This window comes from Corvus hawaiiensis, unplaced genomic scaffold, assembly GCF_020740725.1.
Source record: "Corvus hawaiiensis isolate bCorHaw1 unplaced genomic scaffold, bCorHaw1.pri.cur U_2, whole genome shotgun sequence".
NCBI lineage: Eukaryota > Metazoa > Chordata > Aves > Passeriformes > Corvidae > Corvus > Corvus hawaiiensis.
Window position 1 is genome coordinate 455,898 of NW_025963275.1, and position 72,089 is coordinate 527,986.

Consider the following 72,089-nt stretch of genomic DNA (forward strand, 5'->3'; position numbering starts at 1 on the left):
TGGTCTCCTTGCTTCCATAGGTTTTCTATTGTAACAATGGACTCCTTGGTTCTGTGAGCTACCCTGCTTTTTGCAGTGGTGTCTTTGGTTCCAACAAGGCCCTGCTGCGTCTCATGAGGAACACATTTCCATGTGGTTCCATGATTCCCCACGGTGTCATCATGGAGTCTTGTTTCTAGGAGGTTCTGTAGTGTCACAATTGTCTCCTTGATGCCATGAGCCCCTGCAGTGTCACAATGGCTCCTTGCTTCCATGAGGAACACAAAAGCTTTGCATCAACACTGAGCAACAGCTGCTGAACACACCTGGGAGCATCTGCTTGCATCAAAAGAGGGCTTCAAGCTGAGAAAGGCAGCAGCAGCTTCCATCTGCAACAGAGAGCCAGGGAAAGGACAGGGAAAGAGAATTCTGTGGAAAGACTGCGAAAATTCTGCTCCCAGAGATCATTCCTGTTCACAGTGTCCCTTGTAGAAAGGGGACATCATTGCAGGCAGCCTGGACTAAGCATGTGGGTTTGGTTGTCTAGGGAACCTGCTCAGGCTTTTTCATTCTTTCCTTACAAACAGGAAAACTTCTCCTGGGCCTGTGTGCAGGCAGAGCCCTGAGGAGAGTACTTGGCACATGGTGCTGTGGGCTGGGACAGCCAGCTGCAGAGCTGAAGGGAAGAAGCCCTGCTGTGTCACAATGGCTCCTTGGCTTCATGTGCATCACCTGTGTCACCATGGTCTCCTTGATTCCATGAGGCCCCACTGGGTCACAATGGCTCCTTGGCTTCATGTGCATCACCTGTGTCACCATGGTCTCCTTGATTCCATGAGGCCCCACTGTGTCACAATGGCTCCTTGGCTTCATGTGCATCACCTGTGTCACCATGGTCTCCTTGATTCCATGAGGCCCCACTGGGTCACAATGGCTCCTTGGCTTCATGTGCATCACCTGTGTCACCATGGTCTCCTTGATTCCATGAGGCCCCACTGTGTCACAATGGCTCCTTGGCTTCATGTGCATCACCTGTGTCAGCATGGTCTCCTTGATTCCATGAGGCCCTGCTGTGTCACAATGGCTCCTTGGCTTCATGTGCATCACCTGTGTCACCATGGTCTCCTTGATTCCATGAGGCCCCACTGTGTCACAATGGCTCCTTGGCTTCATGTGCATCACCTGTGTCACCATGGTCTCCTTGATTCCATGAGGCCCCACTGGGTCACAATGGCTCCTTGGCTTCATGTGCATCACCTGTGTCACCATGGTCTCCTTGATTCCATGAGGCCCCACTGGGTCACAATGGCTCCTTGGCTTCATGTGCATCACCTGTGTCACCATGGTCTCCTTGATTCCATGAGGCCCCACTGGGTCACAATGGCTCCGTGGCTTCCATGTGGCCCCACTGGGTCACAATGGTCTCCTTGCTTCCATAGGTTTTCTATTGTAACAATGGACTCTTTGGTTCTGTGAGCTACCCTGCTTTTTGCAGAGGTGTCTTTGGTTCCAACAAGGCCCTGCTGTGTCTCATGAGGAACACATTTCCATGTGGTTCCATGATTCCCCACGGTGTCATCATGGAGTCTTGTTTCTAGGAGGTTCTGTAGTGTCACAATTGTCTCCTTGATGCCATGAGCCCCTGCAGTGTCACAATGGCTCCTTGCTTCCATGAGGAACACAAAAGCTTTGCATCAACACTGAGCAACAGCTGCTGAACGCACCTGGGAGCATCTGCTTGCATCAAAAGAGGGCTTCAAGCAGAGAATGGCAGCAGCAGCTTCCATCTGACACTGAGAGCCAGGCAAAGGACAGGGACAGAGCATTCCGTGGAAGGACTGTGAGAATTCTGCTCTCAGAGATCATTGCTGCTCACAGTATCCCTTGTAGAAAGGGGACATCATTGCAGGCAGCCTGGACTGAGCATGTGGGTTTGGTTGTCTAGGGAACCTGCTCAGGCTTTTCCATTCTTTCCTTACAAACAGGAAAACTTCTCCTGGGCCTGTGTGCAGGCAGAGCCCTGAGGAGAGCAGTTGGCACATGGTGCTGTGGGCTGGGACAGCCAGCTGCAGAGCTGAAGGGAAGAAGCCCCGCTGTGTCACAACGGCTCCTTGGCTTCATGTGCATCACCTGTGTCACAATGGTCTCCTTGATTCCATGAGGCCCCGCTGTGTCACAATGGCTCCTTGGCTTCATGTGCATCACCTGTGTCACCATGGTCTCCTTGATTCCATGAGGCCCCACTGTGTCACAATGGCTCCTTGGCTTCATGTGCATCACCTGTGTCACCATGGTCTCCTTGATTCCATGAGGCCCCACTGGGTCACAATGGCTCCGTGGCTTCCATGTGGCCCCACTGTGTCACAATGGTCTCCTTGCTTCCATAGGTTTTCTATTGTAACAATGGACTCCTTGGTTCTGTGAGCTACCCTACTTTTTGCAGAGGTGTCTTTGGTTCCAACAAGGCCCTGCTGTGTCTCATGAGGAACACATTTCCATGTGGTTCCATGATTCCCCACGGTGTCACCATGGAGCCTTGTTTCTAGGAGGTTCTGTAGTGTCACAATTGTCTCCTTGATGCCATGAGCCCCTGCAGTGTCACAATGGCTCCTTGCTTCCATGAGGAACACAAAAGCTTTGCATCAACACTGAGCAACAGCTGCTGAACGCACCTGGGAGCATCTGCTTGCATCAAAAGAGGGCTTCAAGCTGAGAATGGCACCAGCAGCTTCCATCTGACACTGAGAGCCAGGGAAAGGACAGGGACAGAGAATTCCGTGGAAAGACTGCGGGAATTCTGCTCCCAGAGATCATTCCTGCTCACAGTGTCCCTTGTAGAAAGGGGACATGATTGCAGGCAGCCTGGACTGAGCATGTGGGGTTTGTTGTTTAGGAAACCTGCTCAGGCTTTTTCATTCTTTCCTTACAAACAGGAAAACTTCTCTGGGCCTGTGTGCAGGCAGAGCCCTGAGGAGAGCAGTTGGCACATGGTGCTGTGGGCTGGGACAGCCAGCTGCAGAGCAGAAGGGAAGAAGCCCCGCTGTGTCACAATGGCTCCTTGGCTTCATGTGCATCACCTGTGTCACCATGGTCTCCTTGATTCCATGAGGCCCCACTGGGTCACAATGGCTCCTTGGCTTCATGTGCATCACCTGCCTGACAATGGTCTCCTTGATTCCATGAGGCCCCACTGGGTCACAATGGCTCCTTGGCTTCATGTGCATCACCTGTGTCACCATGGTCTCCTTGATTCCATGAGGCCCCACTGTGTCACAATGGCTCCGTGGCTTCCATGTGGCCGCACTGTGTCACAATGGTCTCCTTGCTTCCATAGGTTTTATATTGTAGCAATGGACTCCTTGGTTCTGTGAGCTACCCTGCTTTTTGCAGAGGTGTCTTTGGTTCCAACAAGGCCCTGCTGCGTCTCATGAGGAACACATTTCCATGTGGTTCCATGATTCCCCACGGTGTCATCATGGAGCCTTGTTTCTAGGAGGTTCTGTAGTGTCACAATTGTCTCCATGATGCCATGAGCCCCTGCAGTGTCACAATGGCTCCTTGCTTCCATGAGGAACACAAAAGCTTTGCATCAACACTGAGCAACAGCTGCTGAACACACCTGGGAGCATCTGCTTGCATCAAACGAGGGCTTCAAGCTGAGAATGGCACCAGCAGCTTCCATCTGACACTGAGAGCCAGGGAAAGGACAGGGACAGAGAATTCAGTGGAAAGACTGCGAGAATTCTGCTCCCAGAGATCATTCCTGCTCACAGTGTCCCTTGTAGAAAGGGGACATGATTGCAGGCAGCCTGGACTCAGCATGTGGGGTTTGTTGTTTAGGAAACCTGCTCAGGCTTTTTCATTCTTTCCTTACAAACAGGAAAACTTCTCTGGGCCTGTGTGCAGGCAGAGCCCTGAGGAGAGCAGTTGGCACATGGTGCTGTGGGCTGGGACAGCCAGCTGCAGAGCTGAAGGGAAGAAGCCCCGCTGTGTCACAATGGCTCCTTGGCTTCATGTGCATCACCTGTGTCACCATGGTCTCCTTGATTCCATGAGGCCCCACTGGGTCACAATGGCTCCTTGGCTTCATGTGCATCACCTGTGTCACCATGGTCTCCTTGATTCCATCAGGCCCCACTGGGTCACAATGGCTCCGTGGCTTCCATGTGGCCCCACTGGGTCACAATGGTCTCCTTGCTTCCATAGGTTTTCTATTGTAACAATGGACTCCTTGGTTCTGTGAGCTACCCTGCTTTTTGCAGAGGTGTCTTTGGTTCCAACAAGGCCCTGCTGCGTCTCATGAGGAACACATTTCCATGTGGTTCCATGATTCCCCACGGTGTCACCATGGAGCCTTGTTTCTAGGAGGTTCTGTACTGTCACAATTGTCTCCTTGATGCCATGAGCCCCTGCAGTGTCACAATGGCTCCTTGCTTCCATGAGGAACACAAAAGCTTTGCATCAACACTGAGCAACAGCTGCTGAACACACCTGGGAGCATCTGCTTGCATCAAAAGAGGGCTTCAAGCAGAGAATGGCAGCAGCAGCTTCCATCTGCAACAGAGAGCCAGGGAAAGGACAGGGACAGAGAATTCTGTGGAAAGACTGCGAGAATTCTGCTCCCAGAGATCATTCCTGCTCACAGTGTCCCTTGTAGAAAGGGGACATCATTGCAGGCAGCCTGGACTGAGCATGTGGGTTTGGTTGTCTAGGGAACCTGCTCAGGCTTTTTCATTCTTTCCTTACAAACAGGAAAACTTCTCTGGGCCTGTGTGCAGGCAGAGCCCTGAGGAGAGTACTTGGCACATGGTGCCTAGGGCTGGGACAGCGAGCTGCAGAGCAGAAGGGAAGAAGCCCCGCTGTGTCACAATGGCTCCTTGGCTTCATGTGCATCACCTGTGTCACCATGGTCTCCTTGATTCCATGAGGCCCCACTGTGTCACAATGGCTCCTTGGCTTCATGTGCATCACCTGTGTCACCATGGTCTCCTTGATTCCATGAGGCCCCACTGGGTCACAATGGCTCCTTGGCTTCATGTGCATCACCTGTGTCACCATGGTCTCCTTGATTCCATGAGGCCCCACTGGGTCACAATGGCTCCTTGGCTTCATGTGCATCACCTGTGTCACCATGGTCTCCTTGATTCCATGAGGCCCCACTGGGTCACAATGGCTCCGTGGCTTCCATGTGGCCCCACTGTGTCACAACGGTGTCCTTGCTTCCATAGGTTTTCTATTATAACAATGGACTCCTTGGTTCTGTGAGCTACCCTGCTTTTTGCAGAGGTGTCTTTGGTTCCAACAAGGCCCTGCTGTGTCTCATGAGGAACACATTTCCATGTGGTTCCATGATTCCCCACGGTGTCATCATGGAGTCTTGTTTCTAGGAGGTTCTGTAGTGTCACAATTGTCTCCTTGATGCCATGAGCCCCTGCAGTGTCACAATGGCTCCTTGCTTCCATGAGGAACACAAAAGCTTTGCATCAACACTGAGCAACAGCTGCTGAACGCACCTGGGAGCATCTGCTTGCATCAAAAGAGGGCTTCAAGCTGAGAATGGCACCAGCAGCTTCCATCTGACACTGAGAGCCAGGCAAAGGACAGGGACAGAGAATTCAGTGGAAAGACTGCGAGAATTCTGCTCCCAGAGATCATTCCTGCTCACAGTGTCCCTTGTAGAAAGGGGACATGATTGCAGGCAGCCTGGACTGAGCATGTGGGGTTTGTTGTTTAGGAAACCTGCTCAGGCTTTTCCATTCTTTCCTTACAAACAGGAAAACTTCTCTGGGCCTGTGTGCAGGCAGAGCCCTGAGGAGAGCACTTGGCACATGGTGCTGTGGGCTGGGACAGCCAGCTGCAGAGCTGAAGGGAAGAAGCCCCGCTGTGTCACAATGGCTCCTTGGCTTCATGTGCATCACCTGTGTCACCATGGTCTCCTTGATTCCATGAGGCCCCACTGTGTCACAATGGCTCCTTGGCTTCATGTGCATCACCTGCCTGACAATGGTCTCCTTGATTCCATGAGGCCCCACTGTGTCACAATGGCTCCTTGGCTTCATGTGCATCACCTGTGTCACCATGGTCTCCTTGATTCCATGAGGCCCCACTGGGTCACAATGGCTCCGTGGCTTCCATGTGGCCCCACTGTGTCACAATGGTCTCCTTGCTTCCATAGGTTTTATATTGTAGCAATGGACTCCTTGGTTCTGTGAGCTACCCTGCTTTTTGCAGAGGTGTCTTTGGTTCCAACAAGGCCCTGCTGTGTCTCATGAGGAACACATTTCCATGTGGTTCCATGATTCGCCACGGTGTCATCATGGAGCCTTGTTTCTAGGAGGTTCTGTAGTGTCACAATTGTCTCCATGATGCCATGAGCCCCTGCAGTGTCACAATGGCTCCTTGCTTCCATGAGGAACACAAAAGCTTTGCATCAACACTGAGCAACAGCTGCTGAACACACCTGGGAGCATCTGCTTGCATCAAACGAGGGCTTCAAGCAGAGAAAGGCACCAGCAGCTTCCATCTGCAACAGAGAGCCAGGCAAAGGACAGGGACAGAGAATTCCGTGGAAAGACTGCGGGAATTCTGCTCCCAGAGATCATTCCTGCTCACAGTGTCCCTTGTAGAAAGGGGACATCATTGCAGGCAGCCTGGACTGAGCATGTGGGTTTGGTTGTCTAGGGAACCTGCTCAGGCTTTTTCATTCCTTCCTTACAGGAAAACTTCTCTGGGCCTGTGTGCAGGCAGAGCCCTGAGGAAAGCACTTGGCACATGGTGCTGTGGGCTGGGACAGCCAGCTGCAGAGGTGAAGGGAAGAAGCCCCGCTGTGTCACAATGGCTCCTTGGCTTCATGTGCATCACCTGTGTCACCATGGTCTCCTTGATTCCATGAGGCCCCACTGGGTCACAATGGCTCCTTGGCTTCATGTGCATCACCTGTGTCAGCATGGTCTCCTTGATTCCATGAGGCCCCACTGTGTCACAATGGCTCCTTGGCTTCATGTGCATCACCTGTGTCACCATGGTCTCCTTGATTCCATGAGGCCCCACTGGGTCACAATGGCTCCTTGGCTTCATGTGCATCACCTGTGTCACCATGGTCTCCTTGATTCCATGAGGCCCCACTGGGTCACAATGGCTCCTTGGCTTCATGTGCATCACCTGTGTCACCATGGTCTCCTTGATTAAATGAGGCCCTATTGTGTCACAATGGCTCCTTTGGCTTCATGTGCATCACCTGTGTCACAATGGTCTCCTTGATTCCATGAGCCCCCACTGTGTCACAATGGCTCCTTGGCTTCATGTGCATCACCTGTGTCACCATGGTCTCCTTGATTCCATGAGGCCCCACTGTGTCACAATGGCTCCTTGGCTTCATGTGCATCACCTGTGTCACCATGGTCTCCTTGATTCCATGAGGCCCCACTGGGTCACAATGGCTCCGTGGCTTCCATGTGGCCCCACTGTGTCACAATGGTCTCCTTGCTTCCATAGGTTTTCTATTGTAACAATGGACTCCTTGGTTCTGTGAGCTACCCTGCTTTTTGCAGAGGTGTCTTTGGTTCCAACAAGGCCCTGCTGCGTCTCATGAGGAACACATTTCCATGTGGTTCCATGATTCGCCACGGTGTCACCATGGAGCCTTGTTTCTAGGAGGTTCTGTAGTGTCACAATTGTCTCCTTGATGCCATGAGCCCCTGCAGTGTCACAATGGCTCCTTGCTTCCATGAGGAACACAAAAGCTTTGCATCAACACTGAGCAACAGCTGCTGAACACACCTGGGAGCATCTGCTTGCATCAAACGAGGGCTTCAAGCAGAGAATGGCAGCAGCAGCTTCCATCTGCAACAGAGAGCCAGGGAAAGGACAGGGACAGAGAATTCAGTGGAAAGACTGCGAGAATTCTGCTCCCAGAGATCATTCCTGCTCACAGTGTCCCTTGTAGAAAGGGGACATCATTGCAGGCAGCCTGGACTGAGCATGTGGGTTTGGTTGTCTAGGGAACCTGCTCAGGCTTTTTCATTCTTTCCTTACAAACAGGAAAACTTCTCCTGGGCCTGTGTGCAGGCAGAGCCCTGAGGAGAGTACTTGGCACATGGTGCCCCGGTCTGGGACAGCCAGCTGCAGAGGTGAAGGGAAGAAGCCCCGCTGTGTCACAATGGCTCCTTGGCTTCATGTGCATCACCTGTGTCACCATGGTCTCCTTGATTCCATGAGGCCCCACTGTGTCACAATGGCTCCTTGGCTTCATGTGCATCACCTGTGTCACCATGGTCTCCTTGATTCCATGAGGCCCCACTGGGTCACAATGGCTCCGTGGCTTCCATGTGGCCCCACTGTGTCACAACGGTGTCCTTGCTTCCATAGGTTTTCTATTGTAACAATGGACTCCTTGGTTCTGTGAGCTACCCTGCTTTTTGCAGAGGTGTCTTTGGTTCCAACAAGGCCCTGCTGTGTCTCATCAGGAACATATTTCCATGTGGTTCCATGATTCCCCACAGTGTCATCATGGAGTCTTGTTTCTAGGAGGTTCTGTAGTGTCACAATTGTCTCCTTGATGCCATGAGCCCCTGCAGTGTCACAATGGCTCCTTGCTTCCATGAGGAACACAAAAGCTTTGCATCAACACTGAGCAACAGCTGCTGAACGCACCTGGGAGCATCTGCTTGCATCAAACGAGGGCTTCAAGCAGAGAATGGCAGCAGCAGCTTCCATCTGACACTGAGAGCCAGGGAAAGGACAGGGACAGAGCATTCCGTGGAAGGACTGTGAGAATTCTGCTCTCAGAGATCATTGCTGCTCACAGTATCCCTTGTAGAAAGGGGACATCATTGCAGGCAGCCTGGACTCAGCATGTGGGTTTGGTTGTCTAGGGAACCTGCTCAGGCTTTTCCATTCTTTCCTTACAAACAGGAAAACTTCTCCTGGGGCTGTGTGCAAGCAGAGCCCTGAGGAGAGCAGTTGGCACATGGTGCTGTGGGCTGGGACAGCCAGCTGCAGAGCTGAAGGGAAGAAGCCCCGCTGTGTCACAATGGCTCCTTGGCTTCATGTGCATCACCTGTGTCACCATGGTCTCCTTGATTCCATGAGGCCCCACTGTGTCACAATGGCTCCTTGGCTTCATGTGCATCACCTGTGTCACCATGGTCTCCTTGATTCCATGAGGCCCCACTGTGTCACAATGGCTCCTTGGCTTCATGTGCATCACCGGTGTCACCATGGTCTCCTTGATTCCATGAGGCCCCACTGTGTCACAATGCCTCCTTGACTTCATGTGCATCACCTGTGTCACCATGGTCTCCTTGATTCCATGAGGCCCCACTGTGTCACAATGGCTCCTTGGCTTCATGTGCATCACCTGTGTCACCATGGTCTCCTTGATTCCATGAGCCCCCACTGTGTCACAATGGCTCCTTGACTTCATGTGCATCACCTGTGTCACCATGGTCTCCTTGATTCCATGAGGCCCCACTGTGTCACAATGGCTCCTTGGCTTCATGTGAATCACCTGTGTCACCATGGTCTCCTTGATTCCATGTGGCCCCACTGTGTCACAATGGTCTCCTTGCTTCCATAGGTTTTCTATTTTAACAATGGACTCCTTGGTTCTGTGAGCTACCCTGCTTTTTGCAGTGGTGTCTTTGGTTCCAACAAGGCCCTGCTGCGTCTCATGAGGAACACATTTCCATGTGGTTCCATGATTCCCCACGGTGTCATCATGGAGTCTTGTTTCTAGGAGGTTCTGTAGTGTCACAATTGTCTCCTTGATGCCATGAGCCCCTGCAGTGTCACAATGGCTCCTTGCTTCCATGAGGAACACAAAAGCTTTGCATCAACACTGAGCAACAGCTGCTGAACACACCTGGGAGCATCTGCTTGCATCAAAAGAGGGCTTCAAGCTGAGAAAGGCAGCAGCAGCTTCCATCTGCAACAGAGAGCCAGGGAAAGGACAGGGAAAGAGAATTCTGTGGAAAGACTGCGAAAATTCTGCTCCCAGAGATCATTCCTGTTCACAGTGTCCCTTGTAGAAAGGGGACATCATTGCAGGCAGCCTGGACTAAGCATGTGGGTTTGGTTGTCTAGGGAACCTGCTCAGGCTTTTTCATTCTTTCCTTACAAACAGGAAAACTTCTCTGGGCCTGTGTGCAGGCAGAGCCCTGAGGAGAGCAGTTGGCACATGGTGCTGTGGGCTGGGACAGCCAGCTGCAGAGCTGAAGGGAAGAAGCCCCGCTGTGTCACAATGGCTCCTTGGCTTCATGTGCATCACCTGTGTCACCATGGTCTCCTTGATTCCATGAGGCCCCACTGTGTCACAATGGCTCCTTGGCTTCATGTGCATCACCTGGGTCACAATGGTCTCCTTGATTCCATGAGGCCCCACTGGGTCACAATGGCTCCTTGGCTTCATGTGCATCACCTGTGTCACCATGGTCTCCTTGATTCCATGAGGCCCCACTGGGTCACAATGGCTCCTTGGCTTCATGTGCATCACCTGTGTCACCATGGTCTCCTTGATTCCATGAGCCCCCACTGTGTCACAATGGTCTCCTTGCTTCCATAGGTTTTCTATTGTAACAATGGACTCCTTGGTTCTGTGAGCTACCCTGCTTTTTGCAGTGGTGTCTTTGGTTCCAACAAGGCCCTGCTGTGTCTCATGAGGAACACATTTCCATGTGGTTCCATGATTCCCCACGGTGTCACCATGGAGCCTTGTTTCTAGGAGGTTCTGTAGTGTCACAATTGTCTCCATGATGCCATGAGCCCCTGCAGTGTCACAATGGCTCCTTGCTTCCATGAGGAACACAAAAGCTTTGCATCAACACTGAGCAACAGCTGCTGAACACACCTGGGAGCATCTGCTTGCATCAAACGAGGGCTTCAAGCAGAGAAAGGCACCAGCAGCTTCCATCTGCAACAGAGAGCCAGGGAAAGGACAGGGACAGAGAATTCCGTGGAAAGACTGCGAGAATTCTGCTCCCAGAGATCATTCCTGCTCACAGTGTCCCTTGTAGAAAGGGGACATCATTGCAGGCAGCCTGGACTGAGCATGTGGGTTTGGTTGTCTAGGGAACCTGCTCAGGCTTTTTCATTCTTTCCTTACAAACAGGAAAACTTCTCCTGGGCCTGTGTGCAGGCAGAGCCCTGAGGAGAGTACTTGGCACATGGTGCTGTGGGCTGGGACAGCCAGCTGCAGAGGTGAAGGGAAGAAGCCCCGCTGTGTCACAATGGCTCCTTGGCTTCATGTGCATCACCTGTGTCACCATGGTCTCCTTGATTCCATGAGGCCCCACTGGGTCACAATGGCTCCTTGGCTTCATGTGCATCACCTGTGTCACCATGGTCTCCTTGATTCCATGAGGCCCCACTGTGTCACAATGGCTCCTTGGCTTCATGTGCATCACCTGTGTCACCATGGTCTCCTTGATTCCATGAGGCCCCACTGGGTCACAATGGCTCCTTGGCTTCATGTGCATCACCTGTGTCACCATGGTCTCCTTGATTCCATGAGGCCCCACTGTGTCACAATGGCTCCTTGGCTTCATGTGCATCACCTGTGTCAGCATGGTCTCCTTGATTCCATGAGGCCCTGCTGTGTCACAATGGCTCCTTGGCTTCATGTGCATCACCTGTGTCACCATGGTCTCCTTGATTCCATGAGGCCCCACTGTGTCACAATGGCTCCTTGGCTTCATGTGCATCACCTGTGTCACCATGGTCTCCTTGATTCCATGAGGCCCCACTGTGTCACAATGGCTCCTTGGCTTCATGTGCATCACCTGTGTCACCATGGTCTCCTTGATTCCATGAGGCCCCACTGGGTCACAATGGCTCCTTGGCTTCATGTGCATCACCTGTGTCACCATGGTCTCCTTGATTCCATCAGGCCCCACTGGGTCACAATGGCTCCGTGGCTTCCATGTGGCCCCACTGGGTCACAATGGTCTCCTTGCTTCCATAGGTTTTCTATTGTAACAATGGACTCTTTGGTTCTGTGAGCTACCCTGCTTTTTGCAGAGGTGTCTTTGGTTCCAACAAGGCCCTGCTGTGTCTCATGAGGAACACATTTCCATGTGGTTCCATGATTCCCCACGGTGTCATCATGGAGTCTTGTTTCTAGGAGGTTCTGTAGTGTCACAATTGTCTCCTTGATGCCATGAGCCCCTGCAGTGTCACAATGGCTCCTTGCTTCCATGAGGAACACAAAAGCTTTGCATCAACACTGAGCAACAGCTGCTGAACGCACCTGGGAGCATCTGCTTGCATCAAAAGAGGGCTTCAAGCAGAGAATGGCAGCAGCAGCTTCCATCTGACACTGAGAGCCAGGCAAAGGACAGGGACAGAGCATTCCGTGGAAGGACTGTGAGAATTCTGCTCTCAGAGATCATTGCTGCTCACAGTATCCCTTGTAGAAAGGGGACATCATTGCAGGCAGCCTGGACTGAGCATGTGGGTTTGGTTGTCTAGGGAACCTGCTCAGGCTTTTCCATTCTTTCCTTACAAACAGGAAAACTTCTCCTGGGCCTGTGTGCAGGCAGAGCCCTGAGGAGAGCAGTTGGCACATGGTGCTGTGGGCTGGGACAGCCAGCTGCAGAGCTGAAGGGAAGAAGCCCCACTGTGTCACAATGGCTCCTTGGCTTCATGTGCATCACCTGTGTCACAATGGTCTCCTTGATTCCATGAGGCCCCGCTGTGTCACAATGGCTCCTTGGCTTCATGTGCATCACCTGTGTCACCATGGTCTCCTTGATTCCATGAGGCCCCACTGTGTCACAATGGCTCCTTGGCTTCATGTGCATCACCTGTGTCACCATGGTCTCCTTGATTCCATGAGGCCCCACTGGGTCACAATGGCTCCGTGACTTCCATGTGGCCCCACTGTGTCACAATGGTCTCCTTGCTTCCATAGGTTTTCTATTGTAACAATGGACTCCTTGGTTCTGTGAGCTACCCTACTTTTTGCAGAGGTGTCTTTGGTTCCAACAAGGCCCTGCTGTGTCTCATGAGGAACACATTTCCATGTGGTTCCATGATTCCCCACGGTGTCACCATGGAGCCTTGTTTCTAGGAGGTTCTGTAGTGTCACAATTGTCTCCTTGATGCCATGAGCCCCTGCAGTGTCACAATGGCTCCTTGCTTCCATGAGGAACACAAAAGCTTTGCATCAACACTGAGCAACAGCTGCTGAACGCACCTGGGAGCATCTGCTTGCATCAAAAGAGGGCTTCAAGCTGAGAATGGCACCAGCAGCTTCCATCTGACACTGAGAGCCAGGGAAAGGACAGGGACAGAGAATTCCGTGGAAAGACTGCGGGAATTCTGCTCCCAGAGATCATTCCTGCTCACAGTGTCCCTTGTAGAAAGGGGACATGATTGCAGGCAGCCTGGACTGAGCATGTGGGGTTTGTTGTTTAGGAAACCTGCTCAGGCTTTTTCATTCTTTCCTTACAAACAGGAAAACTTCTCTGGGCCTGTGTGCAGGCAGAGCCCTGAGGAGAGCAGTTGGCACATGGTGCTGTGGGCTGGGACAGCCAGCTGCAGAGCTGAAGGGAAGAAGCCCCGCTGTGTCACAATGGCTCCTTGGCTTCATGTGCATCACCTGTGTCACCATGGTCTCCTTGATTCCATGAGGCCCCACTGTGTCACAATGGCTCCTTGGCTTCATGTGCATCACCTGTGTCACCATGGTCTCCTTGATTCCATGAGGCCCCACTGGGTCACAATGGCTCCTTGGCTTCATGTGCATCACCTGTGTCACCATGGTCTCCTTGATTCCATGAGGCCCCACTGGGTCACAATGGCTCCTTGGCTTCATGTGCATCACCTGTGTCACCATGGTCTCCTTGATTCCATGAGGCCCCACTGGGTCACAATGGCTCCGTGGCTTCCATGTGGCCCCACTGTGTCACAACGGTGTCCTTGCTTCCATAGGTTTTCTATTATAACAATGGACTCCTTGGTTCTGTGAGCTACCCTGCTTTTTGCAGAGGTGTCTTTGGTTCCAACAAGGCCCTGCTGTGTCTCATGAGGAACACATTTCCATGTGGTTCCATGATTCCCCACGGTGTCATCATGGAGTCTTGTTTCTAGGAGGTTCTGTAGTGTCACAATTGTCTCCTTGATGCCATGAGCCCCTGCAGTGTCACAATGGCTCCTTGCTTCCATGAGGAACACAAAAGCTTTGCATCAACACTGAGCAACAGCTGCTGAACGCACCTGGGAGCATCTGCTTGCATCAAAAGAGGGCTTCAAGCTGAGAATGGCACCAGCAGCTTCCATCTGACACTGAGAGCCAGGCAAAGGACAGGGACAGAGAATTCCGTGGAAAGACTGCGAGAATTCTGCTCCCAGAGATCATTCCTGCTCACAGTGTCCCTTGTAGAAAGGGGACATGATTGCAGGCAGCCTGGACTCAGCATGTGGGGTTTGTTGTTTAGGAAACCTGCTCAGGCTTTTCCATTCTTTCCTTACAAACAGGAAAACTTCTCTGGGCCTGTGTGCAGGCAGAGCCCTGAGGAGAGCACTTGGCACATGGTGCTGTGGGCTGGGACAGCCAGCTGCAGAGCTGAAGGGAAGAAGCCCCGCTGTGTCACAATGGCTCCTTGGCTTCATGTGCATCACCTGTGTCACCATGGTCTCCTTGATTCCATGAGGCCCCACTGTGTCACAATGGCTCCTTGGCTTCATGTGCATCACCTGCCTGACAATGGTCTCCTTGATTCCATGAGGCCCCACTGTGTCACAATGGCTCCTTGGCTTCATGTGCATCACCTGTGTCACCATGGTCTCCTTGATTCCATGAGGCCCCACTGGGTCACAATGGCTCCGTGGCTTCCATGTGGCCCCACTGTGTCACAATGGTCTCCTTGCTTCCATAGGTTTTATATTGTAGCAATGGACTCCTTGGTTCTGTGAGCTACCCTGCTTTTTGCAGAGGTGTCTTTGGTTCCAACAAGGCCCTGCTGTGTCTCATGAGGAACACATTTCCATGTGGTTCCATGATTCGCCACGGTGTCATCATGGAGCCTTGTTTCTAGGAGGTTCTGTAGTGTCACAATTGTCTCCATGATGCCATGAGCCCCTGCAGTGTCACAATGGCTCCTTGCTTCCATGAGGAACACAAAAGCTTTGCATCAACACTGAGCAACAGCTGCTGAACACACCTGGGAGCATCTGCTTGCATCAAACGAGGGCTTCAAGCAGAGAAAGGCACCAGCAGCTTCCATCTGCAACAGAGAGCCAGGCAAAGGACAGGGACAGAGAATTCCGTGGAAAGACTGCGGGAATTCTGCTCCCAGAGATCATTCCTGCTCACAGTGTCCCTTGTAGAAAGGGGACATCATTGCAGGCAGCCTGGACTGAGCATGTGGGTTTGGTTGTCTAGGGAACCTGCTCAGGCTTTTTCATTCCTTCCTTACAGGAAAACTTCTCTGGGCCTGTGTGCAGGCAGAGCCCTGAGGAAAGCACTTGGCACATGGTGCTGTGGGCTGGGACAGCCAGCTGCAGAGGTGAAGGGAAGAAGCCCCGCTGTGTCACAATGGCTCCTTGGCTTCATGTGCATCACCTGTGTCACCATGGTCTCCTTGATTCCATGAGGCCCCACTGGGTCACAATGGCTCCTTGGCTTCATGTGCATCACCTGTGTCACCATGGTCTCCTTGATTCCATGAGGCCCCACTGGGTCACAATGGCTCCTTGGCTTCATGTGCATCACCTGTGTCACCATGGTCTCCTTGATTCCATGAGGCCCCACTGTGTCACAATGGCTCCTTGGCTTCATGTGCATCACCTGTGTCACCATGGTCTCCTTGATTCCATGAGGCCCCACTGGGTCACAATGGCTCCGTGGCTTCCATGTGGCCCCACTGGGTCACAATGGTCTCCTTGCTTCCATAGGTTTTCTATTGTAACAATGGACTCCTTGGTTCTGTGAGCTACCCTGCTTTTTGCAGAGGTGTCTTTGGTTCCAACAAGGCCCTGCTGCGTCTCATGAGGAACACATTTCCATGTGGTTCCATGATTCCCCACGGTGTCACCATGGAGCCTTGTTTCTAGGAGGTTCTGTAGTGTCACAATTGTCTCCTTGATGCCATGAGCCCCTGCAGTGTCACAATGGCTCCTTGCTTCCATGAGGAACACAAAAGCTTTGCATCAACACTGAGCAACAGCTGCTGAACACACCTGGGAGCATCTGCTTGCATCAAACGAGGGCTTCAAGCAGAGAATGGCAGCAGCAGCTTCCATCTGCAACAGAGAGCCAGGGAAAGGACAGGGACAGAGAATTCAGTGGAAAGACTGCGAGAATTCTGCTCCCAGAGATCATTCCTGCTCACAGTGTCCCTTGTAGAAAGGGGACATCATTGCAGGCAGCCTGGACTGAGCATGTGGGTTTGGTTGTCTAGGGAACCTGCTCAGGCTTTTTCATTCTTTCCTTACAAACAGGAAAACTTCTCCTGGGCCTGTGTGCAGGCAGAGCCCTGAGGAGAGTACTTGGCACATGGTGCCCCGGTCTGGGACAGCCAGCTGCAGAGGTGAAGGGAAGAAGCCCCGCTGTGTCACAATGGCTCCTTGGCTTCATGTGCATCACCTGTGTCACCATGGTCTCCTTGATTCCATGAGGCCCCACTGTGTCACAATGGCTCCTTGGCTTCATGTGCATCACCTGTGTCACCATGGTCTCCTTGATTCCATGAGGCCCCACTGGGTCACAATGGCTCCGTGGCTTCCATGTGGCCCCACTGTGTCACAACGGTGTCCTTGCTTCCATAGGTTTTCTATTGTAACAATGGACTCCTTGGTTCTGTGAGCTACCCTGCTTTTTGCAGAGGTGTCTTTGGTTCCAACAAGGCCCTGCTGTGTCTCATCAGGAACATATTTCCATGTGGTTCCATGATTCCCCACAGTGTCATCATGGAGTCTTGTTTCTAGGAGGTTCTGTAGTGTCACAATTGTCTCCTTGATGCCATGAGCCCCTGCAGTGTCACAATGGCTCCTTGCTTCCATGAGGAACACAAAAGCTTTGCATCAACACTGAGCAACAGCTGCTGAACGCACCTGGGAGCATCTGCTTGCATCAAACGAGGGCTTCAAGCAGAGAATGGCAGCAGCAGCTTCCATCTGACACTGAGAGCCAGGGAAAGGACAGGGACAGAGCATTCCGTGGAAGGACTGTGAGAATTCTGCTCTCAGAGATCATTGCTGCTCACAGTATCCCTTGTAGAAAGGGGACATCATTGCAGGCAGCCTGAACTGAGCATGTGGGTTTGGTTGTCTAGGGAACCTGCTCAGGCTTTTCCATTCTTTCCTTACAAACAGGAAAACTTCTCCTGGGCCTGTGTGCAGGCAGAGCCCTGAGGAGAGCAGTTGGCACATGGTGCTGTGGGCTGGGACAGCCAGCTGCAGAGCTGAAGGGAAGAAGCCTCGCTGTGTCACAATGGCTCCTTGGCTTCATGTGCATCACCTGTGTCACCATGGTCTCCTTGATACCATGAGGCCCCGCTGTGTCACAATGGCTCCTTGGCTTCATGTGCATCACCTGTGTCACCATGGTCTCCTTGATTCCATGAGGCCCCACTGGGTCACAATGGCTCCTTGGCTTCATGTGCATCACCTGTGTCACCATGGTCTCCTTGATTCCATGAGGCCCCACTGGGTCACAATGGCTCCTTGGCTTCATGTGCATCACCTGCCTCACAATGGTCTCCTTGATTCCATGAGGCCCCACTGGGTCACAATGGCTCCTTGGCTTCCATGTGGCCCCACTGTGTCACAATGGCCCCTTGATTCCATAGGTTTTCTATTGTAACAATGGACTCCTTGGTTCTGTGAGCTACCCTGCTTTTTGCAGAGGTGTCTTTGGTTCCAACAAGGCCCTGCTGTGTCTCATGAGGAACACATTTCCATGTGGTTCCATGATTCGCCACGGTGTCACCATGGAGCCTTGTTTCTAGGAGGTTCTGTAGTGTCACAATTGTCTCCTTGATGCCATGAGCCCCTGCAGTGTCACAATGGCTCCTTGCTTCCATGAGGAACACAAAAGCTTTGCATCAACACTGAGCAACAGCTGCTGAACACACCTGGGAGCATCTGCTTGCATCAAACGATGGCTTCAAGCAGAGAATGGCAGCAGCAGCTTCCATCTGCAACAGAGAGCCAGGCAAAGGACAGGGACAGAGAATTCAGTGGGAAGACTGCTAGAATTCTGCTCCCAGAGATCATTCCTGCTCACAGTGTCCCTTGTAGAAAGGGGACATCATTGCAGGCAGCCTGGACTAAGCATGTGGGTTTGGTTGTCTAGGGAACCTGCTCAGGCTTTTTCATTCTTTCCTTACAAACAGGAAAACTTCTCTGGGCCTGTGTGCAGGCAGAGCCCTGAGGAAAGCACTTGGCACATGGTGCTGTGGGCTGGGACAGCCAGCTGCAGAGCTGAAGGGAAGAAGCCCCGCTGTGTCACAATGGCTCCTTGGCTTCATGTGCATCACCTGTGTCACCAGGGTCTCCTTGATTCCATGAGGCCCCACTGTGTCACAATGGCTCCTTGGCTTCATGTGCATCACCTGTGTCACCATGGTCTCCTTGATTCCATGAGGCCCCACTGTGTCACAATGGCTCCTTGGCTTCATGTGCATCACCTGTGTCACCATGGTCTCCTTGATTCCATGAGGCCCCACTGTGTCACAATGGCTCCTTGGATTCATGTGCATCACCTGTGTCACCATGGTCTCCTTGATTCCATGAGGCCCCCCTGTGTCACAATGGCTCCTTGGCTTCATGTGCATCACCTGTGTCACCATGGTCTCCTTGATTCCATGAGGCCCCACTGGGTCACAATGGCTCCTTGGCTTCATGTGCATCACCTGCCTCACAATGGTCTCCTTGATTCCATGAGGCCCCACTGGGTCACAATGGCTCCTTGACTTCATGTGCATCACCTGTGTCACCATGGTCTCCTTGATTCCATGAGGCCCCACTGTGTCACAATGGCTCCTTGGCTTCATGTGCATCACCTGTGTCAGCATGGTCTCCTTGATTCCATGAGGCCCCACTGGGTCACAATGGCTCCTTGGCTTCATGTGCATCACCTGTGTCACCATGGTCTCCTTGATTCCATGAGGCCCCACTGGGTCACAATGGCTCCTTGGCTTCATGTGCATCACCTGTGTCACCATGGTCTCCGTGATTCCATGAGGCCCCACTGTGTCACAATGGCTCCTTGGCTTCATGTGCATCACCTGTGTCACCATGGTCTCCTTGATTCCATGAGGCCCCACTGTGTCACAATGGCTCCTTGACTTCATGTGCATCACCTGTGTCACCATGGTCTCCTTGATTCCATGAGGCCCCACTGTGTCACAATGGCTCTTTGGCTTCATGTGCATCACCGGTGTCACCATGGTCTCCTTGATTCCATGAGGCCCCACTGTGTCACAATGGCTCCTTGACTTCATGTGCATCACCTGTGTCACCATGGTCTCCTTGATTCCATGAGCCCCCACTGTGTCACAATGGCTCCTTGGCTTCATGTGCATCACCTGCCTCACAATGGTCTCCTTGATTCCATGAGCCCCCACTGTGTCACAATGGCTCCTTGACTTCATGTGCATCACCTGTGTCACCATGGTCTCCTTGATTCCATGAGGCCCCACTGGGTCACAATGGCTCCTTGGCTTCATGTGAATCACCTGTGTCACCATGGTCTCCTTGATTCCATGTGGCCCCACTGTGTCACAATGGTCTCCTTGCTTCCATAGGTTTTCTATTGTAACAATGGACTCCTTGGTTCTGTGAGCTACCCTGCTTTTTGCAGTGGTGTCTTTGGTTCCAACAAGGCCCTGCTGCGTCTCATGAGGAACACATTTCCATGTGGTTCCATGATTCCCCACGGTGTCATCATGGAGTCTTGTTTCTAGGAGGTTCTGTAGTGTCACAATTGTCTCCTTGATGCCATGAGCCCCTGCAGTGTCACAATGGCTCCTTGCTTCCATGAGGAACACAAAAGCTTTGCATCAACACTGAGCAACAGCTGCTGAACACACCTGGGAGCATCTGCTTGCATCAAAAGAGGGCTTCAAGCTGAGAAAGGCAGCAGCAGCTTCCATCTGCAACAGAGAGCCAGGGAAAGGACAGGGAAAGAGAATTCTGTGGAAAGACTGCGAAAATTCTGCTCCCAGAGATCATTCCTGCTCACAGTGTCCCTTGTAGAAAGGGGACATCATTGCAGGCAGCCTGGACTAAGCATGTGGGTTTGGTTGTCTAGGGAACCTGCTCAGGCTTTTTCATTCTTTCCTTACAAACAGGAAAACTTCTCTGGGCCTGTGTGCAGGCAGAGCCCTGAGGAGAGCAGTTGGCACATGGTGCTGTGGGCTGGGACAGCCAGCTGCAGAGCTGAAGGGAAGAAGCCCCGCTGTGTCACAATGGCTCCTTGGCTTCATGTGCATCACCTGTGTCACCATGGTCTCCTTGATTCCATGAGGCCCCACTGTGTCACAATGGCTCCTTGGCTTCATGTGCATCACCTGGGTCACAATGGTCTCCTTGATTCCATGAGGCCCCACTGGGTCACAATGGCTCCTTGGCTTCATGTGCATCACCTGTGTCACCATGGTCTCCTTGATTCCATGAGGCCCCACTGGGTCACAATGGCTCCTTGGCTTCATGTGCATCACCTGTGTCACCATGGTCTCCTTGATTCCATGAGCCCCCACTGTGTCACAATGGTCTCCTTGCTTCCATAGGTTTTCTATTGTAACAATGGACTCCTTGGTTCTGTGAGCTACCCTGCTTTTTGCAGTGGTGTCTTTGGTTCCAACAAGGCCCTGCTGTGTCTCATGAGGAACACATTTCCATGTGGTTCCATGATTCCCCACGGTGTCACCATGGAGCCTTGTTTCTAGGAGGTTCTGTAGTGTCACAATTGTCTCCATGATGCCATGAGCCCCTGCAGTGTCACAATGGCTCCTTGCTTCCATGAGGAACACAAAAGCTTTGCATCAACACTGAGCAACAGCTGCTGAACACACCTGGGAGCATCTGCTTGCATCAAACGAGGGCTTCAAGCAGAGAAAGGCACCAGCAGCTTCCATCTGACACTGAGAGCCAGGGAAAGGACAGGGACAGAGAATTCCGTGGAAAGACTGCGAGAATTCTGCTCCCAGAGATCATTCCTGCTCACAGTGTCCCTTGTAGAAAGGGGACATCATTGCAGGCAGCCTGGACTGAGCATGTGGGTTTGGTTGTCTAGGGAACCTGCTCAGGCTTTTTCATTCTTTCCTTACAAACAGGAAAACTTCTCCTGGGCCTGTGTGCAGGCAGAGCCCTGAGGAGAGTACTTGGCACATGGTGCTGTGGGCTGGGACAGCCAGCTGCAGAGGTGAAGGGAAGAAGCCCCGCTGTGTCACAATGGCTCCTTGGCTTCATGTGCATCACCTGTGTCACCATGGTCTCCTTGATTCCATGAGGCCCCACTGGGTCACAATGGCTCCTTGGCTTCATGTGCATCACCTGTGTCACCATGGTCTCCTTGATTCCATGAGGCCCCACTGTGTCACAATGGCTCCTTGGCTTCATGTGCATCACCTGTGTCAGCATGGTCTCCTTGATTCCATGAGGCCCCACTGGGTCACAATGGCTCCTTGGCTTCATGTGCATCACCTGTGTCACCATGGTCTCCTTGATTCCATGAGGCCCCACTGTGTCACAATGGCTCCTTGGCTTCATGTGCATCACCTGTGTCAGCATGGTCTCCTTGATTCCATGAGGCCCTGCTGTGTCACAATGGCTCCTTGGCTTCATGTGCATCACCTGTGTCACCATGGTCTCCTTGATTCCATGAGGCCCCACTGTGTCACAATGGCTCCTTGGCTTCATGTGCATCACCTGTGTCACCATGGTCTCCTTGATTCCATGAGGCCCCACTGTGTCACAATGGCTCCTTGGCTTCATGTGCATCACCTGTGTCACCATGGTCTCCTTGATTCCATGAGGCCCCACTGGGTCACAATGGCTCCTTGGCTTCATGTGCATCACCTGTGTCACCATGGTCTCCTTGATTCCATGAGGCCCCACTGGGTCACAATGGCTCCGTGGCTTCCATGTGGCCCCACTGGGTCACAATGGTCTCCTTGCTTCCATAGGTTTTCTATTGTAACAATGGACTCTTTGGTTCTGTGAGCTACCCTGCTTTTTGCAGAGGTGTCTTTGGTTCCAACAAGGCCCTGCTGTGTCTCATGAGGAACACATTTCCATGTGGTTCCATGATTCCCCACGGTGTCATCATGGAGTCTTGTTTCTAGGAGGTTCTGTAGTGTCACAATTGTCTCCTTGATGCCATGAGCCCCTGCAGTGTCACAATGGCTCCTTGCTTCCATGAGGAACACAAAAGCTTTGCATCAACACTGAGCAACAGCTGCTGAACGCACCTGGGAGCATCTGCTTGCATCAAAAGAGGGCTTCAAGCTGAGAATGGCAGCAGCAGCTTCCATCTGACACTGAGAGCCAGGCAAAGGACAGGGACAGAGCATTCCGTGGAAGGACTGTGAGAATTCTGCTCTCAGAGATCATTGCTGCTCACAGTATCCCTTGTAGAAAGGGGACATCATTGCAGGCAGCCTGGACTGAGCATGTGGGTTTGGTTGTCTAGGGAACCTGCTCAGGCTTTTCCATTCTTTCCTTACAAACAGGAAAACTTCTCCTGGGCCTGTGTGCAGGCAGAGCCCTGAGGAGAGCAGTTGGCACATGGTGCTGTGGGCTGGGACAGCCAGCTGCAGAGCTGAAGGGAAGAAGCCCCGCTGTGTCACAATGGCTCCTTGGCTTCATGTGCATCACCTGTGTCACAATGGTCTCCTTGATTCCATGAGGCCCCACTGTGTCACAATGGCTCCTTGGCTTCATGTGCATCACCTGTGTCACCATGGTCTCCTTGATTCCATGAGGCCCCACTGGGTCACAATGGCTCCTTGGCTTCATGTGCATCACCTGTGTCACCATGGTCTCCTTGATTCCATGAGGCCCCACTGGGTCACAATGGCTCCGTGGCTTCCATGTGGCCCCACTGTGTCACAATGGTCTCCTTGCTTCCATAGGTTTTCTATTGTAACAATGGACTCCTTGGTTCTGTGAGCTACCCTACTTTTTGCAGAGGTGTCTTTGGTTCCAACAAGGCCCTGCTGTGTCTCATGAGGAACACATTTCCATGTGGTTCCATGATTCCCCACGGTGTCACCATGGAGCCTTGTTTCTAGGAGGTTCTGTAGTGTCACAATTGTCTCCTTGATGCCATGAGCCCCTGCAGTGTCACAATGGCTCCTTGCTTCCATGAGGAACACAAAAGCTTTGCATCAACACTGAGCAACAGCTGCTGAACGCACCTGGGAGCATCTGCTTGCATCAAAAGAGGGCTTCAAGCTGAGAATGGCACCAGCAGCTTCCATCTGACACTGAGAGCCAGGGAAAGGACAGGGACAGAGAATTCCGTGGAAAGACTGCGGGAATTCTGCTCCCAGAGATCATTCCTGCTCACAGTGTCCCTTGTAGAAAGGGGACATGATTGCAGGCAGCCTGGACTGAGCATGTGGGGTTTGTTGTTTAGGAAACCTGCTCAGGCTTTTTCATTCTTTCCTTACAAACAGGAAAACTTCTCTGGGCCTGTGTGCAGGCAGAGCCCTGAGGAGAGCAGTTGGCACATGGTGCTGTGGGCTGGGACAGCCAGCTGCAGAGCTGAAGGGAAGAAGCCCCGCTGTGTCACAATGGCTCCTTGGCTTCATGTGCATCACCTGTGTCACCATGGTCTCCTTGATTCCATGAGGCCCCACTGGGTCACAATGGCTCCTTGACTTCATGTGCATCACCTGCCTGACAATGGTCTCCTTGATTCCATGAGGCCCCACTGGGTCACAATGGCTCCTTGGCTTCATGTGCATCACCTGTGTCACCATGGTCTCCTTGATTCCATGAGGCCCCACTGTGTCACAATGGCTCCGTGGCTTCCATGTGGCCCCACTGTGTCACAATGGTCTCCTTGCTTCCATAGGTTTTATATTGTAGCAATGGACTCCTTGGTTCTGTGAGCTACCCTGCTTTTTGCAGAGGTGTCTTTGGTTCCAACAAGGCCCTGCTGCGTCTCATGAGGAACACATTTCCATGTGGTTCCATGATTCGCCACGGTGTCATCATGGAGCCTTGTTTCTAGGAGGTTCTGTAGTGTCACAATTGTCTCCATGATGCCATGAGCCCCTGCAGTGTCACAATGGCTCCTTGCTTCCATGAGGAACACAAAAGCTTTGCATCAACACTGAGCAACAGCTGCTGAACACACCTGGGAGCATCTGCTTGCATCAAACGAGGGCTTCAAGCTGAGAATGGCACCAGCAGCTTCCATCTGACACTGAGAGCCAGGGAAAGGACAGGGACAGAGAATTCTGTGGAAAGACTGCGAGAATTCTGCTCCCAGAGATCATTCCTGCTCACAGTGTCCCTTGTAGAAAGGGGACATCATTGCAGGCAGCCTGGACTGAGCATGTGGGTTTGGTTGTCTAGGGAACCTGCTCAGGCTTTTTCATTCTTTCCTTACAAACAGGAAAACTTCTCTGGGCCTGTGTGCAGGCAGAGCCCTGAGGAGAGTACTTGGCACATGGTGCTGTGGGCTGGGACAGCGAGCTGCAGAGCAGAAGGGAAGAAGCCCCGCTGTGTCACAATGGCTCCTTGGCTTCATGTGCATCACCTGTGTCACCATGGTCTCCTTGATTCCATGAGGCCCCACTGGGTCACAATGGCTCCTTGGCTTCATGTGCATCACCTGTGTCACCATGGTCTCCTTGATTCCATGAGGCCCCACTGGGTCACAATGGCTCCGTGGCTTCCATGTGGCCCCACTGTGTCACAACGGTGTCCTTGCTTCCATAGGTTTTCTATTATAACAATGGACTCCTTGGTTCTGTGAGCTACCCTGCTTTTTGCAGAGGTGTCTTTGGTTCCAACAAGGCCCTGCTGTGTCTCATGAGGAACACATTTCCATGTGGTTCCATGATTCCCCACGGTGTCATCATGGAGTCTTGTTTCTAGGAGGTTCTGTAGTGTCACAATTGTCTCCTTGATGCCATGAGCCCCTGCAGTGTCACAATGGCTCCTTGCTTCCATGAGGAACACAAAAGCTTTGCATCAACACTGAGCAACAGCTGCTGAACGCACCTGGGAGCATCTGCTTGCATCAAAAGAGGGCTTCAAGCTGAGAATGGCACCAGCAGCTTCCATCTGACACTGAGAGCCAGGGAAAGGACAGGGACAGAGAATTCAGTGGAAAGACTGCGAGAATTCTGCTCCCAGAGATCATTCCTGCTCACAGTGTCCCTTGTAGAAAGGGGACATGATTGCAGGCAGCCTGGACTCAGCATGTGGGGTTTGTTGTTTAGGAAACCTGCTCAGGCTTTTCCATTCTTTCCTTACAAACAGGAAAACTTCTCTGGGCCTGTGTGCAGGCAGAGCCCTGAGGAGAGCACTTGGCACATGGTGCTGTGGGCTGGGACAGCCAGCTGCAGAGCTGAAGGGAAGAAGCCCCGCTGTGTCAAAATGGCTCCTTGGCTTCATGTGCATCACCTGTGTCACCATGGTCTCCTTGATTCCATGAGGCCCCACTGTGTCACAATGGCTCCTTGGCTTCATGTGCATCACCTGTGTCACCATGGTCTCCTTGATTCCATGAGGCCCCACTGGGTCACAATGGCTCCGTGGCTTCCATGTGGCCCCACTGTGTCACAATGGTCTCCTTGCTTCCATAGGTTTTATATTGTAGCAATGGACTCCTTGGTTCTGTGAGCTACCCTGCTTTTTGCAGAGGTGTCTTTGGTTCCAACAAGGCCCTGCTGTGTCTCATGAGGAACACATTTCCATGTGGTTCCATGATTCGCCACGGTGTCATCATGGAGCCTTGTTTCTAGGAGGTTCTGTAGTGTCACAATTGTCTCCATGATGCCATGAGCCCCTGCAGTGTCACAATGGCTCCTTGCTTCCATGAGGAACACAAAAGCTTTGCATCAACACTGAGCAACAGCTGCTGAACACACCTGGGAGCATCTGCTTGCATCAAACGAGGGCTTCAAGCAGAGAAAGGCACCAGCAGCTTCCATCTGCAACAGAGAGCCAGGCAAAGGACAGGGACAGAGAATTCCGTGGAAAGACTGCGGGAATTCTGCTCCCAGAGATCATTCCTGCTCACAGTGTCCCTTGTAGAAAGGGGACATCATTGCAGGCAGCCTGGACTGAGCATGTGGGTTTGGTTGTCTAGGGAACCTGCTCAGGCTTTTTCATTCCTTCCTTACAGGAAAACTTCTCTGGGCCTGTGTGCAGGCAGAGCCCTGAGGAAAGCACTTGGCACATGGTGCTGTGGGCTGGGACAGCCAGCTGCAGAGCTGAAGGGAAGAAGCCCCGCTGTGTCACAATGGCTCCTTGGCTTCATGTGCATCACCTGTGTCACCATGGTCTCCTTGATTCCATGAGGCCCCACTGGGTCACAATGGCTCCTTGGCTTCATGTGCATCACCTGTGTCAGCATGGTCTCCTTGATTCCATGAGGCCCTGCTGTGTCACAATGGCTCCTTGGCTTCATGTGCATCACCTGTGTCACCATGGTCTCCTTGATTCCATGAGGCCCCACTGGGTCACAATGGCTCCTTGGCTTCATGTGCATCACCTGTGTCACCATGGTCTCCTTGATTCCATGAGGCCCCACTGGGTCACAATGGCTCCTTGGCTTCATGTGCATCACCTGTGTCACCATGGTCTCCTTGATTAAATGAGGCCCTATTGTGTCACAATGGCTCCTTGGCTTCATGTGCATCACCTGTGTCACAATGGTCTCCTTGATTCCATGAGCCCCCACTGTGTCACAATGGCTCCTTGGCTTCATGTGCATCACCTGTGTCACCATGGTCTCCTTGATTCCATGAGGCCCCACTGTGTCACAATGGCTCCTTGGCTTCATGTGCATCACCTGTGTCACCATGGTCTCCTTGATTCCATGAGGCCCCACTGGGTCACAATGGCTCCGTGGCTTCCATGTGGCCCCACTGGGTCACAATGGTCTCCTTGCTTCCATAGGTTTTCTATTGTAACAATGGACTCCTTGGTTCTGTGAGCTACCCTGCTTTTTGCAGAGGTGTCTTTGGTTCCAACAAGGCCCTGCTGCGTCTCATGAGGAACACATTTCCATGTGGTTCCATGATTCCCCACGGTGTCACCATGGAGCCTTGTTTCTAGGAGGTTCTGTAGTGTCACAATTGTCTCCTTGATGCCATGAGCCCCTGCAGTGTCACAATGGCTCCTTGCTTCCATGAGGAACACAAAAGCTTTGCATCAACACTGAGCAACAGCTGCTGAACACACCTGGGAGCATCTGCTTGCATCAAACGAGGGCTTCAAGCAGAGAATGGCAGCAGCAGCTTCCATCTGCAACAGAGAGCCAGGGAAAGGACAGGGACAGAGAATTCAGTGGAAAGACTGCGAGAATTCTGCTCCCAGAGATCATTCCTGCTCACAGTGTCCCTTGTAGAAAGGGGACATCATTGCAGGCAGCCTGGACTGAGCATGTGGGTTTGGTTGTCTAGGGAACCTGCTCAGGCTTTTTCATTCTTTCCTTACAAACAGGAAAACTTCTCCTGGGCCTGTGTGCAGGCAGAGCCCTGAGGAGAGTACTTGGCACATGGTGCCCCGGTCTGGGACAGCCAGCTGCAGAGGTGAAGGGAAGAAGCCCCGCTGTGTCACAATGGCTCCTTGGCTTCATGTGCATCACCTGTGTCACCATGGTCTCCTTGATTCCATGAGGCTCCACTGTGTCACAATGGCTCCTTGGCTTCATGTGCATCACCTGTGTCACCATGGTCTCCTTGATTCCATGAGGCCCCACTGGGTCACAATGGCTCCGTGGCTTCCATGTGGCCCCACTGTGTCACAACGGTGTCCTTGCTTCCATAGGTTTTCTATTGTAACAATGGACTCCTTGGTTCTGTGAGCTACCCTGCTTTTTGCAGAGGTGTCTTTGGTTCCAACAAGGCCCTGCTGTGTCTCATCAGGAACATATTTCCATGTGGTTCCATGATTCCCCACAGTGTCATCATGGAGTCTTGTTTCTAGGAGGTTCTGTAGTGTCACAATTGTCTCCTTGATGCCATGAGCCCCTGCAGTGTCACAATGGCTCCTTGCTTCCATGAGGAACACAAAAGCTTTGCATCAACACTGAGCAACAGCTGCTGAACGCACCTGGGAGCATCTGCTTGCATCAAACGAGGGCTTCAAGCAGAGAATGGCAGCAGCAGCTTCCATCTGACACTGAGAGCCAGGGAAAGGACAGGGACAGAGCATTCCGTGGAAGGACTGTGAGAATTCTGCTCTCAGAGATCATTGCTGCTCACAGTATCCCTTGTAGAAAGGGGACATCATTGCAGGCAGCCTGGACTGAGCATGTGGGTTTGGTTGTCTAGGGAACCTGCTCAGGCTTTTCCATTCTTTCCTTACAAACAGGAAAACTTCTCCTGGGCCTGTGTGCAGGCAGAGCCCTGAGGAGAGCAGTTGGCACATGGTGCTGTGGGCTGGGACAGCCAGCTGCAGAGCTGAAGGGAAGAAGCCCCGCTGTGTCACAATGGCTCCTTGGCTTCATGTGCATCACCTGTGTCACCATGGTCTCCTTGATTCCATGAGGCCCCACTGTGTCACAATGGCTCCTTGGCTTCATGTGCATCACCGGTGTCACCATGGTCTCCTTGATTCCATGAGGCCCCACTGTGTCACAATGCCTCCTTGACTTCATGTGCATCACCTGTGTCACCATGGTCTCCTTGATTCCATGAGGCCCCACTGTGTCACAATGGCTCCTTGGCTTCATGTGCATCACCTGTGTCACAATGGTCTCCTTGATTCCATGAGCCCCCACTGTGTCACAATGGCTCCTTGACTTCATGTGCATCACCTGTGTCACCATGGTCTCCTTGATTCCATGAGGCCCCACTGTGTCACAATGGCTCCTTGGCTTCATGTGAATCACCTGTGTCACCATGGTCTCCTTGATTCCATGTGGCCCCACTGTGTCACAATGGTCTCCTTGCTTCCATAGGTTTTCTATTGTAACAATGGACTCCTTGGTTCTGTGAGCTACCCTGCTTTTTGCAGTGGTGTCTTTGGTTCCAACAAGGCCCTGCTGCGTCTCATGAGGAACACATTTCCATGTGGTTCCATGATTCCCCACGGTGTCATCATGGAGTCTTGTTTCTAGGAGGTTCTGTAGTGTCACAATTGTCTCCTTGATGCCATGAGCCCCTGCAGTGTCACAATGGCTCCTTGCTTCCATGAGGAACACAAAAGCTTTGCATCAACACTGAGCAACAGCTGCTGAACACACCTGGGAGCATCTGCTTGCATCAAAAGAGGGCTTCAAGCTGAGAAAGGCAGCAGCAGCTTCCATCTGCAACAGAGAGCCAGGGAAAGGACAGGGAAAGAGAATTCTGTGGAAAGACTGCGAAAATTCTGCTCCCAGAGATCATTCCTGTTCACAGTGTCCCTTGTAGAAAGGGGACATCATTGCAGGCAGCCTGGACTAAGCATGTGGGTTTGGTTGTCTAGGGAACCTGCTCAGGCTTTTTCATTCTTTCCTTACAAACAGGAAAACTTCTCTGGGCCTGTGTGCAGGCAGAGCCCTGAGGAGAGCAGTTGGCACATGGTGCTGTGGGCTGGGACAGCCAGCTGCAGAGCTGAAGGGAAGAAGCCCCGCTGTGTCACAATGGCTCCTTGGCTTCATGTGCATCACCTGTGTCACCATGGTCTCCTTGATTCCATGAGGCCCCACTGTGTCACAATGGCTCCTTGGCTTCATGTGCATCACCTGGGTCACAATGGTCTCCTTGATTCCATGAGGCCCCACTGTGTCACAATGGCTCCTTGGCTTCATGTGCATCACCTGTGTCACCATGGTCTCCTTGATTCCATGAGGCCCCACTGGGTCACAATGGCTCCGTGGCTTCCATGTGGCCCCACTGTGTCACAATGGTCTCCTTGCTTCCATAGGTTTTATATTGTAGCAATGGACTCCTTGGTTCTGTGAGCTACCCTGCTTTTTGCAGAGGTGTCTTTGGTTCCAACAAGGCCCTGCTGTGTCTCATGAGGAACACATTTCCATGTGGTTCCATGATTCGCCACGGTGTCATCATGGAGCCTTGTTTCTAGGAGGTTCTGTAGTGTCACAATTGTCTCCATGATGCCATGAGCCCCTGCAGTGTCACAATGGCTCCTTGCTTCCATGAGGAACACAAAAGCTTTGCATCAACACTGAGCAACAGCTGCTGAACACACCTGGGAGCATCTGCTTGCATCAAACGAGGGCTTCAAGCAGAGAAAGGCACCAGCAGCTTCCATCTGCAACAGAGAGCCAGGCAAAGGACAGGGACAGAGAATTCCGTGGAAAGACTGCGGGAATTCTGCTCCCAGAGATCATTCCTGCTCACAGTGTCCCTTGTAGAAAGGGGACATCATTGCAGGCAGCCTGGACTGAGCATGTGGGTTTGGTTGTCTAGGGAACCTGCTCAGGCTTTTTCATTCCTTCCTTACAGGAAAACTTCTCTGGGCCTGTGTGCAGGCAGAGCCCTGAGGAAAGCACTTGGCACATGGTGCTGTGGGCTGGGACAGCCAGCTGCAGAGGTGAAGGGAAGAAGCCCCGCTGTGTCACAATGGCTCCTTGGCTTCATGTGCATCACCTGTGTCACCATGGTCTCCTTGATTCCATGAGGCCCCACTGGGTCACAATGGCTCCTTGGCTTCATGTGCATCACCTGTGTCAGCATGGTCTCCTTGATTCCATGAGGCCCTGCTGTGTCACAATGGCTCCTTGGCTTCATGTGCATCACCTGTGTCACCATGGTCTCCTTGATTCCATGAGGCCCCACTGGGTCACAATGGCTCCTTGGCTTCATGTGCATCACCTGTGTCACCATGGTCTCCTTGATTCCATGAGGCCCCACTGGGTCACAATGGCTCCTTGGCTTCATGTGCATCACCTGTGTCACCATGGTCTCCTTGATTAAATGAGGCCCTATTGTGTCACAATGGCTCCTTGGCTTCATGTGCATCACCTGTGTCACAATGGTCTCCTTGATTCCATGAGCCCCCACTGTGTCACAATGGCTCCTTGGCTTCATGTGCATCACCTGTGTCACCATGGTCTCCTTGATTCCATGAGGCCCCACTGTGTCACAATGGCTCCTTGGCTTCATGTGCATCACCTGTGTCACCATGGTCTCCTTGATTCCATGAGGCCCCACTGGGTCACAATGGCTCCGTGGCTTCCATGTGGCCCCACTGGGTCACAATGGTCTCCTTGCTTCCATAGGTTTTCTATTGTAACAATGGACTCCTTGGTTCTGTGAGCTACCCTGCTTTTTGCAGAGGTGTCTTTGGTTCCAACAAGGCCCTGCTGCGTCTCATGAGGAACACATTTCCATGTGGTTCCATGATTCCCCACGGTGTCACCATGGAGCCTTGTTTCTAGGAGGTTCTGTAGTGTCACAATTGTCTCCTTGATGCCATGAGCCCCTGCAGTGTCACAATGGCTCCTTGCTTCCATGAGGAACACAAAAGCTTTGCATCAACACTGAGCAACACCTGCTGAACACACCTGGGAGCATCTGCTTGCATCAAACGAGGGCTTCAAGCAGAGAATGGCAGCAGCAGCTTCCATCTGCAACAGAGAGCCAGGGAAAGGACAGGGACAGAGAATTCAGTGGAAAGACTGCGAGAATTCTGCTCCCAGAGATCATTCCTGCTCACAGTGTCCCTTGTAGAAAGGGGACATCATTGCAGGCAGCCTGGACTGAGCATGTGGGTTTGGTTGTCTAGGGAACCTGCTCAGGCTTTTTCATTCTTTCCTTACAAACAGGAAAACTTCTCCTGGGCCTGTGTGCAGGCAGAGCCCTGAGGAGAGTACTTGGCACATGGTGCCCCGGTCTGGGACAGCCAGCTGCAGAGGTGAAGGGAAGAAGCCCCGCTGTGTCACAATGGCTCCTTGGCTTCATGTGCATCACCTGTGTCACCATGGTCTCCTTGATTCCATGAGGCTCCACTGTGTCACAATGGCTCCTTGGCTTCATGTGCATCACCTGTGTCACCATGGTCTCCTTGATTCCATGAGGCCCCACTGGGTCACAATGGCTCCGTGGCTTCCATGTGGCCCCACTGTGTCACAACGGTGTCCTTGCTTCCATAGGTTTTCTATTGTAACAATGGACTCCTTGGTTCTGTGAGCTACCCTGCTTTTTGCAGAGGTGTCTTTGGTTCCAACAAGGCCCTGCTGTGTCTCATCAGGAACATATTTCCATGTGGTTCCATGATTCCCCACAGTGTCATCATGGAGTCTTGTTTCTAGGAGGTTCTGTAGTGTCACAATTGTCTCCTTGATGCCATGAGCCCCTGCAGTGTCACAATGGCTCCTTGCTTCCATGAGGAACACAAAAGCTTTGCATCAACACTGAGCAACAGCTGCTGAACGCACCTGGGAGCATCTGCTTGCATCAAACGAGGGCTTCAAGCAGAGAATGGCAGCAGCAGCTTCCATCTGACACTGAGAGCCAGGGAAAGGACAGGGACAGAGCATTCCGTGGAAGGACTGTGAGAATTCTGCTCTCAGAGATCATTGCTGCTCACAGTATCCCTTGTAGAAAGGGGACATCATTGCAGGCAGCCTGGACTGAGCATGTGGGTTTGGTTGTCTAGGGAACCTGCTCAGGCTTTTCCATTCTTTCCTTACAAACAGGAAAACTTCTCCTGGGCCTGGGTGCAGGCAGAGCCCTGAGGAGAGCAGTTGGCACATGGTGCTGTGGGCTGGGACAGCCAGCTGCAGAGCTGAAGGGAAGAAGCCCCGCTGTGTCACAATGGCTCCTTGGCTTCATGTGCATCACCTGTGTCACCATGGTCTCCTTGATTCCATGAGGCCCCACTGTGTCACAATGGCTCCTTGGCTTCATGTGCATCACCGGTGTCACCATGGTCTCCTTGATTCCATGAGGCCCCACTGTGTCACAATGCCTCCTTGACTTCATGTGCATCACCTGTGTCACCATGGTCTCCTTGATTCCATGAGGCCCCACTGTGTCACAATGGCTCCTTGGCTTCATGTGCATCACCTGTGTCACAATGGTCTCCTTGATTCCATGAGCCCCCACTGTGTCACAATGGCTCCTTGACTTCATGTGCATCACCTGTGTCACCATGGTCTCCTTGATTCCATGAGGCCCCACTGTGTCACAATGGCTCCTTGGCTTCATGTGAATCACCTGTGTCACCATGGTCTCCTTGATTCCATGTGGCCCCACTGGGTCACAATGGTCTCCTTGCTTCCATAGGTTTTCTATTGTAACAATGGACTCCTTGGTTCTGTGAGCTACCCTGCTTTTTGCAGTGGTGTCTTTGGTTCCAACAAGGCCCTGCTGCGTCTCATGAGGAACACATTTCCATGTGGTTCCATGATTCCCCACGGTGTCATCATGGAGTCTTGTTTCTAGGAGGTTCTGTAGTGTCACAATTGTCTCCTTGATGCCATGAGCCCCTGCAGTGTCACAATGGCTCCTTGCTTCCATGAGGAACACAAAAGCTTTGCATCAACACTGAGCAACAGCTGCTGAACACACCTGGGAGCATCTGCTTGCATCAAAAGAGGGCTTCAAGCTGAGAAAGGCAGCAGCAGCTTCCATCTGCAACAGAGAGCCAGGGAAAGGACAGGGAAAGAGAATTCTGTGGAAAGACTGCGAAAATTCTGCTCCCAGAGATCATTCCTGTTCACAGTGTCCCTTGTAGAAAGGGGACATCATTGCAGGCAGCCTGGACTAAGCATGTGGGTTTGGTTGTCTAGGGAACCTGCTCAGGCTTTTTCATTCTTTCCTTACAAACAGGAAAACTTCTCTGGGCCTGTGTGCAGGCAGAGCCCTGAGGAGAGCAGTTGGCACATGGTGCTGTGGGCTGGGACAGCCAGCTGCAGAGCTGAAGGGAAGAAGCCCCGCTGTGTCACAATGGCTCCTTGGCTTCATGTGCATCACCTGTGTCACCATGGTCTCCTTGATTCCATGAGGCCCCACTGTGTCACAATGGCTCCTTGGCTTCATGTGCATCACCTGGGTCACAATGGTCTCCTTGATTCCATGAGGCCCCACTGGGTCACAATGGCTCCTTGGCTTCATGTGCATCACCTGTGTCACCATGGTCTCCTTGATTCCATGAGGCCCCACTGGGTCACAATGGCTCCTTGGCTTCATGTGCATCACCTGTGTCACCATGGTCTCCTTGATTCCATGAGCCCCCACTGTGTCACAATGGTCTCCTTGCTTCCATAGGTTTTCTATTGTAACAATGGACTCCTTGGTTCTGTGAGCTACCCTGCTTTTTGCAGTGGTGTCTTTGGTTCCAACAAGGCCCTGCTGTGTGTCATGAGGAACACATTTCCATGTGGTTCCATGATTCCCCACGGTGTCACCATGGAGCCTTGTTTCTAGGAGGTTCTGTAGTGTCACAATTGTCTCCATGATGCCATGAGCCCCTGCAGTGTCACAATGGCTCCTTGCTTCCATGAGGAACACAAAAGCTTTGCATCAACACTGAGCAACAGCTGCTGAACACACCTGGGAGCATCTGCTTGCATCAAACGAGGGCTTCAAGCAGAGAAAGGCACCAGCAGCTTCCATCTGCAACAGAGAGCCAGGGAAAGGACAGGGACAGAGAATTCCGTGGAAAGACTGCGAGAATTCTGCTCCCAGAGATCATTCCTGCTCACAGTGTCCCTTGTAGAAAGGGGACATCATTGCAGGCAGCCTGGACTGAGCATGTGGGTTTGGTTGTCTAGGGAACCTGCTCAGGCTTTTTCATTCTTTCCTTACAAACAGGAAAACTTCTCCTGGGCCTGTGTGCAGGCAGAGCCCTGAGGAGAGTACTTGGCACATGGTGCTGTGGGCTGGGACAGCCAGCTGCAGAGGTGAAGGGAAGAAGCCCCGCTGTGTCACAATGGCTCCTTGGCTTCATGTGCATCACCTGTGTCACCATGGTCTCCTTGATTCCATGAGGCCCCACTGGGTCACAATGGCTCCTTGGCTTCATGTGCATCACCTGTGTCACCATGGTCTCCTTGATTCCATGAGGCCCCACTGTGTCACAATGGCTCCTTGGCTTCATGTGCATCACCTGTGTCACCATGGTCTCCTTGATTCCATGAGGCCCCACTGGGTCACAATGGCTCCTTGGCTTCATGTGCATCACCTGTGTCACCATGGTCTCCTTGATTCCATGAGGCCCCACTGTGTCACAATGGCTCCTTGGCTTCATGTGCATCACCTGTGTCAGCATGGTCTCCTTGATTCCATGAGGCCCTGCTGTGTCACAATGGCTCCTTGGCTTCATGTGCATCACCTGTGTCACCATGGTCTCCTTGATTCCATGAGGCCCCACTGTGTCACAATGGCTCCTTGGCTTCATGTGCATCACCTGTGTCACCATGGTCTCCTTGATTCCATGAGGCCCCACTGTGTCACAATGGCTCCTTGGCTTCATGTGCATCACCTGTGTCACCATGGTCTCCTTGATTCCATGAGGCCCCACTGGGTCACAATGGCTCCTTGGCTTCATGTGCATCACCTGTGTCACCATGGTCTCCTTGATTCCATCAGGCCCCACTGGGTCACAATGGCTCCGTGGCTTCCATGTGGCCCCACTGGGTCACAATGGTCTCCTTGCTTCCATAGGTTTTCTATTGTAACAATGGACTCTTTGGTTCTGTGAGCTACCCTGCTTTTTGCAGAGGTGTCTTTGGTTCCAACAAGGCCCTGCTGTGTCTCATGAGGAACACATTTCCATGTGGTTCCATGATTCCCCACGGTGTCATCATGGAGTCTTGTTTCTAGGAGGTTCTGTAGTGTCACAATTGTCTCCTTGATGCCATGAGCCCCTGCAGTGTCACAATGGCTCCTTGCTTCCATGAGGAACACAAAAGCTTTGCATCAACACTGAGCAACAGCTGCTGAACGCACCTGGGAGCATCTGCTTGCATCAAAAGAGGGCTTCAAGCAGAGAATGGCAGCAGCAGCTTCCATCTGACACTGAGAGCCAGGCAAAGGACAGGGACAGAGCATTCCGTGGAAGGACTGTGAGAATTCTGCTCTCAGAGATCATTGCTGCTCACAGTATCCCTTGTAGAAAGGGGACATCATTGCAGGCAGCCTGGACTGAGCATGTGGGTTTGGTTGTCTAGGGAACCTGCTCAGGCTTTTCCATTCTTTCCTTACAAACAGGAAAACTTCTCCTGGGCCTGTGTGCAGGCAGAGCCCTGAGGAGAGCAGTTGGCACATGGTGCTGTGGGCTGGGACAGCCAGCTGCAGAGCTGAAGGGAAGAAGCCCCGCTGTGTCACAATGGCTCCTTGGCTTCATGTGCATCACCTGTGTCACAATGGTCTCCTTGATTCCATGAGGCCCCGCTGTGTCACAATGGCTCCTTGGCTTCATGTGCATCACCTGTGTCACCATGGTCTCCTTGATTCCATGAGGCCCCACTGTGTCACAATGGCTCCTTGGCTTCATGTGCATCACCTGTGTCACCATGGTCTCCTTGATTCCATGAGGCCCCACTGGGTCACAATGGCTCCGTGGCTTCCATGTGGCCCCACTGTGTCACAATGGTCTCCTTGCTTCCATAGGTTTTCTATTGTAACAATGGACTCCTTGGTTCTGTGAGCTACCCTACTTTTTGCAGAGGTGTCTTTGGTTCCAACAAGGCCCTGCTGTGTCTCATGAGGAACACATTTCCATGTGGTTCCATGATTCCCCACGGTGTCACCATGGAGCCTTGTTTCTAGGAGGTTCTGTAGTGTCACAATTGTCTCCTTGATGCCATGAGCCCCTGCAGTGTCACAATGGCTCCTTGCTTCCATGAGGAACACAAAAGCTTTGCATCAACACTGAGCAACAGCTGCTGAACGCACCTGGGAGCATCTGCTTGCATCAAAAGAGGGCTTCAAGCTGAGAATGGCACCAGCAGCTTCCATCTGACACTGAGAGCCAGGGAAAGGACAGGGACAGAGAATTCCGTGGAAAGACTGCGGGAATTCTGCTCCCAGAGATCATTCCTGCTCACAGTGTCCCTTGTAGAAAGGGGACATGATTGCAGGCAGCCTGGACTGAGCATGTGGGGTTTGTTGTTTAGGAAACCTGCTCAGGCTTTTTCATTCTTTCCTTACAAACAGGAAAACTTCTCTGGGCCTGTGTGCAGGCAGAGCCCTGAGGAGAGCAGTTGGCACATGGTGCTGTGGGCTGGGACAGCCAGCTGCAGAGCTGAAGGGAAGAAGCCCCGCTGTGTCACAATGGCTCCTTGGCTTCATGTGCATCACCTGTGTCACCATGGTCTCCTTGATTCCATGAGGCCCCACTGGGTCACAATGGCTCCTTGGCTTCATGTGCATCACCTGCCTGACAATGGTCTCCTTGATTCCATGAGGCCCCACTGGGTCACAATGGCTCCTTGGCTTCATGTGCATCACCTGTGTCACCATGGTCTCCTTGATTCCATGAGGCCCCACTGTGTCACAATGGCTCCGTGGCTTCCATGTGGCCGCACTGTGTCACAATGGTCTCCTTGCTTCCATAGGTTTTATATTGTAGCAATGGACTCCTTGGTTCTGTGAGCTACCCTGCTTTTTGCAGAGGTGTCTTTGGTTCCAACAAGGCCCTGCTGCGTCTCATGAGGAACACATTTCCATGTGGTTCCATGATTCGCCACGGTGTCATCATGGAGCCTTGTTTCTAGGAGGTTCTGTAGTGTCACAATTGTCTCCATGATGCCATGAGCCCCTGCAGTGTCACAATGGCTCCTTGCTTCCATGAGGAACACAAAAGCTTTGCATCAACACTGAGCAACAGCTGCTGAACACACCTGGGAGCATCTGCTTGCATCAAACGAGGGCTTCAAGCTGAGAATGGCACCAGCAGCTTCCATCTGACACTGAGAGCCAGGGAAAGGACAGGGACAGAGAATTCAGTGGAAAGACTGCGAGAATTCTGCTCCCAGAGATCATTCCTGCTCACAGTGTCCCTTGTAGAAAGGGGACATGATTGCAGGCAGCCTGGACTCAGCATGTGGGGTTTGTTGTTTAGGAAACCTGCTCAGGCTTTTTCATTCTTTCCTTACAAACAGGAAAACTTCTCTGGGCCTGTGTGCAGGCAGAGCCCTGAGGAGAGCAGTTGGCACATGGTGCTGTGGGCTGGGACAGCCAGCTGCAGAGCTGAAGGGAAGAAGCCCCGCTGTGTCACAATGGCTCCTTGGCTTCATGTGCATCACCTGTGTCACCATGGTCTCCTTGATTCCATGAGGCCCCACTGGGTCACAATGGCTCCTTGGCTTCATGTGCATCACCTGTGTCACCATGGTCTCCTTGATTCCATCAGGCCCCACTGGGTCACAATGGCTCCGTGGCTTCATGTGCATCACCTGTGTCACCATGGTCTCCTTGATTCCATCAGGCCCCACTGTGTCACAATGGCTCCTTGGCTTCATGTGCATCACCTGTGTCACCATGGTCTCCTTGATTCCATGAGGCCCCACTGGGTCACAATGGCTCCTTGGCTTCATGTGCATCACCTGTGTCACCATGGTCTCCTTGATTCCATGAGGCCCCACTGTGTCACAATGGCTCCTTGGCTTCATGTGCATCACCTGTGTCACCATGGTCTCCTTGATTCCATGAGGCCCCACTGGGTCACAATGGCTCCTTGGCTTCATGTGCATCACCTGTGTCACCATGGTCTCCTTGATTCCATCAGGCCCCACTGGGTCACAATGGCTCCGTGGCTTCATGTGCATCACCTGTGTCACCATGGTCTCCTTGATTCCATCAGGCCCCACTGTGTCACAATGGCTCCTTGGCTTCATGTGCATCACCTGTGTCACCATGGTCTCCTTGATTCCATGAGGCCCCACTGGGTCACAATGGCTCCTTGGCTTCATGTGCATCACCTGTGTCACCATGGTCTCCTTGATTCCATGAGGCCCCACTGTGTCACAATGGCTCCTTGGCTTCATGTGCATCACCTGTGTCACCATGGTCTCCTTGATTCCATGAGGCCCCACTGTGTCACAATGGTCTCCTTGCTTCCATAGGTTTTCTATTGTAACAATGGACTCCTTGGTTCTGTGAGCTACCCTGCTTTTTGCAGTGGTGTCTTTGGTTCCAACAAGGCCCTGCTGCGTCTCATGAGGAACACATTTCCATGTGGTTCCATGATTCCCCACGGTGTCATCATGGAGTCTTGTTTCTAGGAGGTTCTGTAGTGTCACAATTGTCTCCTTGATGCCATGAGCCCCTGCAGTGTCACAATGGCTCCTTGCTTCCATGAGGAACACAAAAGCTTTGCATCAACACTGAGCAACAGCTGCTGAACACACCTGGGAGCATCTGCTTGCATCAAAAGAGGGCTTCAAGCTGAGAAAGGCAGCAGCAGCTTCCATCTGCAACAGAGAGCCAGGGAAAGGACAGGGAAAGAGAATTCTGTGGAAAGACTGCGAAAATTCTGCTCCCAGAGATCATTCCTGTTCACAGTGTCCCTTGTAGAAAGGGGACATCATTGCAGGCAGCCTGGACTAAGCATGTGGGTTTGGTTGTCTAGGGAACCTGCTCAGGCTTTTTCATTCTTTCCTTACAAACAGGAAAACTTCTCTGGGCCTGTGTGCAGGCAGAGCCCTGAGGAGAGCAGTTGGCACATGGTGCTGTGGGCTGGGACAGCCAGCTGCAGAGCTGAAGGGAAGAAGCCCCGCTGTGTCACAATGGCTCCTTGGCTTCATGTGCATCACCTGTGTCACCATGGTCTCCTTGATTCCATGAGGCCCCACTGTGTCACAATGGCTCCTTGGCTTCATGTGCATCACCTGGGTCACAATGGTCTCCTTGATTCCATGAGGCCCCACTGGGTCACAATGGCTCCTTGGCTTCATGTGCATCACCTGTGTCACCATGGTCTCCTTGATTCCATGAGGCCCCACTGGGTCACAATGGCTCCTTGGCTTCATGTGCATCACCTGTGTCACCATGGTCTCCTTGATTCCATGAGCCCCCACTGTGTCACAATGGTCTCCTTGCTTCCATAGGTTTTCTATTGTAACAATGGACTCCTTGGTTCTGTGAGCTACCCTGCTTTTTGCAGTGGTGTCTTTGGTTCCAACAAGGCCCTGCTGTGTGTCATGAGGAACACATTTCCATGTGGTTCCATGATTCCCCACGGTGTCACCATGGAGCCTTGTTTCTAGGAGGTTCTGTAGTGTCACAATTGTCTCCATGATGCCATGAGCCCCTGCAGTGTCACAATGGCTCCTTGCTTCCATGAGGAACACAAAAGCTTTGCATCAACACTGAGCAACAGCTGCTGAACACACCTGGGAGCATCTGCTTGCATCAAACGAGGGCTTCAAGCAGAGAAAGGCACCAGCAGCTTCCATCTGCAACAGAGAGCCAGGGAAAGGACAGGGACAGAGAATTCCGTGGAAAGACTGCGAGAATTCTGCTCCCAGAGATCATTCCTGCTCACAGTGTCCCTTGTAGAAAGGGGACATCATTGCAGGCAGCCTGGACTGAGCATGTGGGTTTGGTTGTCTAGGGAACCTGCTCAGGCTTTTTCATTCTTTCCTTACAAACAGGAAAACTTCTCCTGGGCCTGTGTGCAGGCAGAGCCCTGAGGAGAGTACTTGGCACATGGTGCTGTGGGCTGGGACAGCCAGCTGCAGAGGTGAAGGGAAGAAGCCCCGCTGTGTCACAATGGCTCCTTGGCTTCATGTGCATCACCTGTGTCACCATGGTCTCCTTGATTCCATGAGGCCCCACTGGGTCACAATGGCTCCTTGGCTTCATGTGCATCACCTGTGTCACCATGGTCTCCTTGATTCCATGAGGCCCCACTGTGTCACAATGGCTCCTTGGCTTCATGTGCATCACCTGTGTCACCATGGTCTCCTTGATTCCATGAGGCCCCACTGGGTCACAATGGCTCCTTGGCTTCATGTGCATCACCTGTGTCACCATGGTCTCCTTGATTCCATGAGGCCCCACTGTGTCACAATGGCTCCTTGGCTTCATGTGCATCACCTGTGTCAGCATGGTCTCCTTGATTCCATGAGGCCCTGCTGTGTCACAATGGCTCCTTGGCTTCATGTGCATCACCTGTGTCACCATGGTCTCCTTGATTCCATGAGGCCCCACTGTGTCACAATGGCTCCTTGGCTTCATGTGCATCACCTGTGTCACCATGGTCTCCTTGATTCCATGAGGCCCCACTGGGTCACAATGGCTCCTTGGCTTCATGTGCATCACCTGTGTCACCATGGTCTCCTTGATTCCATGAGGCCCCACTGGGTCACAATGGCTCCTTGGCTTCATGTGCATCACCTGTGTCACCATGGTCTCCTTGATTCCATGAGGCCCCACTGGGTCACAATGGCTCCGTGGCTTCCATGTGGCCCCACTGGGTCACAATGGTCTCCTTGCTTCCATAGGTTTTCTATTGTAACAATGGACTCTTTGGTTCTGTGAGCTACCCTGCTTTTTGCAGAGGTGTCTTTGGTTCCAACAAGGCCCTGCTGTGTCTCATGAGGAACACATTTCCATGTGGTTCCATGATTCCCCACGGTGTCATCATGGAGTCTTGTTTCTAGGAGGTTCTGTAGTGTCACAATTGTCTCCTTGATGCCATGAGCCCCTGCAGTGTCACAATGGCTCCTTGCTTCCATGAGGAACACAAAAGCTTTGCATCAACACTGAGCAACAGCTGCTGAACGCACCTGGGAGCATCTGCTTGCATCAAAAGAGGGCTTCAAGCAGAGAATGGCAGCAGCAGCTTCCATCTGACACTGAGAGCCAGGCAAAGGACAGGGACAGAGCATTCCGTGGAAGGACTGTGAGAATTCTGCTCTCAGAGATCATTGCTGCTCACAGTATCCCTTGTAGAAAGGGGACATCATTGCAGGCAGCCTGGACTGAGCATGTGGGTTTGGTTGTCTAGGGAACCTGCTCAGGCTTTTCCATTCTTTCCTTACAAACAGGAAAACTTCTCCTGGGCCTGTGTGCAGGCAGAGCCCTGAGGAGAGCAGTTGGCACATGGTGCTGTGGGCTGGGACAGCCAGCTGCAGAGCTGAAGGGAAGAAGCCCCGCTGTGTCACAATGGCTCCTTGGCTTCATGTGCATCACCTGTGTCACAATGGTCTCCTTGATTCCATGAGGCCCCGCTGTGTCACAATGGCTCCTTGGCTTCATGTGCATCACCTGTGTCACCATGGTCTCCTTGATTCCATGAGGCCCCACTGTGTCACAATGGCTCCTTGGCTTCATGTGCATCACCTGTGTCACCATGGTCTCCTTGATTCCATCAGGCCCCACTGGGTCACAATGGCTCCGTGGCTTCCATGTGGCCCCACTGTGTCACAATGGTCTCCTTGCTTCCATAGGTTTTCTATTGTAACAATGGACTCCTTGGTTCTGTGAGCTACCCTACTTTTTGCAGAGGTGTCTTTGGTTCCAACAAGGCCCTGCTGTGTCTCATGAGGAACACATTTCCATGTGGTTCCATGATTCCCCACGGTGTCACCATGGAGCCTTGTTTCTAGGAGGTTCTGTAGTGTCACAATTGTCTCCTTGATGCCATGAGCCCCTGCAGTGTCACAATGGCTCCTTGCTTCCATGAGGAACACAAAAGCTTTGCATCAACACTGAGCAACAGCTGCTGAACGCACCTGGGAGCATCTGCTTGCATCAAAAGAGGGCTTCAAGCTGAGAATGGCACCAGCAGCTTCCATCTGACACTGAGAGCCAGGGAAAGGACAGGGACAGAGAATTCCGTGGAAAGACTGCGGGAATTCTGCTCCCAGAGATCATTCCTGCTCACAGTGTCCCTTGTAGAAAGGGGACATGATTGCAGGCAGCCTGGACTGAGCATGTGGGGTTTGTTGTTTAGGAAACCTGCTCAGGCTTTTTCATTCTTTCCTTACAAACAGGAAAACTTCTCTGGGCCTGTGTGCAGGCAGAGCCCTGAGGAGAGCAGTTGGCACATGGTGCTGTGGGCTGGGACAGCCAGCTGCAGAGCTGAAGGGAAGAAGCCCCGCTGTGTCACAATGGCTCCTTGGCTTCATGTGCATCACCTGTGTCACCATGGTCTCCTTGATTCCATGAGGCCCCACTGGGTCACAATGGCTCCTTGGCTTCATGTGCATCACCTGCCTGACAATGGTCTCCTTGATTCCATGAGGCCCCACTGGGTCACAATGGCTCCTTGGCTTCATGTGCATCACCTGTGTCACCATGGTCTCCTTGATTCCATGAGGCCCCACTGTGTCACAATGGCTCCGTGGCTTCCATGTGGCCGCACTGTGTCACAATGGTCTCCTTGCTTCCATAGGTTTTATATTGTAGCAATGGACTCCTTGGTTCTGTGAGCTACCCTGCTTTTTGCAGAGGTGTCTTTGGTTCCAACAAGGCCCTGCTGCGTCTCATGAGGAACACATTTCCATGTGGTTCCATGATTCGCCACGGTGTCATCATGGAGCCTTGTTTCTAGGAGGTTCTGTAGTGTCACAATTGTCTCCATGATGCCATGAGCCCCTGCAGTGTCACAATGGCTCCTTGCTTCCATGAGGAACACAAAAGCTTTGCATCAACACTGAGCAACAGCTGCTGAACACACCTGGGAGCATCTGCTTGCATCAAACGAGGGCTTCAAGCAGAGAATGGCACCAGCAGCTTCCATCTGACACTGAGAGCCAGGGAAAGGACAGGGACAGAGAATTCAGTGGAAAGACTGCGAGAATTCTGCTCCCAGAGATCATTCCTGCTCACAGTGTCCCTTGTAGAAAGGGGACATGATTGCAGGCAGCCTGGACTCAGCATGTGGGGTTTGTTGTTTAGGAAACCTGCTCAGGCTTTTTCATTCTTTCCTTACAAACAGGAAAACTTCTCTGGGCCTGTGTGCATGCAGAGCCCTGAGGAGAGCAGTTGGCACATGGTGCTGTGGGCTGGGACAGCCAGCTGCAGAGCTGAAGGGAAGAAGCCCCGCTGTGTCACAATGGCTCCTTGGCTTCATGTGCATCACCTGTGTCACCATGGTCTCCTTGATTCCATGAGGCCCCACTGGGTCACAATGGCTCCTTGGCTTCATGTGCATCACCTGTGTCACCATGGTCTCCTTGATTCCATCAGGCCCCACTGGGTCACAATGGCTCCGTGGCTTCATGTGCATCACCTGTGTCACCATGGTCTCCTTGATTCCATCAGGCCCCACTGTGTCACAATGGCTCCTTGGCTTCATGTGCATCACCTGTGTCACCATGGTCTCCTTGATTCCATGAGGCCCCACTGGGTCACAATGGCTCCTTGGCTTCATGTGCATCACCTGTGTCACCATGGTCTCCTTGATTCCATGAGGCCCCACTGTGTCACAATGGCTCCTTGGCTTCATGTGCATCACCTGTGTCACCATGGTCTCCTTGATTCCATGAGGCCCCACTGGGTCACAATGGCTCCTTGGCTTCATGTGCATCACCTGTGTCACCATGGTCTCCTTGATTCCATCAGGCCCCACTGGGTCACAATGGCTCCGTGGCTTCATGTGCATCACCTGTGTCACCATGGTCTCCTTGATTCCATCAGGCCCCACTGTGTCACAATGGCTCCTTGGCTTCATGTGCATCACCTGTGTCACCATGGTCTCCTTGATTCCATGAGGCCCCACTGGGTCACAATGGCTCCTTGGCTTCATGTGCATCACCTGTGTCACCATGGTCTCCTTGATTCCATGAGGCCCCACTGTGTCACAATGGCTCCTTGGCTTCATGTGCATCACCTGTGTCACCATGGTCTCCTTGATTCCATGAGGCCCCACTGGGTCACAATGGCTCCGTGGCTTCATGTGCATCACCTGTGTCACCATGGTCTCCTTGATTCCATCAGGCCCCACTGTGTCACAATGGCTCCTTGGCTTCATGTGCATCACCTGTGTCACCATGGTCTCCTTGATTCCATGAGGCCCCACTGGGTCAGAATGGCTCCGTGGCTTCCATGTGGCCCCACTGTGTCACAACGGTGTCCTTGCTTCCATAGGTTTTCTATTGTAACAATGGACTCCTTGGTTCTGTGAGCTACCCTGCTTTTTGCAGAGGTGTCTTTGGTTCCAACAAGGCCCTGCTGTGTCTCATGAGGAACATATTTCCATGTGGTTCCATGATTCCCCACAGTGTCATCATGGAGTCTTGTTTCTAGGAGGTTCTGTAGTGTCACAATTGTCTCCTTGATGCCATGAGCCCCTGCAGTGTCACAATGGCTCCTTGCTTCCATGAGGAACACAAAAGCTTTGCATCAACACTGAGCAACAGCTGCTGAACGCACCTGGGAGCATCTGCTTGCATCAAACGAGGGCTTCAAGCAGAGAATGGCAGCAGCAGCTTCCATCTGACACTGAGAGCCAGGGAAAGGACAGGGACAGAGCATTCCGTGGAAGGACTGTGAGAATTCTGCTCTCAGAGATCATTGCTGCTCACAGTATCCCTTGTAGAAAGGGGACATCATTGCAGGCAGCCTGGACTGAGCATGTGGGTTTGGTTGTCTAGGGAACCTGCTCAGGCTTTTCCATTCTTTCCTTACAAACAGGAAAACTTCTCCTGGGCCTGTGTGCAGGCAGAGCCCTGAGGAGAGCAGTTGGCACATGGTGCTGTGGGCTGGGACAGCCAGCTGCAGAGCTGAAGGGAAGAAGCCCCGCTGTGTCACAATGGCTCCTTGGCTTCATGTGCATCACCTGTGTCACCATGGTCTCCTTGATTCCATGAGGCCCCACTGTGTCACAATGGCTCCTTGGCTTCATGTGCATCACCGGTGTCACCATGGTCTCCTTGATTCCATGAGGCCCCACTGTGTCACAATGCCTCCTTGACTTCATGTGCATCACCTGTGTCACCATGGTCTCCTTGATTCCATGAGGCCCCACTGTGTCACAATGGCTCCTTGGCTTCATGTGCATCACCTGTGTCACAATGGTCTCCTTGATTCCATGAGCCCCCACTGTGTCACAATGGCTCCTTGACTTCATGTGCATCACCTGTGTCACCATGGTCTCCTTGATTCCATGAGGCCCCACTGTGTCACAATGGCTCCTTGGCTTCATGTGAATCACCTGTGTCACCATGGTCTCCTTGATTCCATGTGGCCCCACTGTGTCACAATGGTCTCCTTGCTTCCATAGGTTTTCTATTGTAACAATGGACTCCTTGGTTCTGTGAGCTACCCTGCTTTTTGCAGTGGTGTCTTTGGTTCCAACAAGGCCCTGCTGCGTCTCATGAGGAACACATTTCCATGTGGTTCCATGATTCCCCACGGTGTCATCATGGAGTCTTGTTTCTAGGAGGTTCTGTAGTGTCACAATTGTCTCCTTGATGCCATGAGCCCCTGCAGTGTCACAATGGCTCCTTGCTTCCATGAGGAACACAAAAGCTTTGCATCAACACTGAGCAACAGCTGCTGAACACACCTGGGAGCATCTGCTTGCATCAAAAGAGGGCTTCAAGCTGAGAAAGGCAGCAGCAGCTTCCATCTGCAACAGAGAGCCAGGGAAAGGACAGGGAAAGAGAATTCTGTGGAAAGACTGCGAAAATTCTGCTCCCAGAGATCATTCCTGTTCACAGTTTCCCTTGTAGAAAGGGGACATCATTGCAGGCAGCCTGGACTAAGCATGTGGGTTTGGTTGTCTAGGGAACCTGCTCAGGCTTTTTCATTCTTTCCTTACAAACAGGAAAACTTCTCTGGGCCTGTGTGCAGGCAGAGCCCTGAGGAGAGCAGTTGGCACATGGTGCTGTGGGCTGGGACAGCCAGCTGCAGAGCTGAAGGGAAGAAGCCCCGCTGTGTCACAATGGCTCCTTGGCTTCATGTGCATCACCTGTGTCACCATGGTCTCCTTGATTCCATGAGGCCCCACTGTGTCACAATGGCTCCTTGGCTTCATGTGCATCACCTGGGTCACAATGGTCTCCTTGATTCCATGAGGCCCCACTGGGTCACAATGGCTCCTTGGCTTCATGTGCATCACCTGTGTCACCATGGTCTCCTTGATTCCATGAGGCCCCACTGTGTCACAATGGCTCCTTGGCTTCATGTGCATCACCTGTGTCACCATGGTCTCCTTGATTCCATGAGCCCCCACTGTGTCACAATGGTCTCCTTGCTTCCATAGGTTTTCTATTGTAACAATGGACTCCTTGGTTCTGTGAGCTACCCTGCTTTTTGCAGAGGTGTCTTTGGTTCCAACAAGGCCCTGCTGTGTCTCATGAGGAACACATTTCCATGTGGTTCCATGATTCCCCACGGTGTCACCATGGAGCCTTGTTTCTAGGAGGTTCTGTAGTGTCACAATTGTCTCCATGATGCCATGAGCCCCTGCAGTGTCACAATGGCTCCTTGCTTCCATGAGGAACACAAAAGCTTTGCATCAACACTGAGCAACAGCTGCTGAACACACCTGGGAGCATCTGCTTGCATCAAACGAGGGCTTCAAGCAGAGAAAGGCACCAGCAGCTTCCATCTACAATTGAGAGCCAGGGAAAGGACAGGGACAGAGAATTCCGTGGAAAGACTGCGAGAATTCTGCTCCCAGAGATCATTCCTGCTCACAGTGTCCCTTGTAGAAAGGGGACATCATTGCAGGCAGCCTGGACTGAGCATGTGGGTTTGGTTGTCTAGGGAACCTGCTCAGGCTTTTTCATTCTTTCCTTACAAACAGGAAAACTTCTCCTGGGCCTGTGTGCAGGCAGAGCCCTGAGGAGAGTACTTGGCACATGGTGCTGTGGGCTGGGACAGCCAGCTGCAGAGGTGAAGGGAAGAAGCCCCGCTGTGTCACAATGGCTCCTTGGCTTCATGTGCATCACCTGTGTCACCATGGTCTCCTTGATTCCATGAGGCCCCACTGTGTCACAATGGCTCCTTGGCTTCATGTGCATCACCTGTGTCACCATGGTCTCCTTGATTCCATGAGGCCCCACTGTGTCACAATGGCTCCTTGGCTTCATGTGCATCACCTGTGTCACCATGGTCTCCTTGATTCCATGAGGCCCCACTGGGTCACAATGGCTCCTTGGCTTCATGTGCATCACCTGTGTCACCATGGTCTCCTTGATTCCATGAGGCCCCACTGTGTCACAATGGCTCCTTGGCTTCATGTGCATCACCTGTGTCAGCATGGTCTCCTTGATTCCATGAGGCCCTGCTGTGTCACAATGGCTCCTTGGCTTCATGTGCATCACCTGTGTCACCATGGTCTCCTTGATTCCATGAGGCCCCACTGTGTCACAATGGCTCCTTGGCTTCATGTGCATCACCTGTGTCACCATGGTCTCCTTGATTCCATGAGGCCCCACTGTGTCACAATGGCTCCTTGGCTTCATGTGCATCACCTGTGTCACCATGGTCTCCTTGATTCCATGAGGCCCCACTGTGTCACAATGGCTCCTTGGCTTCATGTGCATCACCTGTGTCACCATGGTCTCCTTGATTCCATGAGGCCCCACTGGGTCACAATGGCTCCGTGGCTTCCATGTGGCCCCACTGGGTCACAATGGTCTCCTTGCTTCCATAGGTTTTCTATTGTAACAATGGACTCTTTGGTTCTGTGAGCTACCCTGCTTTTTGCAGAGGTGTCTTTGGTTCCAACAAGGCCCTGCTGTGTCTCATGAGGAACACATTTCCATGTGGTTCCATGATTCCCCACGGTGTCATCATGGAGTCTTGTTTCTAGGAGGTTCTGTAGTGTCACAATTGTCTCCTTGATGCCATGAGCCCCTGCAGTGTCACAATGGCTCCTTGCTTCCATGAGGAACACAAAAGCTTTGCATCAACACTGAGCAACAGCTGCTGAACGCACCTGGGAGCATCTGCTTGCATCAAAAGAGGGCTTCAAGCAGAGAATGGCAGCAGCAGCTTCCATCTGACACTGAGAGCCAGGCAAAGGACAGGGACAGAGCATTCCGTGGAAGGACTGTGAGAATTCTGCTCTCAGAGATCATTGCTGCTCACAGTATCCCTTGTAGAAAGGGGACATCATTGCAGGCAGCCTGGACTGAGCATGTGGGTTTGGTTGTCTAGGGAACCTGCTCAGGCTTTTCCATTCTTTCCTTACAAACAGGAAAACTTCTCCTGGGCCTGTGTGCAGGCAGAGCCCTGAGGAGAGCAGTTGGCACATGGTGCTGTGGGCTGGGACAGCCAGCTGCAGAGCTGAAGGGAAGAAGCCCCGCTGTGTCACAATGGCTCCTTGGCTTCATGTGCATCACCTGTGTCACAATGGTCTCCTTGATTCCATGAGGCCCCGCTGTGTCACAATGGCTCCTTGGCTTCATGTGCATCACCTGTGTCACCATGGTCTCCTTGATTCCATGAGGCCCCACTGGGTCACAATGGCTCCTTGGCTTCATGTGCATCACCTGTGTCACCATGGTCTCCTTGATTCCATGAGGCCCCACTGGGTCACAATGGCTCCGTGGCTTCCATGTGGCCCCACTGTGTCACAATGGTCTCCTTGCTTCCATAGGTTTTCTATTGTAACAATGGACTCCTTGGTTCTGTGAGCTACCCTACTTTTTGCAGAGGTGTCTTTGGTTCCAACAAGGCCCTGCTGCGTCTCATGAGGAACACATTTCCATGTGGTTCCATGATTCCCCACGGTGTCACCATGGAGCCTTGTTTCTAGGAGGTTCTGTAGTGTCACAATTGTCTCCTTGATGCCATGAGCCCCTGCAGTGTCACAATGGCTCCTTGCTTCCATGAGGAACACAAAAGCTTTGCATCAACACTGAGCAACAGCTGCTGAACGCACCTGGGAGCATCTGCTTGCATCAAAAGAGGGCTTCAAGCTGAGAATGGCACCAGCAGCTTCCATCTGACACTGAGAGCCAGGGAAAGGACAGGGACAGAGAATTCCGTGGAAAGACTGCGGGAATTCTGCTCCCAGAGATCATTCCTGCTCACAGTGTCCCTTGTAGAAAGGGGACATGATTGCAGGCAGCCTGGACTGAGCATGTGGGGTTTGTTGTTTAGGAAACCTGCTCAGGCTTTTTCATTCTTTCCTTACAAACAGGAAAACTTCTCTGGGCCTGTGTGCAGGCAGAGCCCTGAGGAGAGCAGTTGGCACATGGTGCTGTGGGCTGGGACAGCCAGCTGCAGAGCTGAAGGGAAGAAGCCCCGCTGTGTCACAATGGCTCCTTGGCTTCATGTGCATCACCTGTGTCACCATGGTCTCCTTGATTCCATGAGGCCCCACTGGGTCACAATGGCTCCTTGGCTTCATGTGCATCACCTGCCTGACAATGGTCTCCTTGATTCCATGAGGCCCCACTGGGTCACAATGGCTCCTTGGCTTCATGTGCATCACCTGTGTCACCATGGTCTCCTTGATTCCATGAGGCCCCACTGTGTCACAATGGCTCCGTGGCTTCCATGTGGCCCCACTGTGTCACAATGGTCTCCTTGCTTCCATAGGTTTTATATTGTAGCAATGGACTCCTTGGTTCTGTGAGCTACCCTGCTTTTTGCAGAGGTGTCTTTGGTTCCAACAAGGCCCTGCTGCGTCTCATGAGGAACACATTTCCATGTGGTTCCATGATTCGCCACGGTGTCATCATGGAGCCTTGTTTCTAGGAGGTTCTGTAGTGTCACAATTGTCTCCATGATGCCATGAGCCCCTGCAGTGTCACAATGGCTCCTTGCTTCCATGAGGAACACAAAAGCTTTGCATCAACACTGAGCAACAGCTGCTGAACACACCTGGGAGCATCTGCTTGCATCAAACGAGGGCTTCAAGCTGAGAATGGCACCAGCAGCTTCCATCTGACACTGAGAGCCAGGGAAAGGACAGGGACAGAGAATTCAGTGGAAAGACTGCGAGAATTCTGCTCCCAGAGATCATTCCTGCTCACAGTGTCCCTTGTAGAAAGGGGACATGATTGCAGGCAGCCTGGACTCAGCATGTGGGGTTTGTTGTTTAGGAAACCTGCTCAGGCTTTTTCATTCTTTCCTTACAAACAGGAAAACTTCTCTGGGCCTGTGTGCAGGCAGAGCCCTGAGGAGAGCAGTTGGCACATGGTGCTGTGGGCTGGGACAGCCAGCTGCAGAGCTGAAGGGAAGAAGCCCCGCTGTGTCACAATGGCTCCTTGGCTTCATGTGCATCACCTGTGTCACCATGGTCTCCTTGATTCCATGAGGCCCCACTGGGTCACAATGGCTCCTTGGCTTCATGTGCATCACCTGTGTCACCATGGTCTCCTTGATTCCATGAGGCCCCACTGGGTCACAATGGCTCCTTGGCTTCATGTGCATCACCTGTGTCACCATGGTCTCCTTGATTCCATGAGGCCCCACTGGGTCACAATGGCTCCTTGGCTTCCATGTGGCCCCACTGTGTCACAATGGTGTCCTTGCTTCCATAGGTTTTCGATTGTAACAATGGACTCCTTGGTTCTGTGAGCTACCCTGCTTTTTGCAGAGGTGTCTTTGGTTCCAACAAGGCCCTGCTGTGTCTCATCAGGAACATATTTCCATGTGGTTCCATGATTCCCCACGGTGTCATCATGGAGTCTTGTTTCTAGGAGGTTCTGTAGTGTCACAATTGTCTCCTTGATGCCATGAGCCCCTGCAGTGTCACAATGGCTCCTTGCTTCCATGAGGAACACAAAAGCTTTGCATCAACACTGAGCAACAGCTGCTGAACGCACCTGGGAGCATCTGCTTGCATCAAAAGAGGGCTTCAAGCTGAGAATGGCAGCAGCAGCTTCCATCTGACACTGAGAGCCAGGCAAAGGACAGGGACAGAGCATTCCGTGGAAGGACTGTGAGAATTCTGCTCTCAGAAACCACTGCTGCTCACAGTATCCCTTGTAGAAAGGGGACATCATTGAAGGCAGCCTGGACTAAGCATGTGGGTTTGGTTGTCTAGGGAACCTGCTCAGGCTTTTCCATTCTTTCCTTACAAACAGGAAAACTTCTCCTGGGCCTGTGTGCAGGCAGAGCCCTGAGGAGAGCAGTTGGCACATGGTGCTGTGGGCTGGGACAGCCAGCTGCAGAGCTGAAGGGAAGAAGCCTCGCTGTGTCACAATGGCTCCTTGGCTTCATGTGCATCACCTGTGTCACCATGGTCTCCTTGATACCATGAGGCCCCACTGGGTCACAATGGCTCCTTGGCTTCATGTGCATCACCTGTGTCACCATGGTCTCCTTGATTCCATGAGGCCCCACTGGGTCACAATGGCTCCGTGGCTTCCATGTGGCCCCACTGGGTCACAATGGTCTCCTTGCTTCCATAGGTTTTCTATTGTAACAATGGACTCCTTGGTTCTGTGAGCTACCCTGCTTTTTGCAGAGGTGTCTTTGGTTCCAACAAGGCCCTGCTGTGTCTCATGAGGAACACATTTCCATGTGGTTCCATGATTCCCCACGGTGTCACCATGGAGTCTTGTTTCTAGGAGGTTCTGTACTGTCACAATTGTCTCCTTGATGTCATGAGCCCCTGCAGTGTCACAATGGCTCCTTGCTTCCATGAGGAACACAAAAGCTTTGCATCAACACTGAGCAACAGCTGCTGAACACACCTGGGAGCATCTGCTTGCATCAAAAGAGGGCTTCAAGCAGAGAATGGCAGCAGCAGCTTCCATCTGCAACAGAGAGCCAGGGAAAGGACAGGGACAGAGAATTCTGTGGAAAGACTGCGAGAATTCTGCTCCCAGAGATCATTCCTGCTCACAGTGTCCCTTGTAGAAAGGGGACATCATTGCAGGCAGCCTGGACTGAGCATGTGGGTTTGGTTGTCTAGGGAACCTGCTCAGGCTTTTTCATTCTTTCCTTACAAACAGGAAAACTTCTCTGGGCCTGTGTGCAGGCAGAGCCCTGAGGAGAGTACTTGGCACATGGTGCCCCGGTCTGGGACAGCCAGCTGCAGAGCAGAAGGGAAGAAGCCCCGCTGTGTCACAATGGCTCCTTGGCTTCATGTGCATCACCTGTGTCACCATGGTCTCCTTGATTCCATGAGGCCCCACTGTGTCACAATGGCTCCTTGGCTTCATGTGCATCACCTGTGTCACCATGGTCTCCTTGATTCCATGAGGCCCCACTGGGTCACAATGGCTCCTTGGCTTCATGTGCATCACCTGTGTCACCATGGTCTCCTTGATTCCATGAGGCCCCACTGTGTCACAATGGCTCCTTGGCTTCATGTGCATCACCTGTGTCACCATGGTCTCCTTGATTCCATGAGGCCCCACTGGGTCACAATGGCTCCGTGGCTTCCATGTGGCCCCACTGTGTCACAACGGTGTCCTTGCTTCCATAGGTTTTCTATTGTAACAGTGGACTCCTTGGTTCTGTGAGCTACCCTGCTTTTTGCAGAGGTGTCTTTGGTTCCAACAAGGCCCTGCTGTGTCTCATGAGGAACACATTTCCATGTGGTTCCATGATTCCCCACGGTGTCATCATGGAGTCTTGTTTCTAGGAGGTTCTGTAGTGTCACAATTGTCTCCTTGATGCCATGAGCCCCTGCAGTGTCACAATGGCTCCTTGCTTCCATGAGGAACACAAAAGCTTTGCATCAACACTGAGCAACAGCTGCTGAACACACCTGGGAGCATCTGCTTGCATCAAAAGAGGGCTTCAAGCTGAGAATGGCACCAGCAGCCTCCATCTGACACTGAGAGCCAGGGAAAGGACAGGGACAGAGAATTCAGTGGAAAGACTGCGAGAATTCTGCTCCCAGAGATCATTCCTGCTCACAGTGTCCCTTGTAGAAAGGGGACATGATTGCAGGCAGCCTGGACTCAGCATGTGGGGTTTGTTGTTTAGGAAACCTGCTCAGGCTTTTCCATTCTTTCCTTACAAACAGGAAAACTTCTCTGGGCCTGTGTGCAGGCAGAGCCCTGAGGAGAGCACTTGGCACATGGTGCTGTGGGCTGGGACAGCCAGCTGCAGAGCTGAAGGGAAGAAGCCCCGCTGTGTCACAATGGCTCCTTGGCTTCATGTGCATCACCTGTGTCACCATGGTCTCCTTGATTCCATGAGGCCCCACTGGGTCACAATGGCTCCTTGGCTTCATGTGCATCACCTGTGTCACCATGGTCTCCTTGATTCCATGAGGCCCCACTGGGTCACAATGGCTCCTTGGCTTCATGTGCATCACCTGTGTCACCATGGTCTCCTTGATTCCATGAGGCCCCACTGGGTCACAATGGCTCCTTGGCTTCCATGTGGCCCCACTGTGTCACAATGGCCCCTTGCTTCCATAGGTTTTCTATTGTAACAATGGACTCCTTGGTTCTGTGAGCTACCCTGCTTTTTGCAGAGGTGTCTTTGGTTCCAACAAGGCCCTGCTGTGTCTCATGAGGAACACATTTCCATGTGGTTCCATGATTCCCCACGGTGTCACCATGGAGCCTTGTTTCTAGGAGGTTCTGTAGTGTCACAATTGTCTCCTTGATGCCATGAGCCCCTGCAGTGTCACAATGGCTCCTTGCTTCCATGAGGAACACAAAAGCTTTGCATCAACACTGAGCAACAGCTGCTGAACACACCTGGGAGCATCTGCTTGCATCAAACGATTGCTTCAAGCAGAGAATGGCAGCAGCAGCTTCCATCTGCAACAGAGAGCCAGGGAAAGGACAGGGACAGAGAATTCCGTGGAAAGACTGCGGGAATTCTGCTCCCAGAGATCATTCCTGCTCACAGTGTCCCTTGTAGAAAGGGGACATGATTGCAGGCAGCCTGGACTGAGCATGTGGGGTTTGTTGTTTAGGAAACCTGCTCAGGCTTTTTCATTCTTTCCTTACAAACAGGAAAACTTCTCTGGGCCTGTGTGCAGGCAGAGCCCTGAGGAGAGCAGTTGGCACATGGTGCTGTGGGCTGGGACAGCCAGCTGCAGAGCTCAAGGGAAGAAGCCCCGCTGTGTCACAATGGCTCCTTGGCTTCATGTGCATCACCTGTGTCACCATGGTCTCCTTGATTCCATGAGGCCCCACTGGGTCACAATGGCTCCTTGGCTTCATGTGCATCACCTGCCTGACAATGGTCTCCTTGATTCCATGAGGCCCCACTGGGTCACAATGGCTCCTTGGCTTCATGTGCATCACCTGTGTCACCATGGTCTCCTTGATTCCATGAGGCCCCACTGTGTCACAATGGCTCCGTGGCTTCCATGTGGCCCCACTGTGTCACAATGGTCTCCTTGCTTCCATAGGTTTTATATTGTAGCAATGGACTCCTTGGTTCTGTGAGCTACCCTGCTTTTTGCAGAGGTGTCTTTGGTTCCAACAAGGCCCTGCTGCGTCTCATGAGGAACACATTTCCATGTGGTTCCATGATTCGCCACGGTGTCATCATGGAGTCTTGTTTCTAGGAGGTTCTGTAGTGTCACAATTGTCTCCATGATGCCATGAGCCCCTGCAGTGTCACAATGGCTCCTTGCTTCCATGAGGAACACAAAAGCTTTGCATCAACACTGAGCAACAGCTGCTGAACACACCTGGGAGCATCTGCTTGCATCAAACGAGGGCTTCAAGCTGAGAATGGCACCAGCAGCTTCCATCTGACACTGAGAGCCAGGGAAAGGACAGGGACAGAGAATTCAGTGGAAAGACTGCGAGAATTCTGCTCCCAGAGATCATTCCTGCTCACAGTGTCCCTTGTAGAAAGGGGACATGATTGCAGGCAGCCTGGACTCAGCATGTGGGGTTTGTTGTTTAGGAAACCTGCTCAGGCTTTTTCATTCTTTCCTTACAAACAGGAAAACTTCTCTGGGCCTGTGTGCAGGCAGAGCCCTGAGGAGAGCAGTTGGCACATGGTGCTGTGGGCTGGGACAGCCAGCTGCAGAGCTGAAGGGAAGAAGCCCCGCTGTGTCACAATGGCTCCTTGGCTTCATGTGCATCACCTGTGTCACCATGGTCTCCTTGATTCCATGAGGCCCCACTGGGTCACAATGGCTCCTTGGCTTCATGTGCATCACCTGTGTCACCATGGTCTCCTTGATTCCATGAGGCCCCACTGGGTCACAATGGCTCCTTGGCTTCATGTGCATCACCTGTGTCACCATGGTCTCCTTGATTCCATGAGGCCCCACTGGGTCACAATGGCTCCTTGGCTTCCATGTGGCCCCACTGTGTCACAATGGTGTCCTTGCTTCCATAGGTTTTCGATTGTAACAATGGACTCCTTGGTTCTGTGAGCTACCCTGCTTTTTGCAGAGGTGTCTTTGGTTCCAACAAGGCCCTGCTGTGTCTCATCAGGAACATATTTCCATGTGGTTCCATGATTCCCCACGGTGTCATCATGGAGTCTTGTTTCTAGGAGGTTCTGTAGTGTCACAATTGTCTCCTTGATGCCATGAGCCCCTGCAGTGTCACAATGGCTCCTTGCTTCCATGAGGAACACAAAAGCTTTGCATCAACACTGAGCAACAGCTGCTGAACGCACCTGGGAGCATCTGCTTGCATCAAAAGAGGGCTTCAAGCTGAGAATGGCAGCAGCAGCTTCCATCTGCAACAGAGAGCCAGGCAAAGGACAGGGACAGAGCATTCCGTGGAAGGACTGTGAGAATTCTGCTCTCAGAAACCACTGCTGCTCACAGTATCCCTTGTAGAAAGGGGACATCATTGAAGGCAGCCTGGACTAAGCATGTGGGTTTGGTTGTCTAGGGAACCTGCTCAGGCTTTTCCATTCTTTCCTTACAAACAGGAAAACTTCTCCTGGGCCTGTGTGCAGGCAGAGCCCTGAGGAGAGCAGTTGGCACATGGTGCTGTGGGCTGGGACAGCCAGCTGCAGAGCTGAAGGGAAGAAGCCTCGCTGTGTCACAATGGCTCCTTGGCTTCATGTGCATCACCTGTGTCACCATGGTCTCCTTGATACCATGAGGCCCCACTGGGTCACAATGGCTCCTTGGCTTCATGTGCATCACCTGTGTCACCATGGTCTCCTTGATTCCATGAGGCCCCACTGGGTCACAATGGCTCCGTGGCTTCCATGTGGCCCCACTGGGTCACAATGGTCTCCTTGCTTCCATAGGTTTTCTATTGTAACAATGGACTCCTTGGTTCTGTGAGCTACCCTGCTTTTTGCAGAGGTGTCTTTGGTTCCAACAAGGCCCTGCTGTGTCTCATGAGGAACACATTTCCATGTGGTTCCATGATTCCCCACGGTGTCACCATGGAGTCTTGTTTCTAGGAGGTTCTGTACTGTCACAATTGTCTCCTTGATGTCATGAGCCCCTGCAGTGTCACAATGGCTCCTTGCTTCCATGAGGAACACAAAAGCTTTGCATCAACACTGAGCAACAGCTGCTGAACACACCTGGGAGCATCTGCTTGCATCAAAAGAGGGCTTCAAGCAGAGAATGGCAGCAGCAGCTTCCATCTGCAACAGAGAGCCAGGGAAAGGACAGGGACAGAGAATTCTGTGGAAAGACTGCGAGAATTCTGCTCCCAGAGATCATTCCTGCTCACAGTGTCCCTTGTAGAAAGGGGACATCATTGCAGGCAGCCTGGACTGAGCATGTGGGTTTGGTTGTCTAGGGAACCTGCTCAGGCTTTTTCATTCTTTCCTTACAAACAGGAAAACTTCTCTGGGCCTGTGTGCAGGCAGAGCCCTGAGGAGAGTACTTGGCACATGGTGCCCCGGTCTGGGACAGCCAGCTGCAGAGCAGAAGGGAAGAAGCCCCGCTGTGTCACAATGGCTCCTTGGCTTCATGTGCATCACCTGTGTCACCATGGTCTCCTTGATTCCATGAGGCCCCACTGTGTCACAATGGCTCCTTGGCTTCATGTGCATCACCTGTGTCACCATGGTCTCCTTGATTCCATGAGGCCCCACTGTGTCACAATGGCTCCTTGGCTTCATGTGCATCACCTGTGTCACCATGGTCTCCTTGATTCCATGAGGCCCCACTGTGTCACAATGGCTCCTTGGCTTCATGTGCATCACCTGTGTCACCATGGTCTCCTTGATTCCATGAGGCCCCACTGGGTCACAATGGCTCCTTGGCTTCATGTGCATCACCTGTGTCACCATGGTCTCCTTGATTCCATGAGGCCCTGCTGTGTCACAATGGCTCCTTGGCTTCATGTGCATCACCTGTGTCACCATGGTCTCCTTGATTCCATGAGCCCCCACTGTGTCACAATGGCTCCTTGGCTTCATGTGCATCACCTGTGTCACCATGGTCTCCTTGATTCCATGAGGCCCCACTGTGTCACAATGGCTCCTTGGCTTCATGTGCATCACCTGTGTCACCATGGTCTCCTTGATTCCATGAGGCCCCACTGGGTCACAATGGCTCCTTGGCTTCCATGTGGCCCCACTGGGTCACAATGGTCTCCTTGCTTCCATAGGTTTTCTATTGTAACAATGGACTCCTTGGTTCTGTGAGCTACCCTGCTTTTTGCAGAGGTGTCTTTGGTTCCAACAAGGCCCTGCTGTGTCTCATGAGGAACACATTTCCATGTGGTTCCATGATTCCCCACGGTGTCATCATGGAGTCTTGTTTCTAGGAGGTTCTGTAGTGTCACAATTGTCTCCTTGATGCCATGAGCCCCTGCAGTGTCACAATGGCTCCTTGCTTCCATGAGGAACACAAAAGCTTTGCATCAACACTGAGCAACAGCTGCTGAACGCACCTGGGAGCATCTGCTTGCATCAAAAGAGGGCTTCAAGCAGAGAATGGCAGCAGCAGCTTCCATCTGACACTGAGAGCCAGGCAAAGGACAGGGACAGAGCATTCCGTGGAAGGACTGTGAGAATTCTGCTCTCAGAGATCATTGCTGCTCACAGTATCCCTTGTAGAAAGGGGACATCATTGCAGGCAGCCTGGACTGAGCATGTGGGGTTGGTTGTCTAGGGAACCTGCTCAGGCTTTTCCATTCTTTCCTTACAAACAGGAAAACTTCTCTGGGCCTGTGTGCAGGCAGAGCCCTGAGGAGAGTACTTGGCACATGGTGCCCCGGTCTGGGACAGCCAGCTGCAGAGCAGAAGGGAAGAAGCCCCGCTGTGTCACAATGGCTCCTTGGCTTCATGTGCATCACCTGTGTCACCATGGTCTCCTTGATTCCATGAGGCCCTGCTGTGTCACAATGGCTCCTTGGCTTCATGTGCATCACCTGTGTCACCATGGTCTCCTTGATTCCATGAGGCCCCACTGTGTCACAATGGCTCCTTGGCTTCATGTGCATCACCTGTGTCACCATGGTCTCCTTGATTCCATGAGGCCCCACTGGGTCACAATGGCTCCTTGGCTTCATGTGCATCACCTGTGTCACCATGGTCTCCTTGATTCCATGAGGCCCCACTGGGTCACAATGGCTCCGTGGCTTCCATGTGGCCCCACTGTGTCACAACGGTGTCCTTGCTTCCATAGGTTTTCTATTATAACAATGGACTCCTTGGTTCTGTGAGCTACCCTGCTTTTTGCAGAGGTGTCTTTGGTTCCAACAAGGCCCTGCTGTGTCTCATGAGGAACACATTTCCATGTGGTTCCATGATTCCCCACGGTGTCATCATGGAGTCTTGTTTCTAGGAGGTTCTGTAGTGTCACAATTGTCTCCTTGATGCCATGAGCCCCTGCAGTGTCACAATGGCTCCTTGCTTCCATGAGGAACACAAAAGCTTTGCATCAACACTGAGCAACAGCTGCTGAACGCACCTGGGAGCATCTGCTTGCATCAAAAGAGGGCTTCAAGCTGAGAATGGCAGCAGCAGCTTCCATCTGACACTGAGAGCCAGGGAAAGGACAGGGACAGAGAATTCAGTGGAAAGACTGCGAGAATTCTGCTCCCAGAGATCATTCCTGCTCACAGTGTCCCTTGTAGAAAGGGGACATGATTGCAGGCAGCCTGGACTCAGCATGTGGGGTTTGTTGTTTAGGAAACCTGCTCAGGCTTTTCCATTCTTTCCTTACAAACAGGAAAACTTCTCTGGGCCTGTGTGCAGGCAGAGCCCTGAGGAGAGCACTTGGCACATGGTGCTGTGGGCTGGGACAGCCAGCTGCAGAGCTGAAGGGAAGAAGCCCCGCTGTGTCACAATGGCTCCTTGGCTTCATGTGCATCACCTGTGTCACCATGGTCTCCTTGATTCCATGAGGCCCCACTGGGTCACAATGGCTCCTTGGCTTCATGTGCATCACCTGTGTCACCATGGTCTCCTTGATTCCATGAGGCCCCACTGGGTCACAATGGCTCCTTGGCTTCATGTGCATCACCTGCCTCACAATGGTCTCCTTGATTCCATGAGGCCCCACTGGGTCACAATGGCTCCTTGGCTTCCATGTGGCCCCACTGTGTCACAATGGCCCCTTGATTCCATAGGTTTTCTATTGTAACAATGGACTCCTTGGTTCTGTGAGCTACCCTGCTTTTTGCAGAGGTGTCTTTGGTTCCAACAAGGCCCTGCTGCGTCTCATGAGGAACACATTTCCATGTGGTTCCATGATTCGCCACGGTGTCACCATGGAGTCTTGTTTCTAGGAGGTTCTGTAGTGTCACAATTGTCTCCTTGATGCCATGAGCCCCTGCAGTGTCACAATGGCTCCTTGCTTCCATGAGGAACACAAAAGCTTTGCATCAACACTGAGCAACAGCTGCTGAACACACCTGGGAGCATCTGCTTGCATCAAAAGAGGGCTTCAAGCAGAGAATGGCAGCAGCAGCTTCCATCTGCAACAGAGAGCCAGGGAAAGGACAGGGACAGAGAATTCTGTGGAAAGACTGCGAGAATTCTGCTCCCAGAGATCATTCCTGCTCACAGTGTCCCTTGTAGAAAGGGGACATCATTGCAGGCAGCCTGGACTGAGCATGTGGGTTTGGTTGTCTAGGGAACCTGCTCAGGCTTTTTCATTCTTTCCTTACAAACAGGAAAACTTCTCCTGGGCCTGTGTTCAGGCAGAGCCCTGAGGAGAGTACTTGGCACATGGTGCTGTGGGCTGGGACAGCCAGCTGCAGAGGTGAAGGGAAGAAGCCCCGCTGTGTCACAATGGCTCCTTGGCTTCATGTGCATCACCTGTGTCACCATGGTCTCCTTGATTCCATGAGGCCCCACTGTGTCACAATGGCTCCTTGGCTTCATGTGCATCACCTGTGTCACCATGGTCTCCTTGATTCCATGAGGCCCCACTGTGTCACAATGGCTCCTTGGCTTCATGTGCATCACCTGTGTCACCATGGTCTCCTTGATTCCATGAGGCCCCACTGGGTCACAATGGCTCCGTGGCTTCCATGTGGCCCCACTGGGTCACAATGGTCTCCTTGCTTCCATAGGTTTTCTATTGTAACAATGGACTCCTTGGTTCTGTGAGCTACCCTGCTTTTTGCAGAGGTGTCTTTGGTTCCAACAAGGCCCTGCTGTGTCTCATGAGGAACACATTTCCATGTGGTTCCATGATTCCCCACGGTGTCATCATGGAGTCTTGTTTCTAGGAGGTTCTGTAGTGTCACAATTGTCTCCTTGATGCCATGAGCCCCTGCAGTGTCACAATGGCTCCTTGCTTCCATGAGGAACACAAAAGCTTTGCATCAACACTGAGCAACAGCTGCTGAACGCACCTGGGAGCATCTGCTTGCATCAAAAGAGGGCTTCAAGCTGAGAATGGCAGCAGCAGCTTCCATCTGACACTGAGAGCCAGGCAAAGGACAGGGACAGAGCATTCCGTGGAAGGACTGTGAGAATTCTGCTCTCAGAGATCATTGCTGCTCACAGTATCCCTTGTAGAAAGGGGACATCATTGCAGGCAGCCTGGACTGAGCATGTGGGTTTGGTTGTCTAGGGAACCTGCTCAGGCTTTTCCATTCTTTCCTTACAAACAGGAAAACTTCTCTGGGCCTGTGTGCAGGCAGAGCCCTGAGGAGAGCACTTGGCACATGGTGCTGTGGGCTGGGACAGCCAGCTGCAGAGCTGAAGGGAAGAAGCCCCGCTGTGTCACAATGGCTCCTTGGCTTCATGTGCATCACCTGTGTCACCATGGTCTCCTTGATTCCATGAGGCCCCACTGTGTCACAATGGCTCCTTGGCTTCATGTGCATCACCTGTGTCACCATGGTCTCCTTGATTCCATCAGGCCCCACTGGGTCACAATGGCTCCGTGGCTTCCATGTGGCCCCACTGTGTCACAATGGTCTCCTTGCTTCCATAGGTTTTCTATTGTAACAATGGACTCCTTGGTTCTGTGAGCTACCCTGCTTTTTGCAGAGGTGTCTTTGGTTCCAACAAGGCCCTGCTGCGTCTCATGAGGAACACATTTCCATGTGGTTCCATGATTCCCCACGGTGTCACCATGGAGCCTTGTTTCTAGGAGGTTCTGTAGTGTCACAATTGTCTCCTTGATGCCATGAGCCCCTGCAGTGTCACAATGGCTCCTTGCTTCCATGAGGAACACAAAAGCTTTGCATCAACACTGAGCAACACCTGCTGAACACACCTGGGAGCATCTGCTTGCATCAAAAGAGGGCTTCAAGCAGAGAATGGCAGCAGCAGCTTCCATCTGCAACAGAGAGCCAGGCAAAGGACAGGGACAGAGAATTCAGTGGAAAGACTGCGAGAATTCTGCTCCCAGAGATCATTCCTGCTCACAGTGTCCCTTGTAGAAAGGGGACATCATTGCAGGCAGCCTGGACTGAGCATGTGGGTTTGGTTGTCTAGGGAACCTGCTCAGGCTTTTTCATTCTTTCCTTACAAACAGGAAAACTTCTCTGGGCCTGTGTGCAGGCAGAGCCCTGAGGAGAGTACTTGGCACATGGTGCCCCGGTCTGGGACAGCCAGCTGCAGAGCTGAAGGGAAGAAGCCCCGCTGTGTCACAATGGCTCCTTGGCTTCATGTGCATCACCTGTGTCACCATGGTCTCCTTGATTCCATGAGGCCCTGCTGTGTCACAATGGCTCCTTGGCTTCATGTGCATCACCTGTGTCACCATGGTCTCCTTGATTCCATGAGGCCCCACTGTGTCACAATGGCTCCTTGGCTTCATGTGCATCACCTGTGTCACCATGGTCTCCTTGATTCCATGAGGCCCCACTGGGTCACAATGGCTCCGTGGCTTCCATGTGGCCCCACTGGGTCACAACGGTGTCCTTGCTTCCATAGGTTTTCTATTATAACAATGGACTCCTTGGTTCTGTGAGCTACCCTGCTTTTTGCAGAGGTGTCTTTGGTTCCAACAAGGCCCTGCTGTGTCTCATGAGGAACACATTTCCATGTGGTTCCATGATTCCCCACGGTGTCATCATGGAGTCTTGTTTCTAGGAGGTTCTGTACTGTCACAATTGTCTCCTTGATGCCATGAGCCCCTGCAGTGTCACAATGGCTCCTTGCTTCCATGAGGAACACAAAAGCTTTGCATCAACACTGAGCAACAGCTGCTGAACGCACCTGGGAGCATCTGCTTGCATCAAAAGAGGGCTTCAAGCTGAGAATGGCAGCAGCAGCTTCCATCTGACACTGAGAGCCAGGGAAAGGACAGGGACAGAGAATTCAGTGGAAAGACTGCGAGAATTCTGCTCCCAGAGATCATTCCTGCTCACAGTGTCCCTTGTAGAAAGGGGACATGATTGCAGGCAGCCTGGACTCAGCATGTGGGGTTTGTTGTTTAGGAAACCTGCTCAGGCTTTTCCATTCTTTCCTTACAAACAGGAAAACTTCTCTGGGCCTGTGTGCAGGCAGAGCCCTGAGGAGAGCACTTGGCACATGGTGCTGTGGGCTGGGACAGCCAGCTGCAGAGCTGAAGGGAAGAAGCCCCGCTGTGTCACAATGGCTCCTTGGCTTCATGTGCATCACCTGTGTCACCATGGTCTCCTTGATTCCATGAGGCCCCGCTGTGTCACAATGGCTCCTTGGCTTCATGTGCATCACCTGTGTCACCATGGTCTCCTTGATTCCATGAGGCCCCACTGGGTCACAATGGCTCCTTGGCTTCATGTGCATCACCTGTGTCACCATGGTCTCCTTGATTCCATGAGGCCCCACTGGGTCACAATGGCTCCTTGGCTTCATGTGCATCACCTGCCTCACAATGGTCTCCTTGATTCCATGAGGCCCCACTGGGTCACAATGGCTCCTTGGCTTCCATGTGGCCCCACTGTGTCACAATGGCCCCTTGATTCCATAGGTTTTCTATTGTAACAATGGACTCCTTGGTTCTGTGAGCTACCCTGCTTTTTGCAGAGGTGTCTTTGGTTCCAACAAGGCCCTGCTGTGTCTCATGAGGAACACATTTCCATGTGGTTCCATGATTCGCCACGGTGTCACCATGGAGCCTTGTTTCTAGGAGGTTCTGTACTGTCACAATTGTCTCCTTGATGCCATGAGCCCCTGCAGTGTCACAATGGCTCCTTGCTTCCATGAGGAACACAAAAGCTTTGCATCAACACTGAGCAACAGCTGCTGAACACACCTGGGAGCATCTGCTTGCATCAAACGATGGCTTCAAGCAGAGAATGGCAGCAGCAGCTTCCATCTGCAACAGAGAGCCAGGCAAAGGACAGGGACAGAGAATTCAGTGGGAAGACTGCTAGAATTCTGCTCCCAGAGATCATTCCTGCTCACAGTGTCCCTTGTAGAAAGGGGACATCATTGCAGGCAGCCTGGACTAAGCATGTGGGTTTGGTTGTCTAGGGAACCTGCTCAGGCTTTTTCATTCTTTCCTTACAAACAGGAAAACTTCTCTGGGCCTGTGTGCAGGCAGAGCCCTGAGGAAAGCACTTGGCACATGGTGCTGTGGGCTGGGACAGCCAGCTGCAGAGGTGAAGGGAAGAAGCCCCGCTGTGTCACAATGGCTCCTTGGCTTCATGTGCATCACCTGTGTCACCAGGGTCTCCTTGATTCCATGAGGCCCCACTGTGTCACAATGGCTCCTTGGCTTCATGTGCATCACCTGTGTCACCATGGTCTCCTTGATTCCATGAGGCCCCACTGTGTCACAATGGCTCCTTGGCTTCATGTGCATCACCTGTGTCACCATGGTCTCCTTGATTCCATGAGGCCCCACTGTGTCACAATGGCTCCTTGGATTCATGTGCATCACCTGTGTCACCATGGTCTCCTTGATTCCATGAGGCCCCCCTGTGTCACAATGGCTCCTTGGCTTCATGTGCATCACCTGTGTCACCATGGTCTCCTTGATTCCATGAGGACCCACTGGGTCACAATGGCTCCTTGGCTTCATGTGCATCACCTGCCTCACAATGGTCTCCTTGATTCCATGAGGCCCCACTGGGTCACAATGGCTCCTTGACTTCATGTGCATCACCTGTGTCACCATGGTCTCCTTGATTCCATGAGGCCCCACTGTGTCACAATGGCTCCTTGGCTTCATGTGCATCACCTGTGTCACCATGGTCTCCTTGATTCCATGAGGCCCCACTGTGTCACAATGGCTCCTTGGCTTCATGTGCATCACCTGTGTCACCATGGTCTCCGTGATTCCATGAGGCCCCACTGTGTCACAATGGCTCCTTGGCTTCATGTGCATCACCTGTGTCACCATGGTCTCCTTGATTCCATGAGGCCCCACTGTGTCACAATGGCTCCTTGACTTCATGTGCATCACCTGTGTCACCATGGTCTCCTTGATTCCATGAGGCCCCACTGTGTCACAATGGCTCTTTGGCTTCATGTGCATCACCTGTGTCACCATGGTCTCCTTGATTCCATGAGCCCCCACTGTGTCACAATGGCTCCTTGGCTTCATGTGCATCACCTGTGTCACCATGGTCTCCTTGATTCCATGAGCCCCCACTGTGTCACAATGGCTCCTTGACTTCATGTGCATCACCTGTGTCACCATGGTCTCCTTGATTCCATGAGGCCCCACTGTGTCACAATGGCTCCTTGGCTTCATGTGCATCACCTGTGTCACCATGGTCTCCTTGATTCCATGAGGCCCCACTGGGTCACAATGGCTCCGTGGCTTCCATGTGGCCCCACTGGGTCACAATGGTGTCCTTGCTTCCATAGGTTTTCTATTGTAACAATGGACTCCTTGGTTCTGTGAGCTACCCTGCTTTTTGCAGAGGTGTCTTTGGTTCCAACAAGGCCCTGCTGTGTCTCATGAGGAACACATTTCCATGTGGTTCCATGATTCCCGACGGTGTCATCATGGAGTCTTGTTTCTAGGAGGTTCTGTAGTGTCACAATTGTCTCCTTGATGCCATGAGCCCCTGCAGTGTCACAATGGCTCCTTGCTTCCATGAGGAACACAAAAGCTTTGCATCAACACTGAGCAACAGCTGCTGAACACACCTGGGAGCATCTGCTTGCATCAATTGAGGGCTTCAAGCTGAGAATGGCACCAGCAGCTTCCATCTGACACTGAGAGCCAGGGAAAGGACAGGGACAGAGAATTCAGTGGAAAGACTGCGAGAATTCTGCTCCCAGAGATCATTCCTGCTCACAGTGTCCCTTGTAGAAAGGGGACATGATTGCAGGCAGCCTGGACTGAGCATGTGGGGTTTGTTGTATAGGAAACCTGCTCAGGCTTTTCCATTCGTTCCTTACAAACAGGAAAACTTCTCTGGGCCTGTGTGCAGGCAGAGCCCTGAGGAGAGCAGTTGGCACATGGTGCTGTGGGCTGGGACAGCCAGCTGCAGAGCTGAAGGGAAGAAGCCCCGCTGTGTCACAATGGCTCCTTGGCTTCATGTGCATCACCTGTGTCACCATGGTCTCCTTGATTCCATGAGGCCCCACTGTGTCACAATGGCTCCTTGGCTTCATGTGCATCACCTGTGTCACCATGGTCTCCTTGATTCCATGAGGCCCCACTGGGTCACAATGGCTCCTTGGCTTCATGTGCATCACCTGTGTCACCATGGTCTCCTTGATTCCATGAGGCCCCACTGTGTCACAATGGCTCCTTGGCTTCATGTGCATCACCTGTGTCACCATGGTCTCCTTGATTCCATGAGGCCCCACTGGGTCACAATGGCTCCTTGGCTTCATGTGCATCACCTGTGTCACCATGGTCTCCTTGATTCCATGAGGCCCCACTGTGTCACAATGGCTCCTTGGCTTCATGTGCATCACCTGTGTCACCATGGTCTCCTTGATTCCATGAGGCCCCACTGTGTCACAATGGGTCCTTGGCTTCATGTGCATCACCTGTGTCACCATGGTCTCCTTGATTCCATGAGGCCCCACTGTGTCACAATGGCTCCGTGGCTTCCATGTGGCCCCACTGGGTCACAATGGTCTCCTTGCTTCCATAGGTTTTCTATTGTAACAATGGACTCCTTGGTTCTGTGAGCTACCCTGCTTTTTGCAGAGGTGTCTTTGGTTCCAACAAGGCCCTGCTGCGTCTCATGAGGAACACATTTCCATGTGGTTCCATGATTCCCCACGGTGTCATCATGGAGTCTTGTTTCTAGGAGGTTCTGTAGTGTCACAATTGTCTCCTTGATCCCATGAGCCCCTGCAGTGTCACAATGGCTCCTTGCTTCCATGAGGAACACAAAAGCTTTGCATCAACACTGAGCAACAGCTGCTGAACACACCTGGGAGCATCTGCTTGCATCAATTGAGGGCTTCAAGCTGAGAATGGCACCAGCAGCTTCCATCTGACACTGAGAGCCAGGGAAAGGACAGGGACAGAGAATTCCGTGGAAAGACTGCGAAAATTCTGCTCCCAGAGATCATTCCTACTCACAGTGTCCCTTGTAGAAAGGGGACATGATTGCAGGCAGCCTGGACTGAGCATGTGGGGTTTGTTGTTTAGGAAACCTGCTCAGGCTTTTCCATTCTTTCCTTACAAACAGGAAAACTTCTCTGGGCCTGTGTGCAGGCAGAGCCCTGAGGAGAGCACTTGGCACATGGTGCTGTGGGCTGGGACAGCCAGCTGCAGAGCTGAAGGGAAGAAGCCCCGCTGTGTCACAATGGCTCCTTGGCTTCATGTGCATCACCTGTGTCACCATGGTCTCCTTGATTCCATGAGGCCCCACTGTGTCACAATGGCTCCTTGGCTTCATGTGCATCACCTGTGTCACCATGGTCTCCTTGATTCCATGAGCCCCCACTGTGTCACAATGGCTCCTTGGCTTCATGTGCATCACCTGTGTCACCATGGTCTCCTTGATTCCATGAGGCCCCACTGTGTCACAATGGCCCCTTGCTTCCATAGGTTTTCTATTGTAACAATGGACTCCTTGGTTCTGTGAGCTACCCTGCTTTTTGCAGAGGTGTCTTTGGTTCCAACAAGGCCCTGCTGTGTCTCATGAGGAACACATTTCCATGTGGTTCCATGATTCGCCACGGTGTCACCATGGAGCCTTGTTTCTAGGAGGTTCTGTACTGTCACAATTGTCTCCTTGATGCCATGAGCCCCTGCAGTGTCACAATGGCTCCTTGCTTCCATGAGGAACACAAAAGCTTTGCATCAACACTGAGCAACAGCTGCTGAACACACCTGGGAGCATCTGCTTGCATCAAACGATGGCTTCAAGCAGAGAATGGCAGCAGCAGCTTCCATCTGCAACAGAGAGCCAGGCAAAGGACAGGGACAGAGAATTCAGTGGGAAGACTGCTAGAATTCTGCTCCCAGAGATCATTCCTGCTCACAGTGTCCCTTGTAGAAAGGGGACATCATTGCAGGCAGCCTGGACTAAGCATGTGGGTTTGGTTGTCTAGGGAACCTGCTCAGGCTTTTTCATTCTTTCCTTACAAACAGGAAAACTTCTCTGGGCCTGTGTGCAGGCAGAGCCCTGAGGAAAGCACTTGGCACATGGTGCTGTGGGCTGGGACAGCCAGCTGCAGAGCTGAAGGGAAGAAGCCCCGCTGTGTCACAATGGCTCCTTGGCTTCATGTGCATCACCTGTGTCACCAGGGTCTCCTTGATTCCATGAGGCCCCACTGTGTCACAATGGCTCCTTGGCTTCATGTGCATCACCTGTGTCACCATGGTCTCCTTGATTCCATGAGGCCCCACTGTGTCACAATGGCTCCTTGGCTTCATGTGCATCACCTGTGTCACCATGGTCTCCTTGATTCCATGAGGCCCCACTGGGTCACAATGGCTCCTTGGCTTCATGTGCATCACCTGTGTCACCATGGTCTCCTTGATTCCATGAGGCCCCACTGTGTCACAATGGCTCCTTGGCTTCATGTGCATCACCTGTGTCACCATGGTCTCCTTGATTCCATGAGGCCCCACTGGGTCACAATGGCTCCTTGGCTTCATGTGCATCACCTGTGTCACCATGGTCTCCTTGATTCCATGAGGCCCCACTGTGTCACAATGGCTCCTTGGCTTCATGTGCATCACCTGTGTCACCATGGTCTCCTTGATTCCATGAGGCCCCACTGTGTCACAATGGCTCCTTGGCTTCATGTGCATCACCTGTGTCACCATGGTCTCCTTGATTCCATGAGGCCCCACTGTGTCACAATGGCTCCGTGGCTTCCATGTGGCCCCACTGGGTCACAATGGTCTCCTTGCTTCCATAGGTTTTCTATTGTAACAATGGACTCCTTGGTTCTGTGAGCTACCCTGCTTTTTGCAGAGGTGTCTTTGGTTCCAACAAGGCCCTGCTGTGTCTCATGAGGAACACATTTCCATGTGGTTCCATGATTCCCCACGGTGTCATCATGGAGTCTTGTTTCTAGGAGGTTCTGTAGTGTCACAATTGTCTCCTTGATCCCATGAGCCCCTGCAGTGTCACAATGGCTCCTTGCTTCCATGAGGAACACAAAAGCTTTGCATCAACACTGAGCAACAGCTGCTGAACACACCTGGGAGCATCTGCTTGCATCAATTGAGGGCTTCAAGCTGAGAATGGCACCAGCAGCTTCCATCTGACACTGAGAGCCAGGGAAAGGACAGGGACAGAGAATTCCGTGGAAAGACTGCGAAAATTCTGCTCCCAGAGATCATTCCTACTCACAGTGTCCCTTGTAGAAAGGGGACATGATTGCAGGCAGCCTGGACTCAGCATGTGGGGTTTGTTGTTTAGGAAACCTGCTCAGGCTTTTCCATTCTTTCCTTACAAACAGGAAAACTTCTCTGGGCCTGTGTGCAGGCAGAGCCCTGAGGAGAGCACTTGGCACATGGTGCTGTGGGCTGGGACAGCCAGCTGCAGAGCTGAAGGGAAGAAGCCCCGCTGTGTCACAATGGCTCCTTGGCTTCATGTGCATCACCTGTGTCACCATGGTCTCCTTGATTCCATGAGGCCCCACTGTGTCACAATGGCTCCTTGGCTTCATGTGCATCACCTGTGTCACCATGGTCTCCTTGATTCCATGAGCCCCCACTGTGTCACAATGGCTCCTTGGCTTCATGTGCATCACCTGTGTCACCATGGTCTCCTTGATTCCATGAGGCCCCACTGTGTCACAATGGCCCCTTGCTTCCATAGGTTTTCTATTGTAACAATGGACTCCTTGGTTCTGTGAGCTACCCTGCTTTTTGCAGAGGTGTCTTTGGTTCCAACAAGGCCCTGCTGTGTCTCATGAGGAACACATTTCCATGTGGTTCCATGATTCGCCACGGTGTCACCATGGAGCCTTGTTTCTAGGAGGTTCTGTAGTGTCACAATTGTCTCCTTGATGCCATGAGCCCCTGCAGTGTCACAATGGCTCCTTGCTTCCATGAGGAACACAAAAGCTTTGCATCAACACTGAGCAACAGCTGCTGAACACACCTGGGAGCATCTGCTTGCATCAAACGATGGCTTCAAGCAGAGAATGGCAGCAGCAGCTTCCATCTGCAACAGAGAGCCAGGCAAAGGACAGGGACAGAGAATTCAGTGGGAAGACTGCTAGAATTCTGCTCCCAGAGATCATTCCTGCTCACAGTGTCCCTTGTAGAAAGGGGACATCATTGCAGGCAGCCTGGACTAAGCATGTGGGTTTGGTTGTCTAGGGAACCTGCTCAGGCTTTTTCATTCTTTCCTTACAAACAGGAAAACTTCTCTGGGCCTGTGTGCAGGCAGAGCCCTGAGGAAAGCACTTGGCACATGGTGCTGTGGGCTGGGACAGCCAGCTGCAGAGCTGAAGGGAAGAAGCCCCGCTGTGTCACAATGGCTCCTTGGCTTCATGTGCATCACCTGTGTCACCAGGGTCTCCTTGATTCCATGAGGCCCCACTGTGTCACAATGGCTCCTTGGCTTCATGTGCATCACCTGTGTCACCATGGTCTCCTTGATTCCATGAGGCCCCACTGTGTCACAATGGCTCCTTGGCTTCATGTGCATCACCTGTGTCACCATGGTCTCCTTGATTCCATGAGGCCCCACTGTGTCACAATGGCTCCTTGGATTCATGTGCATCACCTGTGTCACCATGGTCTCCTTGATTCCATGAGGCCCCCCTGTGTCACAATGGCTCCTTGGCTTCATGTGCATCACCTGTGTCACCATGGTCTCCTTGATTCCATGAGGACCCACTGGGTCACAATGGCTCCTTGGCTTCATGTGCATCACCTGCCTCACAATGGTCTCCTTGATTCCATGAGGCCCCACTGGGTCACAATGGCTCCTTGACTTCATGTGCATCACCTGTGTCATCATGGTCTCCTTGATTCCATGAGGCCCCACTGTGTCACAATGGCTCCTTGGCTTCATGTGCATCACCTGTGTCAGCATGGTCTCCTTGATTCCATGAGGCCCCACTGGGTCACAATGGCTCCTTGGCTTCATGTGCATCACCTGTGTCACCATGGTCTCTTTGATTCCATGAGGCCCCACTGGGTCACAATGGCTCCTTGGCTTCATGTGCATCACCTGTGTCACCATGGTCTCCGTGATTCCATGAGGCCCCACTGTGTCACAATGGCTCCTTGGCTTCATGTGCATCACCTGTGTCACCATGGTCTCCTTGATTCCATGAGGCCCCACTGTGTCACAATGGGTCCTTGGCTTCATGTGCATCACCTGTGTCACCATGGTCTCCTTGATTCCATGAGGCCCCACTGTGTCACAATGGCTCTTTGGCTTCATGTGCATCACCTGTGTCACCATGGTCTCCTTGATTCCATGAGCCCCCACTGTGTCACAATGGCTCCTTGACTTCATGTGCATCACCTGTGTCACCATGGTCTCCTTGATTCCATGAGCCCCCACT